The sequence below is a fragment of the Camellia sinensis genome, chromosome 9 (assembly GCF_055761805.1).
Source record: "Camellia sinensis isolate YWXY chromosome 9, ASM5576180v1, whole genome shotgun sequence".
In the NCBI taxonomy this organism is placed as follows: Eukaryota; Viridiplantae; Streptophyta; class Magnoliopsida; order Ericales; family Theaceae; genus Camellia; species Camellia sinensis.
Window position 1 is genome coordinate 81,008,501 of NC_138969.1, and position 72,089 is coordinate 81,080,589.

At 37.4% G+C, this 72,089-nt stretch overlaps 4 protein-coding genes across 4 annotated transcripts; 3 read left to right on the forward strand and 1 right to left on the reverse strand.

The window, feature by feature from the left end:
* Positions 1–6,596: 6,596 nt before the first annotated feature.
* Positions 6,597–10,940, reverse strand: LOC145799133 (phenylalanine--tRNA ligase, chloroplastic/mitochondrial-like). The gene is made up of 5 exons (XM_082888677.1): positions 10,809–10,940; positions 8,824–9,003; positions 8,099–8,212; positions 7,947–7,993; positions 6,597–6,806 (listed from the first exon to the last, which is right to left on the reverse strand). Exons 2-5 carry the CDS (start codon positions 8,887–8,889, stop codon positions 6,689–6,691), a joined length of 345 nt encoding a protein of 114 aa, XP_082744803.1. The 5' UTR covers positions 8,890–9,003; positions 10,809–10,940; the 3' UTR covers positions 6,597–6,688.
* A 13,674-nt stretch (positions 10,941–24,614) lies between these two features.
* Positions 24,615–25,540, forward strand: LOC145799134 (uncharacterized). Its single transcript, XM_082888678.1, has 4 exons — positions 24,615–24,815; positions 24,895–24,984; positions 25,080–25,166; positions 25,270–25,540. Exons 1-4 carry the CDS (start codon positions 24,651–24,653, stop codon positions 25,450–25,452), a joined length of 525 nt encoding a protein of 174 aa, XP_082744804.1. The 5' UTR covers positions 24,615–24,650; the 3' UTR covers positions 25,453–25,540.
* A 10,445-nt stretch (positions 25,541–35,985) lies between these two features.
* LOC114294505 (uncharacterized) lies at positions 35,986–39,638 on the forward strand. Its single transcript, XM_082887176.1, has 4 exons — positions 35,986–36,378; positions 36,485–36,673; positions 37,744–37,929; positions 39,361–39,638. Exons 2-4 carry the CDS (start codon positions 36,494–36,496, stop codon positions 39,529–39,531), a joined length of 537 nt encoding a protein of 178 aa, XP_082743302.1. The 5' UTR covers positions 35,986–36,378; positions 36,485–36,493; the 3' UTR covers positions 39,532–39,638.
* An 8,723-nt stretch (positions 39,639–48,361) lies between these two features.
* LOC114316388 (uncharacterized) lies at positions 48,362–51,601 on the forward strand. Its single transcript, XM_082889174.1, has 5 exons — positions 48,362–48,545; positions 49,145–49,429; positions 49,565–50,083; positions 50,566–51,128; positions 51,281–51,601. The coding sequence occupies exons 1-5, from the start codon at positions 48,362–48,364 to the stop codon at positions 51,599–51,601; spliced, it is 1,872 nt and encodes a 623-aa protein (XP_082745300.1).
* Positions 51,602–72,089: the final 20,488 nt, after the last annotated feature.

Below are 72,089 nucleotides of genomic sequence, written 5' to 3' on the forward strand. Positions count from 1 at the left end.
CTTTGCATTGTTTTGGTGATTTGGAATCATCCTACATGCTATTTCAGTCCCATTTCCATGCTTGTTTGATTACCTTGCATGCCTCTTTAATGCTTTGAAAGCATGTGTTGCAATGCTCCATGTTTTGGTCATGGTGTATGCCTTTGTATTTGGGCCACTTAGATGCCATCTAAGGAGTCCTTTGGCCTTGTTTTAACATGCTAAAAACCTGTTTTTAGTTGTTTAATGCACGCCATGTTTGGTCATGATAAGTGTAGTTCAATGCCTTATTGATTTGCTTTGAACACTTGGACTATTCGTTGCATGCTTGACTTGATTTATAACTTGATTTGGCATCATTTTATAACATGATTTTAGGGCTCATGTTGCATGCTAATTTGTCCATGTTTCCTTCTTTCTAGTGTGCTTGAATGTTGTTTGATTTATGCTTAAGTGTTGGTCCTTATGTGCATGTGTGTGTGCATGCCATTTAGCCCTCACCTTTTAGCACAATGGCCACTGTTTTAGGCCTTATTAGAGCTGCCTAATTCATGTATAAGTCCATCTTGCCATCCATTTGCATTGCCATATGTATGCTCGCATGATTGCATAAGTGCCTTGCCATGTCATGTTGCATTCCTAGCTTGTATGCCTAGGTTGCATTGCATTTTGCATGCATGCCTTGTTCCTTGAATTGGTGATAGGAATAGGGCCTAATTTGTTTGATTGGTTTGCATGCATTTGAAATCAAAGTTGCATACTTGGTTCTTTGGGCCATCATGCATGGAAATGCATGATTGGTGGTCCGAGAACCGAGGCACATGTCCCTTTGAGTCATTACAATGATAAGAGACATGGTTGGTGCATACATGCCTTGAAATATGCTGCCATGCCTTGTTTTGCCCTCTGTTGCTGTGAGTTGCAGGTTCTGCAGGAATACTCTGCCGACCGGCAGTGTAATGTGCCGACCGGCACTATTTTCTCTACCGACAGCTTCAACTTTGTGCCGATGGCCATACAACACTGCCGGTGGAAATTTCATCTAGCCGGTGATGATCCCCTCTGTCCAAGGATATAGTCCTGAGGTTTTGACAACCTCCAGAGGAGGAAAGGGAGGAAAACAGAGGCAGCTTGCGCATGGCGGCGCGCTTCTCGAGACGTTTTACTGTTTTCCTAAATTAGTTAATTTGTTAATTAATTAATTTGTAATATTTAATTAGCTTGCGTAGTTAATTAATTTGTAATATTTATTCGGTCCCTCCGAGCGAGGGCAAATCTGTAATAAGTGTGTGTGGGTGGTGTGTATGTCTTCCAACCTCACTTCTTTCTTCCCTTTTACTTACCCGCTTTAATGGTTAGTATTAGGGCACGTTTAATTTAGCATACCTTATGCTATGCATGTGTGCATCCATGCATTTGTATTGCATGCATTAGGCTCGGCACATCACGCTAACTGCATCAGTACTTCAATTCAAAAAACTGAATATGTGATAATTGTGCATTTTCACATGACATGTCTAGGATTAGCCGAGCCTATCTTAGCGACATTTTGGATGCGATGCATTAGGCACTCCACATGGACTTGGATCATGCATGTTTGCTAACAAGTTCTTTGTTTTGGCACGGAGTACTATGTAAGTATTTCCGCTTTAGCATATCGCATGAGTGTGAATGTTACCATGACAGCATGCTTAACATGTGGCTAGATGCTTATGTGTTAAACTGTTTTGAATGCCTGTGGGTGAAGGCCGGATTGTTTGAGTTGGAAAAACTCGTTGAAATCCGTATTTTAGCCTACTTGCGAGTAGCAAATTCCAAAGCATTTTCAAACCAAACGGATATGCAATGTTTATTTCCAAATTAGGCAATCTAGTCTATAGTTGTTTGTTGTGCGCATAACATAGTAATTCTAGGTTAATAAATGGAATAAGAACACGTAAAGTTTTCAAAAACGGATATCACGGTTAGTAGAGGCCGGTCTTCGGACCGGGCGAAAGGGGGTGCTCATAGCTGACCTTCCCCGATCGTACCCAAGCTCCCGAGCCGAGACAACTCCGGTGATGACGGACACGTGGCCTTCGGCACCGAGTCAGGGTTTCCTAAATTCTCCCATTTAAAATATTTAGGTGGCGACTCTGTATCTGGCAAAGCAGTCCATGTTTGGCACTACTTTTTCAAAAATCTGTTTCTCAAAACGATTTGCCAGATTTGGACTCTTTGGTTCAGATTAAGAACCGTGACACAAATCGAGTCCGAACTGTAGCATGAGGCCCATAGTGCGCGTCTACAGATACACCTTGCTCTTGACGAGTAAACAATGAGCTACGCATCGAAGACTTGAATTGAAGTTCCCGCGGGGACATGTTTGAGCCAAAAAGTGTACTTTTCTTGTAATTTCTCGAGAGCTGAGGACTCCAATCAATATCAAAACACATAGGGAGAACAAAGGGACCTTGGAAACCACCCATGAGGGATGGCCGACCACCTAGGAAGTTGGCCGACCAGTTGTTGATCACAAAGTGGTCGGCCGACCAGAAAAACTGGCTGGCCGACCAGTTTACAGAATTTCGGGGCAGTTTAGTCTTTTAAGCTTCGATTCTTTAAGTACACAACTTCAAATCAGTTTGTATCACACCTCCAAGGCCGAAAAACATTCTTCTTGCTCCCTAGACCCTTTTCTCTCTCAAATCTGCACTTTATACGTGTTTTTCAACGCCCCACGCAAAGTTGTTTCGCGAAAACTTTCAATTTTCTTCGATTTGCACCGATTAGAATTTGTTTTTGGAGCCTCTTTCTCCATTTTCACCACTTAAGGTATGTTTGTCTCAAAGTTTGGCACCTTTTTTGGGCGTTGACTTTTGTTGACTTTTTCTCTTCCTGAGAGTTGACTTTTGTTGACTTTTTACGATTTTGGCTCATTTCGCTCGTTTTCGCATCGTTTACAAATTTCTTCAGATGGCCGACGATATTCCGTATAGCGGAGGCTTTCCATATGCAGAGGATGAGCTCGACATCATACCGTTACCTCTGAGGATACAGCCATTCGACCCTGAGGGGTACAAACCGGAGGAGCATATCCTTCCTCCTAGCGCCTTCTACCACTTCACAGACTTCGCGCGGCGGGCACCTGAAGACCTGCTGTTGCGGGAGCCGGAGTCACATCTATCTCATCACGTGTATGAGGTACGCACTACATTTTCACGTTTTCTGCGATGTATTTTCTCTATGTATCCTGTCTGCTTGTCATGAACATATTCACGTACACAGCACTTCACTCATTCTAAACACATAATTCGTAGATGGCATTTTGCCATCTTGGCACACAGTTCACTACACAACGCTTGGTTAATTTGCGCACAGCTCATTTGGGCACACAGCATATTTGGGCACACAGCTCATAACACTGCTCAATCTGAACACACAGTCCATAACACAGCATTAACAACCATAAACAGCTCCTAAAACATAAAAACAGCAGCTAAAAGAGCACAAAAAGATAGGTAAAGACAAGGAGATACAAAACTAGTAAACAAGAGCAAGAAGAGGTGGCTAACCCCTCCATTTTTGAGACTTCTAAACCATGTTTTTCAGCCCTTTTAAACTCTGAAAATTAGTTTGTAAGCCAAGAAAAATAGTGGTAAAACAAAGGGAATGAGCTATGAAGTAAGGTGCAAGAAAGGGTGCTAAGCCTCTCTACCTTTGGTAGCTATTCAACCCCAAGTTCCAACACAAGAAATAGATAGAGAGAGATTGTAATGAAAGCAAGGAAGAAGATGACAAGCTTATACATCTTGAAGATAGTAAGCATTGGTTGTAAACCAAACTTGATCCTAGCACACACTCAAGGTTGAATTATGATTCTCAAGGCTCAACCAAAGCTCCAAGGTTCAACTTTAAGGGTGTATATGATGTATAGACATGGTTCAAGGATGATACAATATCACAAAGCTAGCTTGCAAAGGAAGAATGAGCTCTCAAAGGTGTTTTGGCTTCTTTGAAATTTTTCTAACCCTCAAAACAAAGATGTATGCTCGTATTTATAGAATTTGAGCCAAATAGGTCACAAATATCTTCAAAAATAGATAACTGGCAGATTACTGCCCAGAATAATGTTTCTCGCCCAATTGGCACGGCTGGCCCCAAATAAGGCACGGCCAGGCCCTAATGTGGCTCCCATGTTCCTCTGGTTCAGGTTTAATGTAGGTTGGCATGGTGCTGAAAAATGCATTTTTGTGGTATATAGGCATAGAAACAGCTTGGGTAAAGAAGGTTGAGATTTTTTTAGAGCTAAAACCCGGATTCCTTCATTGAGCATTTGAACCATTGACAATGTAACTTCATCATCGAGTGCTCAAGACAAAGTGCCCAAGTCTTGTGGGCGGTAAAAAATGGGGTGTCTACAGTCGCTTTCATTATAATACTCATCTCAACCTCTTTTCTTCAAGACGTTACGCTCTTTGCCGGTGTCCTCTTCCTCGAGATTCGATTCATGTACTCCTTTGTTACGATTTTTTTCCCTGACATTAGGATCCACATGCTCCTCACTCTCACTGTGGATGTCGTCCCCAACCTTTTCTTCTTGCTCATTGTTGGCCATCTATTCTCCTTAAGTTTCCACAGACGGCACCAAATTGTGGATGTTGATTTTTGACCACACAACCAAACAGGGAACTTAGCTGGAGAACACCAGGAGAATATATTAAGCCCCACAACCTGTAACAAGAAAATAAGAATATTGCGATGGTTTGCCACTCGGGGACACTCTGACGATCAAGTCAGTAATCTCTCAAAGATATCTAATCTGATTAAAACTTACAAGTCACTACTCAAAATATGTCACACATACCTGAGACCCACAGGGGTGCCTCCCTTTTAGAGCCATTAGTGCCCAAATCCCCTAGAAGCCTCACTTCATAGGGTTCAAGCACATAATGCTTATATCAAATTCTCAGTTGGGTAGGGATAAACTCCCTAAGAGCTTTATCCTTATCTAACCTAGAACCCTCTTCTGTTTAGGAATTCTTATCCCTTATCCGCTTATCTCGGATTTCGGTATCTCTGCAGATAATCTTAGCCTAGCCGAGATCATCTCAGCAAGCATGTTCAGTCCACGTGGCACCTCGGCTGACACTTCGGCGTCATCTTAGCCACATGGCATCATTCGCAAAATACTTCCCCATACCTAATATTTTTTGTAATAAGTTTTTACTTTTGAATATGAAATAGTTGGTTCCCGAAACACTTATATATTATAATTTTATGTAAAAATTATGTTTATGAATCATCTTCTTTTATTTTTGGGCACTTTTATTCTTTTGAATTTCTTTTTAGGTACTGTTTGTTTTTACTTTAAAAAAATTAGAATACGCACCACATTCCATATGCACCTTTAGTTACTTCATTTTCTTCTTTGGTTCTGACTAATTTTTTTTCTTTAGTTATGACATTATTTTGAGATATTTGGTTATGACTCTTTTTGCATTCGATTATGACTTTTTCTTTTTTTTTTCTTTTTTCTTTTAGTTATGACTCAAAAAATATGGAATTATGCCATTTTTTTCTGTAATTATAAGGTGCATACCATAGTTTTTCCCTATCAGGTGTCAACTAAACACCATAGTTTTAGCACAATTACACTGACATCTCTTCTAGTAAGATTTAAGAGAACCAAACTGAAAACACAAAGATAGAGAATGTAAATTATACATTTTCAGTATAAAAGAGATAAAAATATCATTTGTTTATTCATATGACTAACGATTTACAGAAGAAAATAGGGTTAAGTGTTGTATGAAATAACATTTTAACACTACAACAAAATGATTTTTTAATGACAAAATCACTTCGTCTCCAATAGTGAAATTTTCGTCACCAAATTGATCTGTGACGAAATAATTTCGTCACCACGTTCGTCATCAATTCGTCGTCACTAAAAGTACCTGATGACGAAAATTTATTTTGTCACCTATTATTGATATTTGGTGACGAAATATTTCGTCACTAAATGTTAAATATTTTGTCACCTATAACGTCCATTTTGTCACTAAAATTAATTAAAATTTTATTATATTTGTTTTGGGTGACAAAATATTTCGTCATTAAAAATAGCAATAGAATTTTTAGTGTCGAAATATCTTCACCAAAAGATGAAAAAAAAGACCCTTCAGTGACGAAAACTTTTGTCAACAAATATTTTAATTTAGTGATGAAATAGTGAATGTGTGACAAAATTATTTTTTGGGATTAGAAAGTTTTAGTGTCAATTTTTTTTTGTCACCAATAATAAATAAATTTTAAAATTTGGGTGGGGGAGGGAGGGTTATATTTGCAATTTATATATCTTTTTCAATAAACAACACCTGTACATTTTAATAATCTATTAAATGAAATATCTAATACAAATCAATATAAAATTAAACTGTTCATTATCATAAAACAACCCAAGTAAAATACATGTCTCATAGTATCAAGAAATTAATATATAACATCCAAACTATAACATCTATTCTAATAAAATCAAAAACTACAACACAATCAAAATAACTAGGGCATTTTAATAACCTGCTGAATATAATATCCATTACAAATCATTACAAAAACCTGTTCATTTGGTAATATCAACAAAAACCTGTTCTTTTAATCTATTCAATAAAATATCAACAAAAAGATAAGATCTATCACAATATAATCATAACCCACAACAACATAGTCAAAATACATGTTTGGTAATATCAACAAAAAGTACAACTACACTGTGATGGATGTGTCTGGTAATATCAACAAAAAAACTCTTGCTATGCAGGTTACCAAATTCGTTCATCTCCAATCTGCCATTTAAAAAAAAAAAAATGACAACAACAACAAAAGGTTAACGTAACCATTCACTAAATATGTTAATATGCAACCTAGAAGAGAAAAAATAAAAATTTCAAAATAAATTTTAAACCAAATTTTACCATGCTTGTTCCGTAAATTTTTACAACTTACATTAGTTCCTCCTAAGGTGTTCATGATATTTCTCGGCCTTTTAACGACTATTTCAAGATTTTACTCCCTAACGGCCTATTTTCAAGTCTATATGTTTTCCAACCGAGAGTCCTATGATTATTCTGTAAGTTTTCACAACTTATGTTTATCCCTCCCAAAGTGTTCATGATAGTTTCTGATAATCTCAAGGTTTTTGTGATGTTTTTCGGGCCTTTAGATGCATATTTCACTATTTTCCCAGGACCTTGTGCCTAAATGTCAAAAGTAGTTTTTTATTCTACCCTAGTTGAAGAAGAAATGTTCTACTAAATTAACATATAAACATAATATACTAACCCAGAAGCTTGTCCATCAAAATCTGAACTTTCCCCACTTTCAAAATTTCCCGTGATACCTTTCTGCGTCAAACACTCTGTAATTGAAACCATCTATGTAAAAACACAGGACAGGTTGGGCTTGGCTTGGTATGTGGTTATAGGTAAATTGAGATATTCGCACATTTCACCAAAAACAAAGCTGGGCTCAAAGTGTGGCTCTAGTGTGTGGGGGTGCAAATGGCCAACTCAAAATTTACTCTTTTTTTTCGGTTAATTACCCATAATATATATACATATATATATATATATATATATATATATATATATAGTAATTCCATTTCTTTTCCATTTAGTTTTCCTTTGACAAATCCATGATCCAAACATAGCATAAAGAAGCACAAATCCTTAGCTTAAAATATAATCCATGTCCACTTAAATGAAAATAATTGCCTTGAGGACAAGTTACATAGCTAGATCTCAATGAGAAATGTAGCTCTCATTTCAGGATAGGGGACTAGAAGATCAGAAACAAAAGCCCCTCGTTCTATATGGCAAAACCCACAACTACCAAGAAGAAATGCATACCTATAACTTGAAAATTTGGGAAAAATTTTACACGATGAGAGTCACATTATTAGTTTCGGGACATGTGGCAAATCTCACCTTAGAACAACGTTCAACTTGTTCTGCACCTGTTCTCTTACATTCCACTGCACCCACAAAAGAAAAAAAGGCAAAAAAAAAGAAGAAAAATAAGTTAGGGTTTGTCATTTGATAGAACAAACAAGAAGAAAGGGCCCTTTCAAGGAAAATACCTGTAACTCATTAATTTCATCATCTGTAAGTGAACGCTCCATGGATCGATATGCTATCCTGTAACAATGACTAGTCATTCCTTTCTTGTTTGTAAAATTATCAATCAGTTGCACCTGGAAAGAAAAGATGAATTCAAAAGATGAAATAAAAGATCAATCAGTTGCACTAACCTTCATATCACAACCTATGTGATGAATCTCTTCACAATAACAATGTTCAACATTCTTTGAAATGCAATTTCTACATTTCAAATATGTTTTGAGGTGTCATGTGTATTACAATTTTCTACAATTATTTTTCATTCTTTGAAATGCAATTATTACGTGAATGATATTTAATACAACTTTAAGATATCACTTCATGAAATACTAAAGTTAAGTAAATTGTTCAATAGAACAAAAAGAAAAACAAGAAAGAAATTTTTTTTTTTTTTTTAAAGTAGTAAGAAAACAATTTTCGGAAAAAGTTTCTGTTAGTTTCCTTTTTCTCTGTTTTCAAAAACATAAATCAATAAAAATTCTTAATGGATTCTTAATAAAAATTCAAAAACAAAATTAATGATAAAGAAAATTAACAAGTTACTACAAGATTTTAGATGGTTATAAACCCTTAAAAATTCCTTGGTACAGATTTTCTGACAAGAGTTGCAATCTTTAGAAATAAATTCTCTCTAACATGGGGGTGATAGCATGTATAGGTGGTTTTTAATGGATTCAGGAATTACTTGAGATGTAAACCGCTCATCAGATGACCAAAAAAGTCGGATATCTGGGATGTCAAATAGGACCATGGCCAAACACTCCAATCCAAGTCCAAAAGCCCAAGCAACATTATTTGTTTTGCCACTCCGCTTCAATATTTCCTGCTCTGTCACTCTGCAACCCAGAACCTCCAACCACTTTTCCTGTCAATAATCAGAAAGTTAATCATTGGTTATATAAGGTTTTATAAATACTGTGGTTTCCTAAGAACCGTAACTGTGAAAGGACCAAGATAATCTCTGCTTGTCTGAGGAAAGTGTAACGCCCTAGATTATCTTTCTATAATTCATTTTCCCTCGTTATGTTCTAATCTATCTACTCTCCTTCTCTTCTCAATACTGCATAATCAAAAACAACCATGATACTTATTCTACTGCGGTGTCTTTAGCATAATTGTATTGTATCTGAAAGATTGAAGATTCTATTGGCCATCATCACCCATGTAGGTTTTTCTGTTTTGCCTTTAATTGACTTCGTATATTTTTCTCTATTTTTCCCATTTCAAAAAGTTGTCTACACCGCCTCCTCATTTTCGCTGTCTTAAATAATATATTTATCTCTCTGTTCTAACATAAAAGGTTGCTGACAATTTTGGCTTAAAAACCAATCTCGAACGCAACGCATATAGTTGTAGTGCTAGAAGATTTAGGATAAAGTCCATATGTACTTTGAATTTCACAGCCAAAAAATAACCACACCACCATCAGTAACAATATCAATTATATAACTGTATGTATGAAGAGTATTTTTTTGGTTATAAACAAAAAAATGGTATGGTAAAGAGGAGTTCCACAAGACACCAGAAAGGTAATTGGTAATAGAGTAGAAAATATGAAACAACGTAAACAACATGAGTAAAACTTTATAGTCTCCAGGTGTATACACATACATCATTTTGAAAACTACAACCAGACTTGGAAATACCTTATAATTTTATTGATTTGGAGACATATATGCACTATGGAACCAAGTGACAAAAGTATACACTACATTCTAACAGGTTAAGCATTTTGAATCTTTTACATTTTAGTCACAAGACTCGCAACTAATACAGAATGCATATGTTTGAAGCAGAGTTCAGAGATTTTAGTCAATTGTACAAATAATTAATAGCTTACCAGAAGGAAAAGAGATCCATAACACTATTGTTTTTCTTTTGATAAGAAAAAATAAGTTTTATATTAGCATTACTCATCAATACATTTTATTCATTGAATCTCGAAAATGACTGTTGTTACAACTTAATATATTATAATAGCAAGCTAGACATATATTACGTTCAAGAAAGGTATGCATATCATGCCAAAGAAAGAGTACTCAACCCTCTACCTCTCTCTCACAAATTTTTTTAGATGTTTTCTGTTACTGCTCCATTTGCATGATAACAGTTCAAAAATGTATCAAATGAACCAAGACAGAATCCATGGATTTTAATGAAGAAAAAGTCTCCCAGAAAATAGTTCAAAATCAAGCTTCTCACAAAGAGTTATGGTTAACGCAATCAAAGAAAAAAAAAATTAAAAAGCAAACCATGTGCAATCAAACCATGTTCTATGTAAAATAGGGGTCTCAAAAATAGCAAGACCATCTATGTAATTGACATTGGTTGCTGGAAGTAGATGGGCATCAGAAGTGATCTCATTACCAATTTTCTGATCGTTGCATAGGAAACAAAACATTAGGAAACATTTAAATACTTGGGTAATTCCAATGTGAATCCTACATGTTTAATTGCAATGCCATCATTAGGAAACAGAACATTCAAATAGAAGGGGGTTCTGTCAAATTTATATAGAGCAAAAATCAAGGGTTGATTTCAACAAAAATCAAGGGCTAGTTTCAACAAAAATCGAAAATCAAGGATTGATTTCAACAAAAATCGAATTAGCAAAATAGTAGAAGAATAGAAGAAGATAAGAGAAGAAGAAAATAGAAGAGAAGAAAATACCTCAGTCGCCGCTGTTGCTCGCCGATTGCTGCCATTGCCGCCGCTCGCCGATCGCTGCCGCTGGTCACTCTCAGCTGGTCGAACGGGTGCCGGGCGATCAAGGATATGCAGAAGACTAGGGTTAGCGCTTGAAGAGAGAGAGAGAGAGAGAGAGAGAGAGAGAGGGAGAGAGGATTGAGAGATATGTTTGGAATCTCAAAAGTAAAATAAAATAAAATAAAAAATGATTTGTTTCTTTGTTAAGGGGGGGGATAAATAAAAAATAAAAAAGTTACTTTACACATTTTTTTTTTTTTTATGACACATTGAATTAAAAGTGGGATGGTTTTAAATTTCTAGGGGTTACCTATATGTATTATTGTAGTACTGGTGGAATATTAGCAGGTTAATTTTTTGCAACGGTTTGAAAGGTCGTCGCAAATTAACAAAAACGAAAAAAATAGGATGAGGCTTTAGGATTGGAGTGTACTGTTAGGTTCGTGGGGACCCACCACGGATCTCGTTTTGATAATTCGAACCGTTAATTTGTAAAATTCGTCGAGTACTATATATCTATAAAATATCACATTGATCAGATATCGATAGTTATGTGATCAAATCAATTTTATAGTGAAAGGCTGTCGGCGGTGAGCCGATCGGCACACCGGCGATGTGTGTGAATCGATGAAATGTTAGCAGCGGCAGTGAGGAAACTCAATCTCGTGAATGAGTATAAGGTGTGTGTGTGTGTGTGTGTGTGAAATTAGGTTTGATGGAGAAATTATTGTGTGTGTCTGTGTGTGTGTGTGTGAGGTCTGTGTGTACAACCAAGCATAACAGTAGTTTTTTTTTTAGATCTGCTTCCATAGACGCCAATATATTTTCATTTCCCTCTAAAATATTTAGCAACTAAATCATTTATTGGTGACAAAATTATTTCTTCACCAAAGATAAAAATATTGGCCACAAAAATAGTTTTGTTACTAAATGATATTAAAATATTAAAAATTATTGGTAACAAAAATATATTCGTCATTAATAATTTTATAATTGGTGACCAATTGTTTCGTCACCAAAAGTCTCAAAATTTTGATACCCTCCGAAAAACAGCGGGAAAATCTTCAGTGACAAAAAAAATATAAATAATGACGAAAAATAATTTCGTCACCTAATTTTTTTATTATGTATTTAGATTGGTGACAAAATTTTATTTTTGTCTCTAAAAGTTGTACATTTGGAGACGAGATATTATTTTCGTCACTAAAAGATACGTATTTTGTGATAAAATTTATTTTCGTCATTAGTTTTCGTCTCTAAAGACTATTTTTGTTGTAGTGTAAGGGAATCCAATGTAATTATGTTAAATTTATAGGGCTGATTGTATTATTTTTTTTCAAACATTAGGGAAGGTCAAAATAATTTAACCAAAGATCAATGTATGGAAAGGGTCAAGCTGAAAGTAAATTTCTTCAAAATTCTATTACAAAATTTTTAATGGTAAATCATTTTAAGGACTATTATGAATTTTTATTTTTTTTAATTTGGATAAATTACACCTATACTGTAATGCCTCGACATTTCATCATTAATTAACAATGTTAATTCAAGAACATCATAACTAATGACAACAAGTTAATCCAATAGATAATCTGTTACATGACTCAAAAAGTATCTCTTCCCCCATGAACTATTCATGTAATTACATCATTGTATAATTACATTCTTCAAATAATGACAAAAGTTCATTGGATAAGAGATAATACAAAATATGAATGTCCTAAGGCAAACATCTTCTAAAGAAGTGCCCTTCAATACAAAAAATGTGGAATCTAGTTTCCATCACAAAAAATTGGCCCGAGGCTTCAACACATAGCATATAAAAGAGCCTCCGTGCCATTGACTTTGGTAGCATGTCAACGCCATCCCCTAAAAGGTTGTTAGTTTTGGGCTGAGCAATTGCCCAGTAGGAAATACCATTAACAAATTATATAATTAATTGAGATACACATGATCATACAATGCAAAAGATGAGAAAAACCCAAGTCCGTTCCTTTTTAAAACCATGATGACAAACTATGTAATGTCAATAACAAATTCTCATCCTAAACATTGGGTATGCTATGACATCCCGATACAAGAGCCATAAACCACAAATACATATGTATATATATAAATATATATAAAATAATCTCACATTGGCCGACTCTAGAAACGGTGGGCTCGTGGACACCCAAAATCCTGTTTTCCACATTCGTCGACTCTAAAAATGGTAGGCTTATGGATCCCCTAAAACCTTTCCAACATTTATCTGGTGATAAGTAGAAGATAAGGCAATTGGGCACTGTGACTCCCCGTGCGAGTATCAATATATAATACACAACTCAAAAACCAAAACCCGACTCACAACTTGGACTTATATGCTATTTAACCCCTTTCCAATGTTTTCCAAACATTAACAATTTAAAACCCCAAAGTATAATTAATAAATGCATATGATGCATGAGTTTCTAAATCTCAATTTCCCTAAGGTTGTTTCAATTCACAACAATCCAACAATTTAAACATTCACAACTAAGAGATTCTCCAAGTTATACCCATCATCATCTCAAGGTTTTGTATAAAGAGGTTTCCAAAATTTCATATTCCAACCTAAATATCAAGTCAACACATCCATTTTCAAGATTAGGAGGTGAACTGAACCAAATCTTCTTTATTGAACAAATTTGAAAATTAGGATTTGAAGAAAATTGAGAATTTTCCCTGTTGAGGCCTTTAAAGGCCAATTCTCATCATCCATAACACAATTATCAACATATATACACAAACTCCTCAAAGAAAATCATGAGATATAAGCCCTCTTGATCAAACACATTAGATAACATATAAATCTTCATACATCTTGATATATATATATATATATATATATATGTATATAATGAAAATACCACATGTGTGTCTCAAATCAAATTTATAACAAGTTAAAAGTACTCATACCTTAAGATTGATGATAACAGATGAAGACCCAACTCTAAACTTTGATGAAATCACAAAATAATCGGTAGAACTCTTGATTTAAACTTGTTCTTCAACCCTCTTTGAAGATCTAAGATGGATCTTGGGTAAAACTAAGAGAAACCAAGTGTTTTTTGGGTTAGGGTTTGAGAATGGATGAGAGACAGAGAGAGAGACAGAGAAGGTATGGAAAAAGTAAGAAAAAAGTGTTTAGATCGACTTTTAAAACTACTATCCCAAACAGACTGTTCAAGCGAACTTTACACCACTCGAGTAGAGTACACAAATCAAAGAGATTGCTCGAGCAAACTTTCCACCGCTTGAGTGGTAAACGCAAAATCTTAGAAGTTTTGCAGAGTACAGTGAAAATACTGGGAGTCTTATTTCTATGCCCGAGCGACCACATTACCGCTCGAGTAGTCCCGCCTACAAACAAGCAAGATGCTGGAAGCCTCACATCATCGCTCAAGCGATCGATTGCCTACTCGAGCTGTCTCCCAGAATAGATTGTTACATATACCTTTGAGGCTTAGCTTTAATACGGATACTTTCTTGGCATTTTGAAAATTATAATGACCCCGTTGTCTAAGTTTGTTAATTAACCTTCTTAACAGATTAATGAAAAAGACTTTAGTGCCCTTACTTGTCATGTCCTCAAGATGAATTGGATGTGGTGCTTTTTCTCTACCACACCCTCTATTTACAATCTATTTCACCACCAACAACTTTTGTCAACAAACATGAGAGGGAAGCAAAAACCTCCAACTTCACCCCTACTTCTGCTAAACAATTAAGCAAAATAAAGTAAAAAAGAAAAGAAAAACAAGTAGCCTATAACAAACAAATTTAAGAGAGAGATGCATACATTGTAAAGATTGCTAATTTTGAAGAAGGGACCTAGGTTGTTAGTGCCCCCATCGTAATCTATCAAATCAATTAATTAATGTTGTCAGCGAATGGTGTCAGCTAACCTAACGGTTAGTTAAAGAATTGTGTAATTTGTAATGAGATTATAAATTTTAGGGAGGTATTTGTATTAAAATCAAACCTCAAGGGGGTGTAGGTATAATTTACCCTATTTTTTACTTATTTTTTTGTTTAATCAAACAATGGAAAATGCAACATATGACTCATGATCGATCTGCTATTGCTAAATGCATTTTTATACATTCGGTGAGTTCCTCAAATCTACAATGACTTATTTTGTAACGTAGAAGTAGAGATTACGGCACCACAACTATCGATTGCGATGATTGACTGATCGTGAAAGTGTTTGGTAGTGATTGTTTTGATTTTTATTTTTTGTTATATCTTTTATTTTTGTATTGCTACAACATCTCTCTGCGTTTCCTTTGTAGAGGCTTTCTCCTTTGTGCATGGATTTTTTTATTTTTTATATTTTTTTTCTCATTGCATGGAGGTTATTATCCGCTCTACGTAGAGGTTTTGTTTTATCCCTTTTGTGATTTGTTTTGTACTCCAATTTATTTTGTTGAATTAATGTATTAAGTCTTATACTATCTAATAAAAAGCAATAATAATAACAAAAAATACATGAAATACTAATACCAAAAAAAATGAAATCAAAACAAATGATTCGGTTAAGAATTGATTTTTTTAAATAATTTTTTTATTTTTTACAAGAAATATATATATATATATATATATATAAGGATAAAAGAGAATGAATTAACTTTTTATATTAATATTTTGGCCTTTAAACTAATTTTTGAAGGAGTTATTGATTGGCAATGTTGGTTAAGGACTACTACTACTTTGAGACATGAATTGGGCGACAGTGCTGATTGGAACCCAATGTAAATGGATATATATGCACACACTAATAATACAATATAAAATGCACGCGTGGTCTACTGTTTATCTCTCCACCGCCAATCTTCGAAATTCGAAATTCCAAAAGTAATAATATTACTTACTACAACAATATAGACTGATTATAAAGGAGGTGCATTATGCTACATAAAAGAAGCATTCTGTCCATCAACGCTAGCATATGCAGCTTTCATCCCTGCATGCCATTCCCATCCAAAGACTCCAAGACAAAACATTAGAGAGAGAGAGAGAGAGAGAGAGAGAGGAGGGGTGGGAGGGAATGTTATTGCAGTCTTTTTTATATGAGAGAGATGAAGAGAATGTTAATAGGAATGTTTGTTTATTTATCATTGTGCATATTGTGGTTCAAACAAAGCATTATGACCTCCTAAGATTATTCCCACTTCTAACTCTTGTCCTTTTCTACTCACCCCTCCCCCCACTACTTCCTTTTTCTCATTTCTCCAAGAAATAGAAAAAGTTGGAATGAGAGAGAATTTGAATGGCATTTAAATTAATATTTCTAAGTATTTAAAAAAGTATTCAGAAATTTAAATGCGCATAATAAAATTATTTTGGAGCTGACTGAAACGTATTAAATTTAAATTTACATTATACATTGAAAATTTTAACACTTTTCTAGACAAAAATTAAAAAGAGAGAATTTGAAAGAGATTTAAATTATCAGCAATGTTTGTAAGTATTTAGAAATTCTATTTAGACAAATATTCAAAATTTAAAATTTGTAAAACAAATTAATTTTAGAGGTGAACCAAACACACCGAGTTTAAATCTACACCACACTTTGAAATTCTTAAGATAATTTAAAAAATAATTAAATTATAAGCAATATTTGGTATTCACAATCTTCATTTAAAAAAAAATTCAAAAATTATTATGTGTGGAGCAGATTCATCCTGAGCGTAATCCAAAAATACTAGATTCAAATTTACACCCTACATTAAAATTCTAGACACTTTTTTTAGACAAAAGTTTTGGATACATAGCATTTTATGTTAAATTATTGATAAAGTTGATATTGCATCCAAGGCCTACGAAAAGAGGTACCATCTTCTCCAAAAGCTAAAAAGGACTTTTGGGGACAAGATGACAGGAGCATCACCCAAACCTATTATTCCTCTAAACACACCCTTCCATGAGCTACTTTCAATCCCTCTTTTGGACTTTTTCTCACACCCTTTTCTTCTTTATCTATGCTTTGGCCTCTCCTCTCACATACACAAAATCACAGTGCTCCTTAGATTGGCCACACAACCTTTTCCTTTTGGACTATTTAGCTTAGCTGCCGATTCTCCTATTCTTCCCTCAAATAATATAGATTTTTAGAATCAATTTAAAAACCCAAATATGCATAAAATCAAATGGAAAAAGACAATAATAACCACATACACATGGTGTATACATACTACATAGCCATGCATGCAGGCTATATAAAGCTCATTAGAGACCCTTCCTTTCCACCACCCTACTTTGATGATTGAAAGAGCTCTCACTTGAAAATGGGTAGGGATAGTAGTGATCAAATAGTGATTCAATCTTCCATTGCATTGCTTCAAGAGAGGTTTAGGCAACTTGAGAGAGTAAAGGAGATGAGAGAGGGAAGAGAGCTCTTGAGAAGTTTATTTGAGTCTAAAACTTATAGTATTCCAACTCCAAGTGCCCAGTATGAGCCATCCAAGTTGTTTTTCAAATCAGAAATACTGATCCCCCAACCTAGGACACCTTGCCAAGTTTCTCTGTCCCTCTGGCCAAACTCACAGACCAAGCACTCCAACTTCACTTCTGAGACACCACCACAACTACTGATGAAATCATGGCCCACTGACAACAAGCCAGTGTTACGCTCTCCACCGATCAAATTCAGTGACTCTGATTCTGATGTTGATACCTCTCTTCATCTCTAGTGTAGTAGAGTAGTAACATATATATACTTCTCTTCTTCTTTTTTTTCCCCTTTTTTTTCTTTGGTAATGTTATGTTGGGGATAAGTTAAAAAGTAATGATACTGTCAACAATGATCATTACCTTTGATTGTCATTACTAAGAAATGGTTTTTGGTAAGTCAAGTAATTTTACGATTGTTTAGAGAAATTTTGGATGGTGTTGAGAGTTTCAGCATTAAAGGTGAATTAATTATGAGATTCTTGATGCGATGAAATCAGGTTTGGCAGTTTAGTTGCACTAGTAGACTAGTAACAGTACAGTTAGTTTATTTATTCAGTGATAAGAAATAAAATCAAGATTAACAAGAGAGAAAGGGAGTGAGCGTTGTAACATAGATTTTGTTTTTTTTGATCTGCAAAATAAAAAATTTATTGATGTAAAAGAGAATGAATACAGAGTAGTTGATCAAAATTACATAACAAATAAAAGGCATGGAAAATTAATCAATACAGAGTTTTAACATAGTTGCTCTACTATTTGTTCTAGGTAATTAATAAATTCTATAAAGCAGAAAATTAATGAAACATGTATGCCAATTTTACTTTGCATGAGATGAGATGACAATTCAAAAGTGAAGATATTACTTTTTTCGGTGGTGTTAGAGATCACTAATTTAGTGGCTCTAAACCCACCACTAATGAGGTGGCAAAAAAAAAAAAAAAAGCACAGACACAATACAAACTGTGGCAGTGGGCCACATTACTAGTAGTAGCTCTAATTAGAACTCCCACTCATTTTCCTACTTTTTTTTGACAGAAGTATCCTTAATGGAGAGTCTTCTTAATGGAGAGGGTCTCAATCTCTCATTCTTTACTGGTTTCATTTATAAATGCACATAACAACTGCTTACATGAGTTTAAGAATGAGAAACAAATGTAAGAAATAGAATTATAGGTAACATTTTCCTTTCTTTTTCTTTTCTTTCCTTTTTTTCCCCTATATCTTGCCAACATTGGTAGTATGTAGCTCTTAGATCATGTACAGTTTCAATTTTATTTATTTTATATTATCATTATTTTTTTTTTGGGAGTTCCGTAACACCATTTTTCTGTTACATCCAACCAACAAGAATTGTTTGTGGGTAGGAATATGGTTGAGGTCCTCTAATTTCTCACAATTTGGCTTCGAGATTTATAATTAATGCAACTAACTGTTGGTGCATAAGCCAATGCATATGTTAGTTTAAATATTAGGGTAAATTATATAAATGGTACCTATAGTTTATACGATGTGTCAATTTGGTTCGTATTTTTTTAATTTGTTCAATTTTGCCCATTAATTTGACAGATTGTTTCATATTAGTCTAATAAATAATAGCCGTTAGGTTTGGTGGATAGAAAGTCATCACGTGCTTAAACAATGTGTCAATTTGGTCATTATAGTTTACAAGATGTGACAATTTGGTCTCTGTTGTTTTAATTTTCTCAATTTTTATAGAGCCTCAATTGACACATCGTGTAAACTACGAGGACCAAATTGACAAATTGTTTGAATTTCCGTTCACTAAACCTAACGGCCGTTATTTATTGGACCAATATGACACAATCTGTTAAATTAATGGATAAAATCGAACAAGTTAAAACATGGATCAAATTAACAGATCGTATAAATCACATGGATCATTTGCATAATTTACCCTTAATATTAAGGGAGATGTTTCTCTCTAGTTGGTTTTCAATTGAAGGGTGTTGTTGGGTTTCCGTAGGCCCACCACAGAGCTCATATCGATAATTCGAACCGTTTAATATGTAGGGTTCGTCGAATATTTTATTTCTCACTACAAGAAAAAGGGGTATAAACACGGAAGCTTTTGCGACGGTGCGTTTTCCCGTCACAAATGAGCGCTTTAGCGACGGCCTTTTACCGTTGGTAATAAAACTGCACGGGTAGTGTGAAAAAATGAAAGTATTAGCGACGACGCTTTTTACCGTCGCTAAATTTTTTTTTTTTGAGACGGCATGAGTTGGCTGTCGCAAATAGTGGACCATTTGCGACGGCAAAATGTCTGTCGCCCAAAAAACTTATTAAAACGGCGTCAATTTAGCTTAATAACTTATCATTTGCAAAACGGGTAGTGTAAAATGTACCGTCGCAAAAAGTTAAAAAAAAATTTGCCCCCTCTTCCATTTCATCTTGGCACTCAATGAAATCCCTAAATGTTTGAAATCCCCAAACGAGCGACGAACCGCGAACTTGGCATCTCTCTGGACGAGCGACGAACGGCGAGCAGGCTAGCGGTGGTGCGGTGGTGCGGCGATGACGACAGCTAGGACTGGACCGGCGACGACTTTCTCACAGCTCATGCTCTCTCTCTCTCTCTCTGTATATATATATATATATATATGTATGTATTAACTGTTCAAAAATATATATATATATACATGAATATAAATTATTTGCCCCACTCAACCAAGTAAACACCAGACAAGGAACAAAATTTTGTCTCATTTCCATTGAAATGGATGAAACATATCTGTTTTCTATGAAACTGGGACCAAACATTAGTGAAAAACCGAAACTGAGACCAAACATATCTGTGTGTGTTTAATAAATATATGTGTGTGTGTGTTTTTTTTTTATATCATTTAATAAATATCTGTGTGTGTTTAATCAATATCTGTGAGACCAAACATATCTGTGTGTATTTAATAAATATCTGTGAGACCAAACATTTCCATTCATTTACCTTTATTAAACCTTCTTTTTCATATCATTTAATAAATATCTGTGTGTATTTGTTTTTTTACAGCAAAATAGGCATGTTAACTTTAGTGTTGGACGGTGTGGGTCATTTGTCTTTTTCTCATGAAAAAAATTTTTGATCAGACAAAAATTTTGAGTGAAAAATTCATTTGATATGAAGCACTCAAATAGTAACCTCAAAAATTTTATGCTTTGACTAAAAATTTCATTTCTTATGAAGCACTTTAGTAAATAATTCAAAATTTTACCTGAGTTTTTTTAAAAAAAGGTTTGGTATAGGTTTGAGTTTGCTAAAAGGATCACTTGATTTTGGGTAATAAAAAAAAAAGAGTAGAATTTAATTTTGAATAGGTTTGAGTTAAAGAGCATAGATGAGTTTTGAGTATTTTTTAGTCAAACTTAAATTTGTGTCAAAATTTGAGAGTATAGATTGGAGTTATTTTTAGTGTGTGTTTAAATCTTATATTTATAAATTCTTTTGTGGTGAAAGAAAAAGAATTTTATAGTGGATGGAGAGTTTAATAACTTTTATGTAAGTAGAGGAAAAGGTCTTTTGAACATCTTTTATTTTTATTTTTATTTTTATTTTAATTGTCTAAAAGCAAATACATGTTTAATTACAATTGTGGAATCTCCATTTAAGTGCAGTATCATTTGTAGAGGTATAAAAGCTTTGAATACATCAACTTCATTTCAAATTAAACTAAAAATTAAAATTAAAATAGTGGAGTAGTCTAAATAAATAAATAAACATTTTTTTTGTCTCACATGTTGTTGTATAAGTCTTTCATTTTTTATGTTCTCCCATCAAATCGGTAAATAACTAACTGGGATAAGACCACCTACCTATTTGAGAGAAATTGGACGGATAGGTATCATGGTACATGAATACGTAGGTATTATATTTAGAGTTACTTTGATGAGATATTTTTATGGATATGTACAGATGATGGATAAGAGTTGGATTGATTTGCCAAATAGGATGTCGAGCGAATACATTAATGGGATTGATGAATTCCTTGTGTTTGCCTACACCAATAGGGTTGAAGGTTCGATGATCAGTTGTCCGTGTAGAAAGTGTGAGAATCGATACCATCTTGTACGAGAGGGTGTACGAGAGCATCGGATTTTGAATGATTTTTTTAAAAAATACAAACATTGGATTAATCATAGCGAATCTTACATTTCTCTGCATGGTAATCGAGAGAATGAAACATTAGCTAATTTAGACATTGGGGATGATATGATTGGAATGATACAAAGGGCTCTGGGAAATCCACATGCTGGTACAAGTGTTGAGGGTAATGAACCACAGGGGCCTGATCCCCATGCATCTGAACCCAAGCTCGGTCCAAATGTAGAGACTGCAAAGTATTTCAAACTTCTTCAAGATGTACAAAGTGAATTGTATCCGGGCTGTCAGAAGTTCACATCTTTGTCATTCATTATTTGACTTCTACATTTGAGGTGCTTAATCAGTGGACAGACAAGTCTGTTGACATGTTACTTGAGTTATTGAACGAGGCGTTCCCGTTGGGTGTGAAACTTCCGGACTCATATTATAAAGCTCAAAAGGTCACAACAGATTTGGGCTTCACGTATGAGACGTGGGATGCATGTCCCAACAGTTGCATGTTGTTTCGAAACGAGGACGCCAACCTTGATAAATGTGTCATATGCAACAATTTAAGATGGAAATCAAATGGTGATGGTAGTTCAAATGGTTCTCACAACAGTGGCAAACAAATAGCTACAAAACAAATGAGGTATTTTCCTTTAAAGCCAAGGTTGCGGAGGTTGTTTATGTCATCCAAGACGGCTAAAGTAATGAGATGGCATGCAGAGGAACGAACTAATGACGGTGTCTTTAGGCATCCTGCAGACTCCCTTGTATGGAAAGATTTTGATCGTCAGAATATTGACTTTAGTAATGATTGCCGAAGTGTAAGGCTTGGCTTAGCATCTGATGGTTTTAACCCATTCAGGACGATGAACATAGTTCATAGCACTTGGCCTGTTGTACTCATTCCATACAACTTGCCACCATGGATGTACATGAAATAACCATTTCTAATTTTATCTGTACTTATTGACGGCCCGAAAGGACCTGGTGACAAGATTGATGTGTATATGCAACCGTTGATTGAGGAGTTGAAAGAACTATGGAATGACGGTGTCTCTACATTTGATGCATCAACAAATCAAATGTTTCAAATGCATGTAGCTTTACTGTGGACAATTAGTGATTTTCCTGCATATGCAAACTTGTCAGGATGGAGCACTAAAGGCGAATATGCATGTCGTTGTTGTAATAAGGAAACTACATTGTGTTGGTTGAAGCATAGTACGAAACAATCATACTTGGGTCATCGCAGATTTTCACCTACTGGCCATAAATTTCAGAAGGATAAAGTATCATTTGATGGTATTCGGGAAGTCAGACTCAAACCAAAATTGTTGTCTGGAACTGAGATGTTGCTACAATTAGAATCTAAGGGTATTTTAACCCAATACAAGAGGGATGACCTTAAGGAGAGGCATAGGAGACAAGTAGAGAATGAGAAAGCTGGACATCGCACCCATAGCTGGAAGAAAAAGAGTATCTTCTATGAACTGCCCTATTGGGAGCACAATCTAATTAGACACAACCTCGATGTGATGCATATAGAGAAGAATTTTTGTGACAATGTGTTGTGGACAATATTAGGGGATGCAGAAAAATCGAAGGATGGTGTTAATGCTCGGCGTGATTTACAAGAAATGAATATTAGAAAATCCCTACATTTGCAGTTAAGAGGGTTGAATAAAGCTTATTTACCGCCGGCACAATTCACGATGACCAAGGATGAGAAAGATTTGTTCTTAAAAGTATTGAAGGAAGTTAGAGTTCTCGACGGGTATTCATCCAATATATCGCGTCGCGTGCGCTTACATGATAGAAGTATCGGGGGTCTTAAGAGCCACGATAGTCATATTCTGATGCAACAACTAATTCCATTGGCCATTCAAAGATCGTTACCGAAGAATGTAATTGAACCTTTGATTGAATTGAGCAATTTCTTTAGACAATTGTGTTCCAAAGTGAATGGTGCGACGGATTTGCAATATATTCAAGATCGTATCGCCGTAACACTTTGTCATCTAGAGAAAATATTTTCTCCTACTTTTTTTGATATAATGGAGCACTTGCCTATACATCTAGCTGGCGAAGCATTATTGGGTGGAACGATTCAGTTTCGATGGATGTATCCAATTGAGAGGTATCTTCTTACTTTGAAGCAATATGTGCGTAATAGAGCTCATCTAGAAGGTTCAATTGCTTAAGGATATCTTATGGAAGAATGCATGAATTTTTGTGCACAATATCTTACGTACCGATGTGGTACGTAAGAGGACATCAACGGCACCACCATCAGAGGAGGCATCACATCGACCACCATCAGAAGGGCCATTAGTGCCACCACTATGTGACCAGCCACCGCAGTGACCACTATTAGTGGCACCACCATTAGAGGAGGCATCACAACGAGCACCATTAGTGCCACCGCATCGACCACCATTAGTGGCACCACAGCAGCTATCATCTACTCAGCCTCCACGCCTACCATTGGTGCGTCCACCATCAGTGGCACCACCATTAGAGGAGGCATCACAGTGAGCACTATCAGAGGGGCCATTAGTGCCACCGCATCGACCCCTATCAGTGGCACCGTAGCAGCTATCATCCTGACTAGAGTAATCGGCTTATGAGTTATCCGCAGGTATATAAATTTGCTTTGATTTGTATGAAAATTATTTAAATATATATTTATTTGTTCTCATTACATATAATTTGTTTATTTTCATTGTATTTTTCAGACCCTTCGACTTCTTCACAGCCTCCCTCAGGTATAAGAAATTGATTTGTATTGACATTATTTAAATTTGCATTTGTTTATTATCATTGCATATTGTTTATTCTTATTGTATCTCGCAGGTCATGTTAGCTCTTCATCAACCTCGAGTAGGCGTGGTAGAGGATGTGCCAAGGGCATTAGGGAGTGGGGTACTGGTACAAAGTTGGACATACAATTTGATGAAAATTACTGTCCAATAGGGGATAACGTGTCTAAGTTAACTACTCAACTTGGTATTATTGTGCGAAATGGTAACATTGTTCCACTTACTTTTCTTGACTGGAACACTGTGCCTGATGACATTCTTGATGCTATCTGGAAGGATGTGAAGGTAAAAGTATATTTTTGTCCAAAAATTTAAATTCCAAAAATTGTGTTATTATTATTTAAACTTTGAAATTGTGTTTTATAGGACAATTTGAATATATGTCCAGAGGAGTACAAGCCAATCTGCATGAAAAACTGTCACAGCATATGGAAGGATCACAAGAATAAGATTAAGTCTAAGTATTTCAAGCCTAGAAGCGAAAATCCTAATCTGAAGGATGATGTTCCTTTGCACATTGTGCCAAGCCAGTGGGAAGAACTTGTAGAGTATTGGCGTACTTCCGATGCTGAGGTATACAAATAAGTTATATGTATGATATGTAAACATACAAATCATATTTATATACTTACATTTGTTGAACCTACTATAGAAAATTGCAACTAAGAACGCTAAAAATCGGCGAGCTCACGGCATAGCTCATACCACAGGGCGTACTACTTTCACTCAGATACGGCATGAGGTTTATATTTTATTGTTTTATTTTTGTATATAAATAAACATTGTATATTTGCAAATTATTTGGATTCTAATTTTCATATTTCTAAAAAAATGTAGATGACCAATAAGGGGGAGTCTACTGATAAGATGAATGTTTGGCTTATGACACGTAGAGCAGACGACCCAGAGGTTATCCAGACCTTGGTAGTTTCCAAACACTTTTTAATTGTATTTAAAGTTTATTTTTTATTCTTTGTGTGTCAACCATCTTAATTTGGCATATACTTGTATGTCTTATTCAATACAGGATGAGTTTAATGGCCAACTCTCTATGCTACTTGAGGATTGTCGGACTTTGGAGGCTAGGAATGCCATTTTCCATAAGTTAATAGGTCATGACAATCATGGATATTGTCGCACATACGGGAGAACTGTGCCTCAGAGAGCAGTGTATAAAGATGGTGTTGGGCCATCACAGTCAGCACCCTAGCCATCGACTATTGTTCAGATCACCCAGCAGGTTCGTGCGGAGCTAAGGGATGAGTTGAGGGAGGAGCTGCGAGCAGAGTTCTCTACACATTTACAACAGTTGAGAGTTGAGATGATGGCCTTTGTGTCACAGGGGACAAGTATGGATCCCAACAGACAGATTCGATATAAATTAAATTGTTTGATAGTTAAATTTTCACACAACATTATGTATAAAATTCGAATATGATTAACACATTATGCATTGACTATCATAGGCTCCTGATGCATCGAGTGGCCACCGGGCATCTAGGGAATCTGCAGAAGATGAGAATCTATATACACCACCACCAGAAGATCAGGTATAAAATGTATCTTTACATTCTAAGCTAAAATGTATCTTTGAATTCTTTGCATTGTAAGCTAAGAGACTTGTGGGAGAAGACGGGACTCCAATCGGGTTCCCGGTTTGGGAGTTAGAGACGGATTTCACTCTAGGAAAACTAGTTCTTTAAGAAACTTGAATTCGAGGTGTTAACGCCACAAAATCACCAAAAGGGGTCGGTTCAACACGAAACTCGGCACACACGATCGCCTAGGGACGAGAGACTTGTAGGAGAAGATGGGACTCCAATCGAGTTCCCGGTTTGGGAGTTTGAGCCATATTTCGGTCTAGGCAAACTAGTTCCTTAAAAAAATTGAATTTAAGGTGTTGACGCCCCAAAATCACCAAAAGGGGTCAGTTTAGCACGAAACTTGTCACACACAACCGCCTAGGCACGAGAGACTTGTGGGAGAAGACGGGACTCCAATCGGGTCCCCGGTTTGGGCGTTAGAGCCATATTTCGACCTAGGCAAACTAGTTCCTTAAGAAACTTGAATTTGAGGTGTTGACGCCACAAAATCACCAAAAGGGGTCGGTTTAGCACGAAACATGGCACACACGACCACCTAGACATGAGAGACTTGTGGGAGAAGACAGAACTCCAATCGGGTTCCCGGTTTGGAAGTTAGAGCCATATTTCCGTCTAGGCAAACTAGTTCCTTAAGAAACTTGAATTCAAGGTGTTAACGCCCCAAAATCACAAAAAGGGGTCGGTTTAGCACGAAACTTGGCACACACGACCGCCTAGGAACGAGAGACTTGTGGGAGAAAACGGGACTCCAATGGGGTTCCCGGTTTGGGAGTTAGAGCCATATTTCGGTCTAGGCAAACTAGTTCCTTAAGAAACTTAAATTTGAGTTGTTGATGCCCCAAAATCACCATAAGGGGTCGGTTTAGCACGAAACTTGGCACACACGACCGCCTAGGCACGAGAGACTTGTGGGAGTAGACGGGACTCCAATGGGGTTCCCGGTTTGGGAGTTAGAGCCATATTTCGGTCTAGGCAAACTAGTTCCTCAAGAAACTTGAATCCGAGGTGTTGAGGCCCCAAAATCACCAAAAGGGGTCGGTTTAGCACGAAAGATGGCACACACAACCGCCTAAGCACGACAGACTTATGGGAGTAGACGGGACTCCAATGGGGTTCCCGGTTTGGGAGTTAGAGCCATATTTCAGTCCAGGCAAACTAGTTCCTTCAGAAACTTGAATTTGAGGTGTTGACGTCCCAAAATACCAAAAGGGGTCGGTATAGCATGAAACTTGGCACACGCGACCGCTTAGGCACGAGAGACTTGTGGGAGAAGACGGGACTCCAATGGGGTCCCTGGTTTGGGAGTTAGAGCCATATTTCGGTCTAGGAAAACTAGTTCCTTAAGAAACTTAAATTTGAGTTGTTGACGCCCCAAAATCACCAAAAGGGGTCGGTTTAGCACGAAACTTGGCACACATGACCGCCTAGGCACGAGAGACTTGTGGGAGTAGACGGGACTCCAATGGGGTTCCCGGTTTGGGAGTTAGAGCCATATTTCGGTCAAGGAAAACTAGTTCCTCAAGAAACTTGAATCCGAGGTGTTGAGGCCCCAAAATCACCAAAAGGGGTCGGTTTAGCACGAAACATGGCACACACAACCACCTAAGCACGACAGACTTGTGGGAGTAGACGAGACTCCAATGGGGTTCCCGGTTTGGGAGTTAGAGCCATATTTCAGTCCAGGCAAACTAGTTCCTTCAGAAACTTGAATTTGAGGTGTTGACGTCCCAAAATACCAAAAGGGGTTGGTGTAGCATGAAACTTGGCACACGCGACCGCTTAGGCACGAGAGACTTGTGGGAGAAGACGGGACTCCAATGGGGTTCCCCGGTTTGGGAGTTAGAGCCATATTTCGGTCTAGGCAAACTAGTTCCTTAAGAAACTTAAATTCGAGGTTTTGACACCCTAAAATCACCAAACGGGGTCGGATTGGCACGAAACTTGGCACGCACGACCGCCTAGGCACGATAGACTTGTGGGAGAAGATAGGACTCCAATGGCGTTCCCGGTTTGGGAGTTAGAGCCATATTTCGGTCTAGGCAAACTAGTTCCTTAAGAAACTTGTATTCGAGGTGTTGACGCCCCAAAATCACCAAAAGGGGTCGGTTTGTCACGAAACTTAGCACACACGACCGCCTAGGCACGAGAGACTTGTGGGAGAAAACGGGACTCCGTTGGGGTTCCCGGTTTGGGAGTTGGAGCCATATTCCGGTCTAGGCAAACTAGTTCCTTAAGAAACTTGAATTTGCGGTGTTAACGCCCCAAAATCATCAAAAGTGGTCGGTTTAGCATGAAACTTGGCACACACAACCGCCTTGGCACGAGAGACTTGTGGGAGAAGACGGGACTCCAATGGGGTTCCCGGTTTGGGAGTTAGAGCCATATTTCGGTCTAGGCAAACTAGTTCCTTAAGAAACTTGAATCTGAGGTGTTGACGCCCCAAAATCAGCAAAAGAGGTCGGTTTAGCACGAAACTTGGCACACACGACCGCCTAAGCACGAAAGAATTGTGGGAGAAGACGGGACTCCAATGGGTTTCCCGGTTTGGGAGTTAGAGCTATATTTCGGTCTAGACAAACTAGTTCCTTAAGAAACTTGAATTTGAGGTGTTGACACCCCAAAATCACCAAAGTGGTTGGTTTAGCACAAAACTTGGCTCACACGACCGCCTTGGTACGAGAGACTTGTGGGAGAAGACGGGACTCCAATGGGGTTCCTGGTTTTGAAGTTAGAGCCATATTTCAGTCTAGGCAAACTAGTTCCTTAAGAAACTTGAATCCGAGGTGTTGACGCTCAAAATCACCAAAAGGCGTCGGTTTTGCACGAAACTTGGCACACATGACCGCCTAAGCACGAGAGACTTGTGGAAGAAGACAGGACTCCAAAGGGGTTCCCGATTTGGGAGTTAGAGCCATATTTCGGTCTAGGCAAACTAGTTCCTTAAGAAACTTGAATTCGAGAGGTTGACGCCCCAAAATCACCCAAAGGGGTCGGTTTAGCACAAAACTTGGCACACGCGACCGCCTAAGCACGAGAGACTTGTGGGAGAAGACGGGACTCCAATGGGGTTCCCAGTTTGGGAGTTAGAGCCATATTTCGGTCTAGGCAAACTAGTTCCTTAGGAAACGTAAATTCGAGGTGTTGACGCCCCAAAATCACCAAACATGGTTGGATTGGCACGAAACTTGGCACACACAACCGCCTAGGCACGAGAGACTTGTGGGAGAAAACGGGACTCCAATGGGGTTCCCGGTTTGGGAGTTAGAGCCCTATTTCGGTCTAGGCAAACTAGTTTTTTAAGAAACTTAAATTCGAGGTGTTAACGCCCTAAAATCACCAAACGGGGTCAGATTTGCACGAAACATGGCACACACGACCGCCTAGGGACGAGAGACTTGTGGGAAAAGACAGGACTCCAATGGGGTTCCCGGTTTGGGAGTTAGAGCCATATTTCGGTCTAGGCAAACTAGTTCCTTAAAAAACTTAAATTCGAGGTGTTAACGTCCCAAAAGCACCAAAAGGGGTCGGTTTAGCATGAAACTTGGCAGACACGACCGCCTAGGCACGAGAGAGTTGTGGGAGAAGACGGTACCCCAATGGGGTTCCCGGTTTGGAAGTTACAGCCATATTTCGCTCTACGCAAACTAGTTCCATGAGAAACTTAAATTCGAGGTGTTGATGCCTCAAAATCACCAAACGGGGTCAGATTGTCACGAAACTTGGCACACACGACCGCCTAAGCACGAGAGACTTATGGGAGAAGACGGGACTCCAATGATGTTCCCGGTTTGGGAGTTAGTGCTATATTTTGATCTAGGCAAACTAGTTTCTTAAGAAACTTGAATTCGAGGTGTTGACGCCCCAAAATCACCAAACGGGGTCGGATTGGCACAAAACTTGGCACATACGACCGCCTAAGCAAAAGAGACTTGTGGGAGAAGACGGGACTCCAATGGGATTCCCGGTTTGGGAGTTAAAGCCCTATTTCGGTCTAGGCAAACTAGTTCTTTAAGAAACTTGAATTCGAGGTGTTGACGCCCCAAAATCACCAAACGGGGTCGGATTGGCACGAAACTTGGCACACACGACCGCCAAGGCATGAGGGAGTAGTGGGAGAAAACGAGACTCCAATGGGGCACCCGGTTTGGGAGTTAGAGCCCTATTTTTATCTAGGCAAACTAGTTCCTTAAGAAACTTGAATTCGAGGTCTTAATGCCCTAAAATCACCAAAAGGGGTCGGTTTTGAACGAAACTTGGCACACACGGCCTCCTAGGCACGAGAGACTTGTGGGAGAAGACGGGACTCCAATCGGGTTCCCGGTTTGGGAGTTAGAGCCATATTTCAGTCAAGGTAAACTAGTTCCTTAAGAAACTTGAATTCGAGGTGTTGACGCCCCAAAATTACCAAAAAGGGTTGGTTTAGCTCAAAACTTGGCACACACGACCACCTAGGCACGAAAGACTTGTGGGAGAAGAGAGTACTCCAATGGGGTTCCCGGTTTAGGAATTAGAGCCATATTTGGGTCTAGGCAAACTAGCTCATTGAGAAATTTGAATTCGAGGTGTTGATGCCCCAAAAGCACCAAAAAGAGTCGGTTTAGCATGAAACTTGGCACACACGACCGCCTAGGCACGGGAGAGTAGTGGGAGAAGACGGGACTCTAATCGGGTTCCCGGTTTGGGAGTTAGAGCCATATTTCGGTCTAGGCAAACTAGTCCCTTAAGAAACTTGAATTCGAGGTGTTCACGCCCCAAAATCACCAAAAGGGGTCGGTTTAGCACAAAACATGGCACACACGACCGCCTAGGCAGGATAGACTTGTGGGAGAAGAGAATACTCCAATGGGGTTCCCGGTTTGGAAGTTAGAGCCACATTTCGGTCTAGGCAAATTAGTTCCTTAAAAAATTTGAATTCGAGGTGTTGATGACCCAAACTCACCAAAAGGGGTCGGTTTAGCACGAAACCTAATGCACATGACCGCCTAGGCACGAGAGACTTGTGGGAGAAGACGGGACTCTAATCGGGTTCCCGGTTTGGCAGTTAGAGCCATATTTCGGTCAAGGCAAACTAGATCCTTAAAAAACTTGAATTCGAGGTGTCAACGCCCCAGAATCACCAAAAGGGGTCAGTTTTGCACGAAACTAGGCAGACACGACCGCCTAGGCACGAGAGACTTGTAGGAGAAGACAAGACTCCAATGGGGTTCCCGGTTTGGGAGTTAGAGCCATATTTCGGTCTAGGCAAACTAGTTCCTTAAGAAACTTGAATTCGAGGTGTTGACGTCCCGAAATCACCAAAAGGGGTTGGTTTAGCTTGAAACTTAGCACATACGACCGCCTAGGCACGAGAGACTTGTGGGAGAAGACGGGACTCTAATCGGGTTCCCGGTTTGGGAGTTAGAGCCATATTTTGGTCTAGGCAAACTTGTTCCTTAAAAAACTTGAATTAGAGGTGTTGACGCCCCAAAATCACTAAAAGGGGTCGGTTTAGCATGAAACTTGGCACACACGACCGCCTAGGCATGAGAGAAATGTGGGAGAAGACGGGACTCCAATGGGGTTCCCAGTTTGGGAATTAGAGCCATATTTCGGTCTGGTCAAACTAGTTCCTTAAAAAACTTGAATTCGAGGTGTTGACGCCCCAAAATCACCAAAAGGGGTCGGTTTTGTACGAAACTTGGCACACACGACCGCCTAGGTACGAGAGACTTGTGGGAGAAAACGGGACTCCAATGGGGTTCCCGGTTTGGGAGTTAGAGCCATATTTCAATCTAGGCAAACTAGTTCCTTAATAAACTTAAACTCGAGGTGTTGACGCCCCAAAATCACCAAACGGGGTCGGATTGGCATGAAACATGGCACACACGACCGCCTAGGCACGATAGACTTGTGGGAGAAGACAGGACTCCAATGGCATTCCCAGTTTGGGAGTTAGAGCCATATTTCGGTCCAGGCAAACTAGTTCCTTAAGAAACTTGAATCCGAGGTGTTGACGCCCCAAAATCACCAAAAGGGGTCGGTTTAGCGCAAAACTTGGCACACACGACCGTCTAAGCACGAGAGACTTGTAGGAGAAGACGGGACTCCAATGGTGTTCCCGATTTGGGAGTTAGAGCCATATTTCAGTCTAGGCGAACTAGTTCCGTAAGAAACTTGAATTCAAGGTGTTGACGCCTCAAAATCACCAAACGGAGTCGGATTGGCATGAAACTTGGCACACACGACCGCCTAGGCACGAGAGACTTGTGGGAGAAGATGGGACTCCAATGAGGTTCGCGGTTTGGAAGTTAGAGGCGAAACTAGTTTCTTAAGAAACTTGAATTCGAGGTGTTAACGCCTCAAAATCAGCAAACAGGGTCGGATCGGTACGAAACTTGGCAGACATGACCGCCTAGGCACGATAGAATTGTGGGAGAAGACGGGACGACAATGGGGTTCCCGGTTTGGGAGTTAGAGCCCTATTTCGAACTAGGCAAACTAGTTCCTTAAGAAACTTGAATTCGAGGTGTTGATGCCCCAAAATCACCAAATGGGGTCGGATTGGCACGAAACTTGGCGCACACGACCGCCTAAGCACGAGAGACTTATGAGAGAAGACGGGACTCCAATGGGGTTCCCGGTTTGGGAGTTAGAGCCATATTTCAGTCTTGGCAAACTAGTTCCTTAAGAAACTTGAATTCGAGTTGTTGACGCCCCAAAATCACCAAACGGGGTCGGATTCGCACGAAACTTGGCACATACGACTGCCTAAGCAAGAAAGACTTGTGGGAGAAGACGAGACTCCAATGGGGTTCCCAGTTTGGGAGTTAAAGCCCTATTTCGGTCTAGGCAAACTAGTTTTTTAAGAAACTTGAATTCGAGGTGTTGACGGCCCAAAATCACCAAACGGGGTCGGATTGGCACGAAACTTGGCACACACGACCACCTAAGCACGAGAGACTTTTGAGAGAAGACGGGACTCCAATGGGGTTCTCGATTTGAGAGTTAGAGCCCTATTTCGGTCTAGGCAAAGTAGTTCCTTAAGAAATTTGAATTCGAGGTGTTGACGCCCCAAAATCACCAAACGGGGTCGGATTGGCACGAAAGTTGGCACACACGACCGCCTTGGCACGAGAGACTTGTGGGAGAAGATGGGACTCCAATCGGGTTCCCGGTGTGGGAGTTAGGGTCGGATTTCTGTGTAGCCAAAATTATTTACTTAACTATCTTTGTAATTATATAGTAGTTAATTTTTTATATTTTTATGTAATTAAAATATTAACACATAATTATATTGTCATTAATTATTTTTATTTTTTATTTTCAGATATTTCCTAAGTAGCAGTTTGTTTCTTGTGGAATGCAGGCGTGTGAAGGTTGTGACAAACTTTTGTTTTTGTAACCCACGGAAGAATCATGACGAATACTTTTAATTTTGATTTACATTCTTTAGATTTGTGAACATTATGTATGTATTATGCAACATTATGTGATGGGATAATTTTGATGATGTGTTGTTATGAATGGAAGAATACTTTAATTATGGATGAATTTTTATTTATATACAAGAATTTTTATATTATTATATAATTATTGATTTTTTTTTTGTTATTTTTATTTAATACAGGTAATTTTCATATTTTTAATAATTGTGTTGTAGTTTTTTTTTTTTTTCTTTTGAGACGGTATTATACTGTCTCAAAAAAGGTTTTTTGTGACGGTAGCATAGTCGTCGCTAAAGATATTGGCATTACTAGTTAATTGAAACAACAGGCCTTTAGCAACGGTATCCTTCACCGTCGCAAATACTATTTTTAGCTACGGTATGTTTACCATCGCAAATAACCATTTTCAGTGACGGCATCTTTTCGGTCTCAAATAAAACTTTTAGCGACTTTATTTTTACTGTCGCTTATAACCTTTTTAGCGACGGCACTACAGTGCCGTCTCAAAAACTTCAAATTTCTACACATTAATAGCGACAGTATTTTACCGTCGCTAAAAGGCACTTTTGCCATCGCCTATATTTTGTAACGGCGTCATACCATCGCTAAAGGCCTTTAGCAACCCCCTTTGTTGCGACCCCCTATTACCGTCGCTAAAAGTCCGCTGCCGTCGCAAAAAAGCTTTTGAGACGGGGTTTTTGATATTTGCAATGGTATTTTACCGTCGCAAAAAAGCAAATTTTTTGTAGTGTCTATAAAAATCATGTTGATCGGATACCGATACTACTTGATCATATCATATTTGTGTTGACAATTTATTTTTAAAATTATACTTATCGTTGACATAAATGTGATATAATCAAATAGTTATCGATATTTAATTAATGTAATTTTTTTACAAGAATAAAGTATTCAATAAGAGTCATACATATTTAACGATTTGAATTATGGATATAAATTTCATAGGGGACTCACAGAAGTCTAATAGTACTCTCAAGTTTGATATGGACAAATGAGAACTCCCATCATAATATTAATTAATTAATTCGTGTGATGTGATTGTTATCATTTATATGCTTTTACACTCTGGTCCAAGATTCCCTCCAGCTTAGTATTGTTCGGGTTTGTGAAACCTATTATGTGACGTGTTTTAATAATTCTAGGTGTTTATTTTGTAATATTTTTTGTATATATTATTTGCTAAAAAATTAAATTAATTTAATAATTATAACAAATTTAATTTATTTTGTTTCTGACACACACACCCAAATAAAAATAAAAATAAAAATTGAAACACTTTTAATAGGTTACAATTATCGAATCTACTTAATTTTTTGAGTGGATAATACATACGAAGGGCCTACAAAATAAACGATTGCAAACATCAAAATAAAATTCGTGATAGGTCTCATACCCTTCAGTCCATGCTAGTCTAGATCATGGACAGGAGGAAAGTCCAACCCTTACACTAATAAGATTTTATACCTCTATAAAATGATAAATGATCTCATTCTATTGATTTAGTGGTTGTTTGGTATGTGTTAAAATAGTACATGCTATTTTAGTATATAACATCTCTATCACATCAATTCAAACTCAATCCATATTTTATAATTTTTTTTTATAAAAAATTAAAAAATATACAGTTTAGCACTTCGCAAACAATCACTTAGTAAGAAAAAAGAAAATGGTACATATAATCTCACTTTTTTACCTATTTTTCTCACACATAAACACAAGTATGTGGGTCTTATATACATTTATTAATGTGGGACCATTTCACCATTGATGACAATCAATGAACGATGGGATTATGTGCCCGTTTGGATCATGGTAGAGTTGGGGTGGTCGAGATGGCGTCAGGTCTTCCTTGGGTGCACATTCAAACAAACTCTTGAGAATTCATTGGTGGATACCCTTCTCTAGAGCCCTCCGATGGTAAAGTTTGTCGTTTGGAAGTGGAATCCAAATGGAGGTTTGAAAGGAAATAAGAATAATGTTCCAGGAGTGCGTGCTCTCATGGATAGTAGAAGTGTGTCTTTAATGTCATTTATGTCCCTCATGGGTAGTATAGTGTACTTTCCATGAGGCATGTGCAATACTTCCAGAACTGCACATTCATGTCCTTTCTGCCCAGTGACAGTGCAAATTGCAAGGGGCAAGTAGGGACATGGCATATTCTCTACAGGTCTGTGTCATACTCTATACAAAGTGTGGCGGTGGCGATCAGAGTCTCGACTTGGTTGGTCGGTCGGTCGTAAGTTGAAGTTTTGATCAATCTAGATGAGTCCATTGTCACTACAAGAAAATGGAGCATAAAACACGGGAGTTTTTGCGACGGTGCGCTTCCCGTCGCAAAAAATGGTTTTTTGCGACGGCATTTTTAACCGTCGCAAATAAGCGCTTTAGCGACGGCATTTTACCGTCGGTAATAAAACTACACGGATAAACAGAAGTATTAGCGACGGCGTTTGTTGCCGTCGCAAATAAAAAATTTGTTGAGACGGCATGAGTTGGCTGTCGCAAATAGTGGTCCATTTGCGACGGCAAAATGTCCGTCGCCAAAAAAGCTTATTGAAACGGGGTCGGTTTAGCTATAATAATTTATCATTTGCGACGGTATAAAATGTACCGTCGCAAAAAGTAAAAAAAATTTGCCGCTCTTATCCATTTTATCTTGGCGCTCGCATTTGGGTCGAAAGCCCTAAATGTTTGAAATCCCTAAATGTTCGAAATCCCCAAACGACGAACGGCGAGCTTTTTCCCCCTCTGGACGAGCGACGAACGGCAAGCAAGTTAGCGGTGGTGTGGTGGTGCGGCGACGACGACAACGAGGGCCGGACTGGCGACGACTTTCTCACTCTCTCTCTCTCTAATCATGTGAAGCAGCTTCTCACATTTTATGACAAGGAACTTCTATGAACAAAACTTTTGAAAACCTGAAGCATTGAGGTTCATTGTAAGTGTACGCCACTTGGTCCACTCAGCAGAACACTTTCCGTATCCTAAACTGTCTGCCACAAACCCCTCAAGTAGAAGACGACTGTCCCAACTTGCTCTCTCTGTCTCTCTCTATGGAGTCCACGAGGGTCATGCTTTGTTTGATCGGTAACACTGACTAACCCTTTCTCGATTCTTTTGATTTTTTACTTCACCACTACTATTGTCATAAACCCTAATCTTCTTTGTGATTTTGATTGGATTGTTTAATAAGGTCGATTTGATGGTTGAAAAAGCTTCAGAGGTCATGGATTCAGAGTCATCATCATCACAATCGGAGATTGGTTCAGCAGAGGATGTGGTACAGGCATTGCTGGACTACTTGGTTGCTCCTATGTTGCCTTTGAAGTCCGCTGGCTGTGAAGTTCCTTCTCTTGAGCAACAACAATTGGTCGCCAAACAGGTCTCTCATTCATTTGCTTTTATTCAAATCAAACCCCATTGTTTTTTCCCTTAATTTCCCTTAGTTTTTGGCTCTTAAATTAAATTAATTTAGTGTTGGTCTGTAAAACAGTTGATCCCAAGAAAAAAAAAAAACCAAAAAAAAAACTCAGGGTTCGATTAAAGCCTATTGTTAAATTTTAGGGAAAATTGCGAAAAATAATTAAATTTTTATAGGGTTGGTAGTGAATTAAACCCAAGTTTTTTTAATTTCATCAATCTAAACATTGTTACACTTTGCCCTTTATGTTTGGTCTTTTTTTCAATCTTAAAGTTTATTTTTTCTTTACTCCAAAGGTAATTTTTGTTCAAAATTAGACAGAAAATATCACAATAACTATCAAAATTAGACAGAAAATATCACAATAACTGTCAAATAATATATTGACAAGGAACTTCACATTTTATAACATCTATTCTCTTCGCACTTTCTTGCCAATTTTGGATGCCATCTAAATCAGAGTATGTTAAACATTTTATAGTCCCCACTTGTTCATGAGAAAAAAAATGGTAGAATCGATTGAGGATAAACTAACAGTTTGGTCTTGGACATGGGAAACAAGGGGAGGGAAGAAGAATCACTCCTTTGGTATTCACGTATATGATTTAGATTGTTAATTGCATGAATGTATTTTTTATGCAGAAACATTTTTGACTTATTCCATCATTAGGTTATATATGTCCCATAAGTGGAAGTCTGGTTTATTTATTTTTTATGTCACTACAAATTGGAAAGATTAAAAAATATAAAAAATAAAAAGAAAAAAGGTGTTTCTGTAGAGTTACAAATGCCCTATTTATCATTTGCTTTTACTATTTAGCATTTTGAAATTGTACCTATGAATCTGCATATAGGTTAATTGTATCTTTTTAAAATCTATGTTCATAGGGTTTCCTAAATCTGAATTCTTGTTGGCTTGTTAGGTGTCTACATATCTTTAAGAATTTTGTCTGTGCATTTTGTATTTTTCATATAGTCTGTGCAAAGAAAATGAGTACACATGTAATACATTTTTTTATCTATTTATTTAGGTTGGTGCAATTGTTCTATACACCTATGTTTATCAGATGCTTGAACCCCCTCCTGAAGGTACCTTCGACATTGAGGAAGGAAATCTTCCCATCAAGTACACTGCTAAGGATAGCACTCCAGTGGAAACTCCTTTGCTTACGGAAGAGGTGGTTCCAACAAATTCAGATGCTCCAAAGAAAGGAAAGGTGAGAATCAACTATATTTGCTTCAAGATGTTGTGGCACTGTATTTTTTCTTCAGCTCCGCCGAAATCATGGTTGTTTATACACCCTCCCCCCCCCCCCCCAAAAAAAAGAAAAAAAAATGAAGAGCAAAATGCTTTACCCTTACTGTAATGGAAATGATATTGGCAAGGAAAGAATTAGCTTGTAAGTATCAATATGTAGATAAGTATCATCCTGACCAATTTAGTAGCAAGACACAATGAATGATCACAATTTCATCCCCTCACTATTACAACAACTTATTAGGATTAAAATGATAGAATGCATTGAAATCAGGGGGGTAGACATAGAAATGCAGCCCTCTGTCCATTTCCTGGATTTAGGAATTACATATTGGGGGTGATCCTTCACGTGTATCCCATTGCCTGGTTGGGATTTTGGTTTACCAGTGTCAAACCACTGCTTTAGGATATGGCAAAGTTTATGCTTCATTATCTGCTGGCAAGTTTTGATAGTTGACCTGAATGTGTACCTTTGATGGTATGTAAGGGTACTCCTCTGAAATGTTTTTCTCCCCCTCGGGATCAAAAATGATCTAGTTGAATCAAAACTAGCTTAAAAAATGTTTAAAGAATTCGTTCGTACTGGAACTTCCTTATAGAATTATGTTTGTAATACTAGTTTGCTTTGTTCCAATAACGTTCTATTCTTTAAACTCTTGTGCATTGGAACGTTCTATTCTTTATGTAACGTTCTATTCTTTAAGAACTCTTTAGCACTCATATATGCAACATCAAACAGTTGGTCACCATGGCAGCTTTGCATCTGCAATACTTGTATCATCCAAGAAGAAAGATTGCTAAAAATGAAGATTGGGTATGTGGGGACCAATAAATAACATAAATTATGGTCTAAGATAAATTATAGGCTGAATTTTTCTTATTAAAAACATAAATTATAGGCTGAATTTTTCTTATTAAAAAAAAAAATATTGGTGAATGACCCTCTGGCCTAAAGCCTAGAAAATATTTGAATCCCTAAACTTCCCTTCCCCATCACTTCCTTTTTACACACCAATTGAGTAGTTTCTAACTCTGCAACTAATTCTACACACACACACACACACACACACATATACACATATCTTTTATGATCACTCATTAATCACATGATATTGCCTTGATCTTTCTAGTTTCAACTGAATAGGTATTAAGCCAGAAAGTTAGATATTTCTTTCACCGAAACACTGACTTTATAACTTAAGATTGTTGAAATGCTATTAATCCGCAAGTTTCCATCAAGTCCTGACAGTAGGACACTCTCTTGGCCTATTGATACAAGTTGGATTGCTTATGAATGACAATATTGTGATTGGGATATTGATGGTCTTGATCTTTAATATTGATTTATTGTTTATTAATGTAAGATCCTTGATCATCTTTGATGCTACAGGGTGGTTGTACAAGGCCAGTTTCATCTTCAAATGAGGTGATTGGGCACTTCAAAATTGAAAGAGAGGAGGGTGAATTATCTCCAAATGGAGATTTTGAGGATAATTTTGCAGCATATGGAGATGGTGAGGTGGAGGCTGCATGTAAATCCAAGGATAATTCCCCATTCTGAGATTTTTATTAAAACTGAGTTAAGTAGTGATCATTGGTTACCTTTGTGAACTCTTGTTTTGTTTGAATCGTGAATTTATAAATGAAGAAAAAAGTAATTTATATTCATTTATTTTGTGTTTATTTTTTTCATTTCTTTTATATTTTTAAATTTTATCGGAGGATAATTATGAAACATTATGTAGTGGGATAATTTTGTTGATGTGTAATTATGAATAGAAGAATATTTTATTATGAAGAAATTGTTATTTTTATACAGGAATTTTTATATTATTATGGAGAAATTTTAATATTTTTAATAATTTTATCGGAGGATTTTTTTTTCTTTTTTGTGACGGCACTATACTGTCGCAAAAAATAGAAAATTGTATTATTTTTATTGATTTTGTTACAGGTTTTACTTTTTGCGACAACACTAAACTGTTGCAAAAAATAGAAATTTTATTATTTTTTTAATACTTTTTGCGACGGCATTACACTGTCGCAAAAAAAAAAAATTTCATATTTTTAATACTTTTTGCGACGGCACCACACCGTCGCAAAAACAGTGTTTTTGCCGTTGCAAAAAAAAAGACTATTAGCGACAGTATTTTTTGCCGTCTCAAATAAAATTTTTAGCGACGGTAAAATAGTGCCGTCGCAAAAAGTCAAGAAATTTCAAACATTATTAGCGACTGCATAGTGCCGTCGCAAAAGGAAAAAATGCTGTCGCAAAAACATTAGCGACGGCAGTGCCGTCGCAAAAACTCTTTTGCAACCCCTCCATTTGCGACCCCCCTCTTGCCGTCGCAAAAAGTCATTTTGCCGTCGCAAAAAGTTTTTGCGACGGCATTAAGAGTATTAGCGACGGTATTTTACCGTCGCAAAAAGCCAATTTTTTTGTAGTGTGTTAACGTGTTCGTGGGCTAATCGTCAGAGTGTTTATGGGATGATAGTCCTTTCTTGGACCTTGTGCTTGGACCGAGTTAGGTTAATGGGCCTAGGCTTATTTGTGTTTATCAACACTCATCAACCATTAAGTTGGTTCTACAACAAGTGGATTGAAAGGAGGATTGATTGCGGCATGATAAGACAAAGTGTAGTCCACATGTAAAAATCTTCTGACTTCTAACCATGAGAATTGTGCAAGGTCCAAAGGGTCAAAAACCTCATAATTCTTTGTTTGCCTTAATGAGGAGATTAAAAATCTCTAAAGGTTGTGTTTGGCTCTACAATTTGAGTAGAAATTTAGAAAGAAAATGAAAAATAGGGAATAAAATGTAGATGAAATAATTATATTTTATTTACATTTCACCTATATTTTTTCTTTCTATTTTTAAATTTTTATTCGAATTTATGATCCAAATACAATGTATGGGTTTTAAACCTAAGAAAAGTACATAGTAGATAAATAACAAACAAGACTTGAAAACTTTATTGCAATTCAATGGATTCAAAATACGGAAAAAAATGAATGAACAAGAATGAACGAAACCAATTGTATCACAACAGTTTAAAATAGGGCAAATTACCAACACCCCCTCAAGGTTTGATTAATATACGATTTCTCCTTGAAATTTGAGAAATTGCATTCTATCCCCTAAGATTTATATTTGCATAACAAATTGTCTTATGAGGTTTATATTTGCATAACAAATTGTTCCCTCATTTGTTATGCAACTATAACCCTTAAGGGGCAATTTGCAATTTCTTATACCTTAAGGGGAATCTGTATTTTAGTCAAATCTCGAGGGGGGTGTTAATAATTTGCCCCTTAAAATATGAAAATTTGAAGGAAGTTTTAGCTATGAATAACCAAAATTACGACTAAATTCGACGCAAATGTCTTAAACTAAACTAAATTGACACGGATGTCTTGCGTTAAGTATTTTGAGTTGGTTGAGCTGGATTGGATTGGATTCAATATCCGTTTCTTATCTTCAAATGGCCTTTTATAGGAGCTTCATGTGTATTAGGAATCAATGTGCCTATTTGGTAGAGTTTTTTTTCAGCTTATTTCAGTTTTTAGCTTAATTTAAGCTGTTTTATGGTGTTTGGTACAACTTAATAATATAGATTATAACTTTTTATAAGTCAAAAATCAATTTTTTCTTGAAGTGGCTATAGGGGTGCTTAAGTAATTCAGCTTAGCCGGCAAGCTGGGAAGGGAGGAGTAAAATTACTTAAATGCCCTTCATCAATTTCAACTATTACCAAAAAAACCAATATATAAACTTTAGACCAAACACTGTTCACTTCTTCAAAAAAGAGAAGTGCTTGAGTGGCGATTTTGTCACGACCCAAACCCGCCCCTATGGGTTTAGCACCGTAACCGGCCAATAATCTGAGATTCCCGAAGGCCTGCTTAACAGTAAAACAGTAATACAGAGTACAGGGGCTGGCGGAAGCCAAAACAGTAATTAAAAGATGTCCAATGAGCTGTGACAGTCTGTATGCAAAATACTTTTTTTTTTTAAAACATATTTACATTCAGAACAAAACAGTACTATACATACATATACAAACATTCGGGTTAGGGACCAAGTCCCTACCTTAACAGTACAGTACAGGTCTATACAGTCTATACAAAAATAGAGACAGAAATGATGAATCTAAAACACCCCAGAAACCCCTAACTTGAAGGACTCAAAACCTCGCAGTGAGGCACGATGGTTGGCTTGACAAGAAGGGAGTTTAAACCCAACGCTCCTAGCTCCGATCCGGTGCCTGAACACCTACATATATATATAAACAGTAAGCTAAAGCCCAGTGAATAACATATGCGTAAAGAGGTTAAGAATGGATGTCCTTTCAGTACTAAAAACAGTCATTTATCAGTATATCAGTCATTCAATTTGTGTCTCATAATTCATGCCATAACAGTCATTCAGAAACTATAATAGTCATATGTGGTACATCCAATAGCAAAACAGTACAGTAGGTCTTAACAGACCGAACAGTCAATGATGGTCATCATATCAGTAAATAGTAGTGGTTCCAAACATGGAAACCGACAGAGATCTTTGTAACAGGAGTAGTAACAGTTCAGTAACAGTAAATTACTATGGATGCCACGAATACAGTTTACAAATAGGACAAACATTCATTCAATAAACAATGTCATTTCATAAAGCAGTACAGTAATTTGTTCAGAAAATAATCTCAATTGAACATATCTTTACAACATTGTTACTCACTGAGTTCTGGGCTACAGATAAGCTAGTACGCGTCCTCGGATGCCAACCCTACACAGTTACAGAACGAACACACACTAAGCTACACAGTTGGGAAAATAATAACTTAGTCCCTAATTTGCCTCGGTGTGGTTCTACATCAATATCCTCATTAAGATGCCTTAAACTAGGCCTAAGAATGCCTAGGATGGAACGAGGATGCAAAGATGCACTTTAAAACACTTTTCAGAATTTTGTTGAAACAGGGGTCCCGCTCGAGCGTGGGTTTTCCTGCTTGAGCGGACATGCAGACAAAGGGTATCCGCTCGAGCGTGGATTACTCTGCTCGAGCGGACTGTAAACTATAGTAAAAGTACTAGATGTACGAAATTCACGCTCGATGGGCGCTCGACACCCGCTCGAGCGTGAGACACAAGTCCTCGCTCGAGCGTAAACTCTCTCGCTCGAACGGACTGTAAACACATGTAAAGTACTAGATACACGCATTTCACGCTCGAGCGCCACTTTCCTCGCTCGAGCGGACTGCATGAACACAAGGCGTACGCTCGAACATGGAGTTCCTCGCTCGAGTGTGAGTCCAAAATCTGGAATTTCCAGATTTGAACCTTAAGCTCAAAACTCAACTCTAATGCATCAAATTCAATCCTTTTGGGCCAATTTTCTGGAAAACACTTGTAAATTCATAATATAACATGATTCAAAGCTCAATTTGTAAAATCAAGACCCAAAGGTGAGTCAATTAAACCCATTTTCAAACAAAACTTCAAGACACGTGAAGTGTAAGCAACATGCAAGAATTTAAGCAACTTTAAAGCTTCAAATACTTGTTCAAAAGAGTCAATTTCCTCAAGAACATGTTGAATTCATGAACTATACTCAAGACATGAACATGAATGTAACAAATTTCATGAAACAACTTCAAAACCTTAATCTAAGAGTATGCATACATGATCTAGCTCTCAATTCAACATTGTAAACCAATTCTAGACTTAGATGACTAAATTACCATGAGCCATGCAAGGCAATGCATAAATACATCAATGAGAGGTTGAATTCTCTACCTTAAACTTTGTATTTCGAGTGTAGAAGCTCAACTATGCAATTCTCTCTTTAATTCCTCTAAATTCAAGCATGGTTTCTAGTTGGACTCAAAGTCTCCAACACTCTAGTTCTTTCTCACGTTTTTGGTCTCAGAGAATAGAGAACAAGTGATGCATCAATATGTAATAGGCTTCAAACATGAATTGATAAGTGGCCCACTATCATGGCAATTTGGTGAATAAGTCCAACTCTTGTAATTTAACATTATTAAATCTAATTTAATCATACCAAATCAAATTTCAATCAAATATACCATAAAATCACATAAATTCCAATTAGTATAAAACATTAATCAATTTCAGATTCAGCCGCCGATAAGGCCTTCAATTTGCAGTTTAAAACATAAAACACGAACAGATAATTTAACAGTCAAACAGATAGACATGCATTTAAACTAACACACACAATTAATTAACTCAGAATTTCAATCAATTCAATTACTTATCATGATCAGTCTCAGTTTAGCAGTAATTAGTGGTGTTATCAGTAAACAGTAGTGAGAGTTGTCACAGATTTCCAACGCGATTTTCGGCGGCGATTTCTTGACCTAGCTCTCTCTCTCTCTCTCTCCGGCGTGAAACAGTGTTGCCATCTGTAGTAGAGGTTGATGAAGACGAAGAGCTTGCTCTTGGACCCTTATTGAAAACAGAAGAGAGACGAAAAAGCCAAATAAGCAAACCCACCCACAATATCCATGGCTTCCAAATTCATTTCCAATTTCATCCCCTTTTTCACACCACCAAAACCAAAACCACCACCACCCAAAATCCCTCTCCTCTGCCTCTCTCCCTCATCTTTTTCTTCGTCGAAAAACAGAGCTGGGTTTGTTCTACTAGTCGCGTCCAATGAGGGCTACAACATATCTTATTTATTAGGTTTGTTCCACTAGTCTCCTCTGCCTCTCTCAATAGCTTCAATTCCACTCACGAACATCCTACGAAGCTCTCCTCTAAGCTAGCCTACAAAGCTCCCCTCCTATTCATCACCAAACTCATCACCTTCGCTTGCGCTGTCGACCCAATCACCTACAGTCGCTGCTGTGCCTTCCGTGTCTATGATGGACTCTCCTTTCTCTCCGGCGGCTAGGATTTTCATTGTTTGTTTAATAAAATAAAATAATAATAAAAAAATATTAATTAATATTCATGTATTTACAAACTAAAATGAATATAATTTGAAAATTTTAATTAGTATTTCACCATTTTTTAAAAAAGAAAAAAAAAAGAAATAAGGAAAGAAGAGAATAAAAATAATTAAGAGAAGAAAAAATAAAAAAGAAAGAAGAGAAAAGAAAATAAGAAGAAAAATAAAATAAAATAAAATAAAATAAAATGAAGAAAAAGAAAAAGGAAAAGGAAAAAAAAAAGAAAGGGAGAAAATGACATTATATAGCAAAAATTATTTTATAACTTATTCAATAAAACATTACTCTATTGATTAAATTTATAATCTCAAAATTACATTAAATAAGTTAACAACTTATATTTAGAATTATAATTTATAATTTGGTAAGGCATAATTTATAATTATTTTTTCCCGTCACTAGCAAACGGCCCAACATTTGATTCTTCTCAATCAATTCTTGTTAGTGGGAATAGCATGCTTCGTAGATTGTTATTTGTCCCGTCATGGCCATATAAGCATTTCTGTGTATCCCAAAAGAAGCGGACAGTTCAACCCTTTCTATTCTTAGCCATTAATTTTATTGACAGTAATGACTTAGAGTTTTAAATAAAAAATTTTAAATTTATTATTAGTGACGGGAAAATTAAAAAAATAAAATAAAATAAAACAAAACAAGACACAATATATATTGTGACAGTGAGACCCACTGTCATATTATTAATAATAAGTCTAATTAGAGTTTCCATGCATTTTGTTTTATTAAGGGGTAATGGATCTTTGGAGGATTGTTGCGTGAATAATGATTTGAACTCTCTTTTTTTCCTACCTCCTTAACCTCCTTTTTATTTGATTAGTTACTTTTTTTTTTTTTTTATTCATTCTCTTCCAATCACCTCCTATCACGTGTCTATAAAGGGATAGTAAAAATAGTGATTAAAAGAGGTCTCAATCATCACCTTTACTACGTGTCTGCCATCAACTACTTTTTTCATATTCCCTGATACATCTCCATAGAAATAGCAACAGTTGAGCTTTTTTATTCTTAGCCATTGTAGTGTCCTTTATCTCTTGGTTGGATGCTCGCCAAGTGGTGCATCTCTTGAAAATCTTCCAGTTGATTTATTGATGTAGCCATTTGGAGAATCAATCCTTATTTAATAAGAATCTTTTGACTTAACAACTCAACCAATGTCATCATTGTTCATCATTGATTTATATCCCAAAATAGTAGGCCTGCTATGGAGACCTCTAGAATTACATACTATCAGACTTTTATATTCCAGATGGCACTTTTTTGGAGAATTCTATTTACATCTAAAAAATAATTGAGGATTCTTAATTTCTAAGGACTTTTTTTAAGTGTACAATTTACACCTTATACATACGTCTTTCTATTTGTTGTCTTGTTTTATATTTACACCTTCCACTTACACCTTTTGTGTTGGTTGCATATGGTGTTGAACCTTAAAGGGTTGCACACCATAACAGCACCCAATTTCTAAATACACACTGCTTAATTATTTAAAATTTTATATTATTTTTAATATATTTTATAATATTTTTCAAATAACCTTGAGTAAATCTAAATAATAAATAATAATAAATTTTTTTAAAAAAATGTCAAACTAATTATCAAAACAAATCTTCAATGAAGAAATGATAACGTGATCAATCCAAAAATTACTGTTGCAAGGACGATCCAACTAATTTATTTGTTTCTTTTTATTATTATTATTATTTTGAAGAAAAAGTGAATATAGATTATTAGGGCCCCTATGGTGATCATTTGGGTTTTACCGTTGAAAAATAGTTTGTAAATTGTTTCTTATTCAATTGTTTGGATTTTAGATTCGTAAAAATAGAAAAGTGAAAACAAATCGAAAATCCAAACACAATTTAGTAGACAACATATGGAGATTGTTGTTAATAACTTGTGATAGAATTTATTTTGTTGTTTAATTCTATCAAAACTTCTACATCAGAACTTGAAGTTCAGTTTGAATTGAGAATAGCCAAATTATGTGATCATCTAAAAGTGTATTAATTTTGAAAAACAGTTTAAAAAGATATTGAGGTTGTATGGCTCAACTTTAAATGGTTTCATATTCAATTGAATACGTAAATTGTTTTAAATTTGGAGAAGTTACACAATATTTTGATTATTACTCTCATTTATTGTTGGATTTTGTTCAAATTTTCTTCTAGGGTTTAGGGTTTCAAAATAATAAAAAACAATCAGTTTGTTAGGTTATAGCTTTCAGAAAATTGCTTTTAGAAAATTCTACTTTTTTATTTTCCGTATATTAATATTTTTCATGAATTTTTTTAATATTTTAAGCAATATTTTTTAATTTTTAGACATATAATATAAATATACCTAAAAAGTATAATATTTGTGAAAAATCTTTAAAAAATACACTGAATACCAAAAATATGAAAATTCAGTACATTTTTTGAATTTTTGTGTATTTAATAATTTTTTTAAATATTTTACTATTTAGATATATCTAAGTAACGTGCATCTAAAAAAGTAAAAAAAAAAAATTACTTAAAATTTAAAAAACATTCACTAAAAACAAAAATAAAAAAACACGAAAAACAAAAAAACTTAGGCCTTGTTTGATATAACTCTTAAAACATAATTTTTGAAAAAAAATTTCAAAATTTTGTTTCGTTGGAATTTTTTTAAAAAAAAATTTAAAAATCACTTTCTCTCTCCTACACATCAATCAATCACTTTCTATCTTTCCTCTCTCATTCTCAATCATTTTTTCTCTCACACACATCTACTCAATTACAACAAAATATCAAATCATTTCAAATTCCCAAACTCTAAAACTATTTTCAAAATATACAACTAAATAAATCAAAAAAATTTCTAAACTTTCTCCCCAAATTTTTTTTTGAAAATTTATCTCAAAACACAAATCAAGCACACTTTTAATTTTCAAAAAACTGAAACCAAACACACTGAATGATGTTGATGATAATGGTAAGTTTTGGTAAGATGTATTGGAGTTTTGGAGGATGGATGAAGATGATGGAGAAGAAGAAATAACTTTAATCTCTCGGAGAAGAAGATACAGAGATTTGAATAAGAATAATTAATTAGGGTGTATGATGAGAAATTTTTTTTTTATTTTAAGATTAATATATATTATCCTTATTAGTAAATTTACATTAAGATATAATATGAATTTAAATTGGGCGTATTGAGATATTTTTAGGGTTTAAATAGAAGGGTTTTTTACTGGCCGGTCCTACCTTTTACACTTATTCCCCTCTTAGTCCTGAGTTTTGCTCTTGTGCACCAACAGGTTCTGAGCCTTTTTTTTTTGTACCGTTTTACCCCTCCTCTGTTTTGGCGCGTTTCTGTTTGGATTTTCCATCAAAATATTGTGTTATGCGTATGGGTTTATGATTTGGATTTCTATGGAACTTCACAATTTGCTAATGTATTATTGTGGAGCTTTTGTGATTTGTGATTTCGCGCTTGGCGTATTTTCGCGATTTGCGATTTGCGATTGCGTGTTTGGTGAATCTTCCTATTTGCAATTTCGCGTTTGGTGTATAGTTACATCTTCTGATTTGCGATGTTGTGGAGTTAGGTTGACTGGTATGTTTGATTTTGATTTCAATTTCAATGTTTTGGCTCCTTTAATTTCAATGTTGTGGAGTTAGGTTGACTGGTATGTTTGAGTCAGGTCGACTGTGTTCTGATTTTGTTGTGATATTATTGTTACTCTGTTGTTTCTGTTGCGATTGAATTTGTATTTTGATCATGATATTGAAAGCTTTGAGATATGTATATGCAAAGAATTTTATATTTTTGTTTTTTTTGTTTTTTTTTTGTTACAAAATTGTCTTGATTGAACACAGGTGCTGGTTTGTTATTTTATACAGTGATAATTTTATCACTAAGTATTTTAGGGGTGTTGTTGGATTAACTTTTTCAACAGTGATAAATCTATCAGTGAGTATGGGAATAGGAGATGAAAATGTTGCATAATGTAATGGTAAGATTCAAATCGAGTTACCATGTCTAATAAGTGTAAGCCTTATTCACTGATCTTGGTCTTTGGTGGTGTTAACTGTTAAAGTTATCAGTGTTGGTTTTTGGATGTGTTTGAGTTGGTTAATAATTTTATCACTGTATTTGATTTTGTTTTAGGGTGTTTGAGCTGTTTGCTGAAATATAATTGTTGTTTGTTGTAGGATTTATAGTGATGGAGAATTGTTTCTTTCTTATGTGCAAGTTTAGAGGTGTGACATTGGTTATCAAGTATAATGATGGATTTAATTTCAATGATTTGGTATATAAATTGTGTGCAAAGTGGAGTGAGTTAGTTGGTAGTTCTTTGAATATATCGTATTCAATGCCTGGACATTCTTGTTGTGGTCTACAAAGTGAAGAGGATTTGGAGGTTATGGTTAGACTTGCACTTTCTTGTGATATTCATTGTATTAATGTTTTTGTAAAGTGTTGTTCTTTGGGTCAAGGTTATATGATTTGTGATGGTGAAGCTAGTAGTAGTAGTAGTAGTGTTGTTTGTGAAACTGATTTTTTGCCTTCATTTTATTCAAATCAACGGAAACCTTTGCTCTCTAATGAGTGGGTTAATTGTATGAAAATAGTGGGACAAAGGTTTGCTCAAGGAGTTGTTGAATTTCGAGATGCGTTGTCAAAGTATTCTATTCATTCCGGTTTTGATTTTGATTTTGTTAAGAATGATAAGGATCGTGTCACTGTTCATTGTAAGAGAAGGGCTGATTTGGGATGTTTATGGAGCGTGCATGCTAGAGTGGAAAACTATAGTAAAGCTTTTGTTATTAAACAATTTGATGATGTTCATACTTGTGGATCTTCTTTTCGTACTGTTAAACATGCTAGGATGACTTCAAGTATGATTGGTGGGCTAATTTCAAGTGATATTCGTAATAAGGCTTTGACATCGGTTAGTAAGGTGGTTTGTGATTTCAAGGAGTATTATGGAATAGAAGTTTCTTATCGGCGAGCTTGGATAGGTGTTGAAAAAGCAAGGGGTCTTGTTTTTGGTGACTATTCATCATCGTTTGACAATTTTCGTTGGTATGTTGATGTCTCTAATGATTGTAATCCGGGGAGTGTTTTTGATATGAAATTTGATGTTGATAGTAAAGGAAGACATTTCAAATGCTTATTTTTCGCTTTTGAGGCATGTATTCATGGTTTCAAGTATTGTCGACCTATGTTGATGCTTGATGGAACTTTCTTGAAATGAAGACACAAAGGTTGTTTATTGGCTGCTACGACAAAAGATGGTAACCAAGGTATATTCTCTATCTATTTGTTATTATTCTTAAAACAGTGATAATTCTATCATTTTTGTTACTAGAGAGTGTTGATTATTGAGTATGGTCAATCTATTAGTGATAAATTTATGCTGTATACTTTTGTTAAATTTTTATATTTATACAGTGATAAATTTATTATTCATTAATTCTATATGCTGTATGCTGTTATTGAATTTTTGTAGTTATACAGTGATAAAATTTATCTATGGCTGGTGCTATATGTTATATACTTTGTGTTTTGATTTTCTTTTTGTATTTTTTTTATTTGTTATTGATAACGTGTATATATATTTTGTTTGTAGGTTTATATTCGTTATGTTTTGCCATTGTTGATAGTGAAAGTTATGACAATTGGCATTGGTTCTTGTCAAAGTTATTTGTTATTTTGACTCCGGGGAGGGATATTGCGTTTGATACTGATCGGCATGGAGGTTTGCAGAAAGCTTTAGCTGAGGTCTTTCCGTTTTCTTCTCATTCTTTTTGTCTAATTCATTTGAAGACAAACTTGAAGATTTATTTGTCAGTGAAGAGTCATGAATCTAAAGAGTATTTGCTTACTTTTTTTAGTAGATGTGCATATGCTTTTATTATTGAGTTGTTTAATGAGCTATTTGAAGAATTTAAGGGTCATTGTGGTCATAATGTTGAGAAGTTTATTGAGGATTTGCCTAATGAGTGTTGGTATAACGCTTATTTTCAAGGCAAGAGGTATGCTGAAATGTGCACAAATGCTGCGAAATCTTTTAATTCACGGATTAGGGATGAACGCCATTTGTTTTCAATTAGTCTTGTTGATGCTATACGGGTGAAACTAATGGAGCAATTTTCAAGAAGGAGAGAAGTTGGGAATAAGTGGAATCGTATTGTTTGTCCTTTTGCAGAGAAAAAGTTGGAAGAAGCTTTTAATGATACAAAAGCATAGATAGCTAAGAAATGTAGCGATGACATTTATGAAATCTAATTGGATCATTCAGTTATGGTTGATATTGGGAAATGTTTTATTCTTGTCGATTGTAGGAAATTGATTCTTTTCCTTGCAAACATGGTTTTTGTGCTATACAGAGTAGTGGGAAGGATCTGAATTGTTTTCTTGATGATTACTATCGTGTTAGTAGTTATTGTGATTCTTATTCACATTTTATCTATCCAGTTTCTAGTATGTGGAAGCCAAATGTAGTTGATGATGACGTTGTTTTACCTCCTCTTTGTAAGAGACTAGCTGGACGTCCAAGAACAGAGAGAATACCTTCTAAGGGTGAAATCAAGAAAATTAGGTGCAGTAGGTGTGGAAAGATGGGAACTCATAATCGGAAGACATGTAAAGAAGCTTTGCTTTAATTGTATTGATTTTAATTGAATTACTTTGTTGAGAGTTGAGAGGTGTTACTTGCATTGAATGATTGAGTATTTTTTGAAAGATGTATCATTTTAGTACTTGCATTGAATGATTGAGGAATTTGTTGAACATAAATTATATTTTTTGCTGATATATTTACAGGATTAAGTTCACAGATTTATATTATTTGATTTGGGTTAAATGTAGTTGCTGTTTTTGGTGTTTTATACAGTGATAAATTTATCACTGGTTGTTTTGGACAAGTTGGTGGATTATTTTTTTGTAAGAATGATAACTTTACCATTGTCTGAAGGAAGCAATCAACCATTAATGGGGTTCCTGAATTTTGTTATTTTCAAGAATGATAAATTTATCACTGATTGTATGGGAAGAGTTGACGGTTTATTACATTTATGTCAGTGGTTGATAAATTGATCACTGTCATATCCAAGCAAATATTCTTTTTTATAGTGATAAATTTATCACTAGCTTAAACTCAACAAAAATCAATTGATGTCGCTAGTTATGCATGTTTTTTAATTTCCAATTTGGACAATGTAATAGTGTTTGTGCTTTAATTTTAATTTTTAATTTAGGTAAATTTTTTTATTATTTTTTATAGTGTTTTGTTTACTTGAATTGAGGAAAGAGACAGAGAGAGAGAGAGAGAGAGAGAGAGAGAGAGAGAGAGAGAGAGAGAGAGAGAGAGAGAGAGAGTTGCTGTTTTTTTTTTGAACAGTGGTAAATTTATCAGTGTTCACAGTGATAAATTTGTTGAAACAGAGATAAAACAAATTTATCAGTGTAAACAAAATACTATAAAAAATAAATTTATCAGTATAGTGACTCCAAACCTACCATTAACCTTTAAATTCAATACAAATAATCATATTAGAATCAATATTTTGAATGAAATTTGCATAACAAGACTGATATCAAATTAAGAACCAAACACTGTCCATAACTTTGACATTGTAACAACCAAGCATTGTAATATTCATTGGAGCAAAGTAAGAACCAAAATCATCAAAATACAGGTAACACTGTAACAAGCAAAAAAGCAAAATGTATGAAGTATTGACATTCTAACAACCAAATGAATCAATGTTTCCTTTTGTTTTCTTTTCTTCCAGATCTGTTGATTATTGCGGAGGCAAGTCATCAATGTTTTCATCAACTATTTGTTGTTGAGCAGCTTATTGGTCAGTCAAGAAGATAGTTAACATATCAGCTCTCAATTGATTGCATTCTTTGTTGGAAAAAGTAGGTATTATGTTGTTTTTGAAAACATATTGCCTCATGATATAGTAAACAATGATTCCACAATCAAGCCTGGAAAAATATTTTGAAATCAAAATATTAAAATTAGGTTTCGTTGCTCCTTTTTTTTTTTTTTTTTTTTTTTTTTTTTTTTTATAACAATGTTTTGTTATTGATAAACTTACGACGTGTCTTCTTGTTGTTGGCTGTTGATGACGCTCTCTGTCTCCTGTTGAAATTTATCAGGGTTGATGAGAGTTAGCTTCTCATCCTTTATGTACTTGTCAATAATCTCTCTCTACAACATATACATTTGTATAATTGTTCTATTAGAAAGTCAGTTAAAACAATTAATGATAAACCATGAATTTAAAGAATGATAAATATATTACTGTATAAATATTTTTGATGTATAATTGAGCATGGATCAGGATTGATGCATTGGATAAATGGTAAGTTTGATAGTGAAAACATTTTTACCACTTCATTTGCAGCATTGAAGTGTGGATCTTTAGGCATTGCTCCTCTTGGTCTCATGGAATTGTAGAATTTCCATGAACCTTCTTCAATGTCAAGGACAAGTATTGTCCAATGAAAATTTTGGTGGATTGGGAAGAGAAGGTATCTTGCTTTCATGGCTTTAGGCATCAATTTGTTCAACATTCTCTTTCTTGCTTCCTCATCTTTTGTTGTCAACAAGTGCTCACAAATATAAATAAAAAAAATAATGTTAATTTAACTTTAAACTTTTTCAAATTAAATAGGTGGCGAGTATGAAACTTTTTGTCACTGTGATCAAAATTTTATCAATCCATATTAAAATTTATCACTGCATTGCAAAATTCATCTATATTACATATAAAGGGAACACATCTATTGGTGTCTTGAGGCCTTTTTTTCTCCTTCATGCCAAATGGATCTTTATATTTGCTAATATATCTATACTATTTTTCTCTTTCATTCTGTAAATATTCATAGATGATCTGTAAATATTCAAGTACACGTATGTGAGTGTGCACATCTACTAATATATATATATATATATATATATCATGATTCTCTCCATTCCATAGTTGTAATGAAAGATGTCCATTACTTAATAAATTACATTAAACAAGAGGTCTAATATTTGTTTAAACAAAACAAAGGTTATCAATGGATACCTCAATATGTTTCAAATCATGAAAGGATGACTTTGCCAATTGTTGTCCCAGATGTGTGATGTTCCATTTTGCAAATCTTGAGATTGCGTTCTTGTCATTTGGTTTGATGATCTTTGTATGCTCGCATATCCAATACTGTTGAGGACAAAAAAAAAAAATGTTATAAATAAGTATTTAGTAAATGTAAATATTATAGTTTATAAGTTGTAAGTGAGTTATTTACTTACCAATAAGACAATCACACATCCGCACACTCTATCAATTTGGTTGATGTTGCTTGCTATTGATCTTGTAAGATGTTGTTTTGTTGCGCCACACTAATCATAAGACTTCATTTTGTCAATATCCTCAAGGTATTTCATGAACCCCCAACCAATTGTAGTCCTAGTACCTGGATACAACAAAAGCAAACAAACTAGAAGGCACACAAGCCTAACAACATCTTCTACATCTTCATTCTTGTTGTTTGTCAAAAGTTTCGTTATAAACTTTTGGATTGAAGTACTTGTCATTCTGCTCTTGATTACTTTCCTTCTTTGCACCATAGCTACCTCATTTTTTCTTCCGTATGCAAGATTCATCTTCTTCTGTCCACATGCAATTCCAAAAATTAATTTGAAGTAATTTCTTTTCAACTTCAGTTTCTTCCCACCAATTTCAAATGTGGTTCCATCCATTTGGTAAGTTTGCAAAATTTTTGCAACCACATCATCATATTTAATTGAATCTCTTCTTTTAACCTTGTTTTCACTCAATGTATCAACTAGAAGTGAAAAATGAGTTTTTCTCAATAGTGTCAAATGCTCCTCTCTAAGTTTTGTTGTCTTGAAAAATTTGATAAGAGATTGAATGTTAGAACGGTAGACATACTTTGCTTCATTATCATGCATCTATTCAGTCCTAGTTTTTCTTCTCAATCTTTTTCTTCCCTCTTGCTTTGTGGAGCTCTGTAGCTTGTTTCAGTTGTTGCTGTTTGGGCTCCTCTTTGTCAATGTTAGATTCAGGTTTAACTTCTAGTTGATTTTCACTTTCATGTGTTGTTGGCTCTATAACAAACTCAACTTTTTCAATCTTTTTCTTCTTTGAGAAAGTTGCTTCTCGACAACGTAATCTTTTACGATGACTGGGAACATCTGTACAAAAACATTGAGCATGAACATTGAAAATTAAGAAGAATTTTATCATTGAACTAGGCAAACTAAGAAGAATTTATCACTCTATTATGCAAATTAAGCAAATATATAACTGTATAGCAAAGTTTAGATTCCAAATTGCAAAAGAACATGAAGTATCATGATGAAGATGAAAACAACTGATAATTTATCACTAAATGAGGTAAAGTAAGTAAATTTTATCACTCGATTAAGCAAAGTAAGCAAATTCATTATTATAACAAATTTTATCACCCGATTAGGCAAATTAAGCAAATCTATCATTGTTATAACAAATTTTATCATTGAATTATTCAAAGTAAGGAAATTCGTCATTGTATAGTTATGAAAGAAGAAGGGAAGCAAATCCATAGTTATGAAAGAAGAAGGGAAGCAAATCCATCATTATAACAAATTTTATCACTCAATTAAGAAAATTAAGCAAACCTATCATTCTTAGAGCAAATTTTCTCACTAAATTGGGCAAAGTAAGCAAATCTATCATTGTACATCAAATTTAATCACTGAATTAGCAAAAGTAAGAAAATCCATCATTGTATAGGAAATGAACATGAAGATGTGATTATTATGAAGTTGAATATCAATCATAAATTAATACTGTATGATACACATTGAAAATAGCTTCAAGTTGAATTTTATAACTCAATGATAGTTATGAAAGAAGAAGGGAAGCAAATCCATCATTATAACAAATTTTATCACTCAATTAAGAAAATTAAGCAAATCTATCATTCTTATAGCAAATTTTCTAACTGAATTGGACAAAATGAGCAAATCTGTTATTGTATATCAAATTTTATCACTGAATTAGCAAAAGTATGCAAATCCATCATTGTATAGCAAATGAACATAAAAATGTGATTATTATGAAGTTGAATAGCACTCATAAATTGAATCAAAAAAGAAGAAGAATATCACTCATAAATTAATACTATATGATACACATTGAAAATAGTTTCAAGTCGAATTTTATCACTTAATTATAGTTATGAAAGAAGAACGGAAGATGAATATGACTCACGTTTGATTCGCATGTTTGTTGAAGATGAACTAAACATGGAGAGTAGATGTCCGAATCATAATATAGATCGAAATGGTGAAAGATTTGCTAGGATCTGTTCGGAATCAGAATATAGATCGAAACAGAGGTGATTTCTTCGGAAACAATGGGAGATTCACAGAAAATCTCTTCGTTTGTTTCGATTTCCGAATCGCAAATTGCCTCAGAATGGTTTCCAAATCAGAATAATTGAGAAGGAGCGTGTGTGTCACGCGCACAGGGGAGAGCTCGTGATATCTTCTTTGCTTCACGCGTTTGGTGTGACATTGAGAGGTAAAATTGGAAACTGAAATAGGGCAGGACTTGATGGGGATTAATCTATTTCCATGGGACCAGCTAGCACGTCCCCCTAAATAGAATGCTCTCACTTTTTCACTGCACTATTATTTTCGAAAAATGTTTGAGGGTCACAAATTCTGTAGCTCAAATGGCCCGAAATTGCCAAAACGACGTCGTTTTGCACCCAAAACGACGTCGTTTTGGGTGTTTCGAGCCATTCGAGTCACAAAATTTGTGGCCACCTAGCATTGCTGATTATTTTCGGTCCAAATAAGGCCCTATTCCATTATATCTAAATTAGTGGCGGTGGCCCAACTCTTTCAAGGGTTTTAAGGCCGAAATTTAAAGGGAGATTTTTTATTATTATTATCAAAAAATATATTGGCTTTTCGTATTTAATTTTTGTTTGTTTTTTTCATATTTAGTGGATTTTTAAAAAATTTTAACAAATATTTTACTTTTTAAGTTCATCTAAATTATGTGGATCTAGGAAGTAAAAATATTTGGTTAAAATGTTTATTAAAAAAAAATCACTAAGCAAAAAAAAAAAAAAAAAAAAAAAAATTGAAAATTGCAAAAACAAAAATCTCAGAAACAATATTTAAACCACGTTGTGTTTGAATTGAACCAAAATAATGGGCTTAAGATTGGGCCAAGATTAAGAGAAGTTGGCTTGTATGACAGACTGACTAGCCTAATCACAACTTCCAATTCATTTTTTCTTCCCCGTTTGTTTTGGGTGGAAGAGAGGGTATTAGGATTGCTAATACCAAGGTATTAGTAATAGTCTTATTTGTTTTAGGAGAAGGCCTTGGGACTATTAGTCCCTTGGTATTACTAATACCCTTGGAAAGGGGATTGGTAAAGAGGAGGTAGAGATGGTATTAAAAAAATATTGAGGGGATTAGAAATTTTTTTATTTTTTTTATTTTTTATATCTGGGAATTTTTTTTTAAAATATAATTTTTAATTTTTTATATTTTTTTATTTGTTTTATTATTTTATATAAAAATAATTTAATAATTCCTCACTACTAATCCCCTCACTAACAATCCCCTCACTATTAATCCCCTCATTATCAATCCCCTCCATTCTATCTCCGGAAACAAACGGGGCCTTAACCTACATAACCAAGCACACTTGCACCACGAGCATCACTTGATATTTTAAAATTGATGTGTAAAATTAGGATTATATAAAAGAAAATAATAGATTCAGATTTAAAAATAAATTACATAAACAAAAAATAAAACTACAGAAATTGAAAATTGCAGCCTTAAGAACAAAACTACAAAATTGGAAGACAAATTCCGAAAAGTAAACAGATAATTAAGCAAAATAGAAAGGCAAACTGATGCCTGTGTTTCACATAATATTCTTAAAACAGATTAACGTCTATCTCCTAAGATACAACGACGGTTGACAATTATTGCAGAGGCACCTTCTGGAGCAGCTCTGGCAAACAGAAAATCAGGCAACACTGTCTCACACTTGAAAGAATTTCGAGATATACAAGAGACTGAAATTTCTAAGGTATTGAAGCAAGCCATTGCAGGGGCACCTTTTGAAGCAGCTTTGTTTATACACAAGCAACTGTGGCATCTGTTTATACACAAGCAACTCTGCGAACAAAAAATCAGAAACACTTTCTCACACTTGGAAGAATTTTGAGACAAACAGGAGACTATGAAATTTCTAGGCTGTTGAAGCAAGCTATTGCGGGGCACCTTCTGGAGTAGCTCCGTTTGTACACGCGGGAGCAGCCTCAGCTTTCAAGATTAGGAATCAGTGCAGAAACAAATTATGTATAAAACCAGCAGCCACACACTCACTTGTAGGGATGTATGTGATGCGGTTCAGGCAATTTGAGAGTAAAATTATAAACTGAATGATAGATTGGCAAATTGCAATTTCAACAATTTTGGACGGATTGGCAGATTGAAGAATATTCTAATCAATTGTCAAGACTTTCCGCAATATATAACACTAATTTGTATAATATTGTTCATATATATAACATAAACTAATTTTACATATTATTTTTCATATATATAACTATTAATTTATAATAAATTTTAAATATTAAATTTCTCTCACACTCATTTTTACTTTGATATTTCATTATATGTTAAAAAAATATATATGTATTAATTATAGTGGAGCGGAGCGATTTCGAATGTGGATTATAAATTTTAAAGTTTAAACCTTGATTAGCGGATAGAGTGGTGCGAATCGATGCTGATGGGTGTAGTTTTAGCGGATTGGACAGTATTTCATACATTCCTACTCACATGAGCTAAGTCACAAAATGAATAAGACTAGGGGGCTACCAACCGAGCCCAAGCTCATCCAGTCCATGAAACACTGGCACAAGGACAAGTCCAGGCCTAGGCCCAGGCCCAAGCCTAAGTCCAAGCCCAAGGCCATATCCAAGCCCAAGCTTCACACATCCATAACTCATTTTCTCCGAAAAATTTGGATGCTGAAAGAGCTCCCACCCTTTAGAAAAACAAAGGATATAAAATACTCATTAATGCTTTCATCTAATCAATGTGGGATAGGTAGTTTTCAACCTTTCCCAAAATCTCATTCATGATGTCCACTTTATGAGATAATTTTTCATTTAATTCTTAATATTTTTGGTCATCTTTTCGCAGTGTATAGTTTTCACTATAGAGAAACTAAACCCGCTCAGACCCACCTAAACCAACGAGTCCCACTTTAGTTTTACATTAAAGTAACAGAAAAACCATTATTTTTCAATAAAAATTACAGAAACAACATGTTATTTTCAAGTTGTAAATTTAAATGTTTTGCATTTGACTCTCATTAGTGTTTCTCGAATTTAATTGATACTCAGAGTTTGCGGGTGATTAGGCTACTCACAAAACCGTCTTTGAATAGTAAGAACAAGTTAGAAAAATCTTACTCTATTAGTTAAGCATCAGCTAAACAAATTTTATTGATGTGATTAAAGCTAGAATTTATGAAAAAAAAATTATTTAAATTAAAAAATATAATTTATGAAAAATGAAATAAATATGAACAACAAAAATGTATTTTTTCTCTTTTTCTCTGGATCACGTCTCACTAATTCCTGTTGAAATTTTAATAAAAATAAAATTAATTATTTATGCTTAATTTGTTTGACTGTTATTAACATTAATATTGATATTAAACATTTCAGTTACAAATATATTATTAGAATGTATTATAATAATTATATAATGATTAATTGTTATATATTAATTTTCACTTATATAACCATTTCTCTTCCTAAACATTTGAAATGAGAGCCACACAAGAGTATATATGAGTATCAGATATATTGAGATTTTATCGAAGAGTATTGAGAGGGTAATTTTTGGGAAAAAATGGGCTGAGCTGTGAGTTGGGCTTTGTGGTCCAAAGTGCGAAGGACTGAGTAAAAAGGCCGTAATGATTACTCCGGCCCAATAGAAATAGTTACTCCGGCCCATGAATTATGAAGTTACTTCGGTTCAAGAATAGTAAAGCTACTTTAGTCCGGGCGGGTTTGAGCTAGGCTGGTCTCGGAGTTAGTCCGGTCGAGATATATCTTGAATAGATCGGTCTAGCAGTGTCTTTGAGTTAGACCGACCTAGGTGTTATACCGGTCGCAATTTGTTAAGATTGGTTCAGCCGTGCTATGGGTTGAGCAGAGGAGAATCGAGATGAGTAAAAACAGAACCGAACTAAGAGTAGTTCGGCCTACTCAGCGGCTCAACATGATTAGGCTTATCTCGGTCAAATGACAGTTCGGCCGTGATGAAAACCATCCCACTTGGTTTAAACAGTTGGAGGGGGGGGGGTGTAAAAGGATAAGCATTATCCTTAGGAGTATGAATCCTAGGAGGACTCTGCATGGAGGAATAAAAGTCCTACTAGGATTGTGCCACACGAAACTTATAAAAAGCTCACAAACATCACCTTGGAGGAGGTAACAGAACACAACACAATTTTGCTTTCTGAGAACATAGAGCTTTGTCTATTTGTCAGGCCTACTGACTTAGGCATCGGAGAGGTTTCCGGCACACACCCACCGGCTAGCTCACGTTTGTGTTTTCAGGTGATAAAGCGACGTCGTACGGAGGAGCGTGGACTTGGTCAACAGGATTATACGAGAAGGCGTATTTCTTTCTCGTACAATTGGCGCCGTCTGTGGGAAGAACAGACAGAACGAAACCTCTTGACTAAGCTTCTCCTTTTCTCATTCAATGGCACACATTGAAGAATTGCCGCAGTCCGCCGTCGACGGACTAACTCCAGAAGGGGGCGCAAGGCGTGAAGGGTTACCTTCTGTCCCTCCCATGGCGGACTTGGAGCCCCAACGACATACCTCCAGGAGGGATGCTAGGGGAAGGCGGAATAACAGCCCCCATCGCTCTCATTCACAAAGTCCAGACAGGCAAAGACGGAGGATTGACCCTCAAGCTCTGGAAGACCGCGTAAAAGAACAAGATGAATTAATAAGAAAGATGGCGACGGACATGGAGGCCTTGAAACGCCAGATGAAGAGAAAAGAAGTGGCGACAGGAGAGGGGCGCAAAAACAAGACGCCCCCTCGCCACTCAGAAAATCGTAGTATGAATACTACACCCTCACAAGGAGAAAGCAGAAGCCTCAGGACAGGCGACACTCAATCCTTGTCTTCCAGAACTCGTCACTCTAGGTCTGAGAGGACGAGATCTGAGAGATCATACACTGAAGGAAGCACGTATTGGCCTTCACATTCACACCAAACCAGATCTAGACAGACAGAGCTGCCCAGGTCATCCGACTTACGAACCGTGCTCGAAGAAAAAGCACGATGTAAGGAGGATGCCAGGGCAAGGGATCCACACCGAGTTTCTGCCTTACAGCGGTTGGCTCCTCGGACGCATGGAAGCGTCGAGGTTGGAATGCCAATACCGCGCCCTGCCTACGAACCAATGGACAAAGCCTTAGCAGGACTATAGACTTCGCCGTTTGTTCCAGCAATTGAAAACGCGCCCCTACCATCAGGCTTCCTTCAGCCGAAATTCACTACATATGAAGGCAAGACGGACCCGTATTCACACTTGAGCCACTTTCGCCAAGTCATGGCTGTGTACAGGCGAAACGAGGCCTTAATGTGTATACTCTTCCCATCAAGCCTTGGCGACTTGGGCTTGACTTGGTTCGAGAAACTCCCAGAAGGCAGCATAGCCTCCTGGGCTCAACTGGCGGAAGCATTTGTAACAAAGTTTCGAACAAACACTAAAACGCCGGTGGAGATAGACCAGTTACTCTCCATCGACATGGGTGAAAAAGAGACCCTCAGATCTTACAACAGTCGCTACTGGGAGACATTCAATCAGATTGGGGACTGTCCCACCAATCTCGCCATCGCACAGTATAAAAGAGGCCTTCCAGTTGGGAACAGACTGAGGGACTCGATCACCATGACGCCACCCCTCACTATGGAAGCCCTGATGGAAAGAGTGCATCAGTACATCAGGGTAGAAGAGGATGGCGCACGAGCCAAAGCAAAATCTAGTGCAATCGCAGTACCAGAAAAGAAGACCTCAGCAAAGGTTAATACAGTAGATCGTCAGAACAAAAACGGACGTGGCAGACGAGATAACGGAGAAGACCCTGATAAAAGATGGTTGAGGATCCGTACTGCCATAACCACTGTGTTCAAGAAACCGATATATCGGATTCTTAGCGAAATAAGAGATGAGCCTTTCGTCAAGTGGCAAGCCAAGCTAGGAGAAGCCCAGAAGGATTATGACGAAAGATCACGGTACACCTTCCACAAAGAAAAAGGGCACCGCATTGAGAATTGCACGCCATTGAGACAACACTTGGAAGAGTTAGTGGCAGCAGGCCACTTGGACAAATATATTGAATGAGGGAAGCAACCAGCCCCCCAAGATCATAATAACCATCCCAACGGAATGCCAATCGACGCACCGCCTCAAGGTATTATCAATGTCATACATGGAGTTTTTGAACCTGAGCGCGTATGCGAGCTCAGAGGATCAATCAAAAAGGCTGAGCACTTTAGAGAAGTGCTAGGTGCCCAACCTGCCACCAAGAAAGGGAAGACAGAGGCAACAAACGTCATGTCTTTTTCGGATAAAGACCTGGATCGAATATACTGTCCTCACAATGATGCTCTGGTTGTCACTCTCCGAGTCAAAGATTTTGACGTCAAGCGGATTCTGATTGACCAGGGTAGTTCATGTGAGATCATGTACTACGAAACATTCAAACAGTTGAAACTACAAGACAAAGACTTGGCGCCTGCAGTTTCTCCCCTAATTGGATTCAACTCCATGCCAGAATGGCCCGTCGGCAAAATAATTCTTCCGGTCAGAGCAGGAAGCGTAACAAAACAAGTGGAGTTCTGGGTATTGAAGGTCCCCTCCACTTACAACATCATCTTGGGCAGAACATGGCTGCATGCCATGCGTTCGGTAGCGTCATCATACCATCAGGTAATGCGGTTCCCCAACGACACCGGTATAATTGAAGAAGTCTATGGAGATCAGATCATGTCAAAGCAATGTTTCGCCACGGTGAATGGCAGCCGCGCTGCCAAAGGATATGTTCATTCGGTGGAAGAACCAGAAAGTAATGAACTATTCGCGGACGTCGGTAAAGAGGCTGATCAGAAAGCGGTGGAGGACTTGGTGGAGGAAAAAATAGATGAGAAGAACCCGGATAAGTTCTTCTTGCTTGGCTCATCGTTGTCCAGCGCTGAGAGATTAGAGGTCTTGGAATTCTTGACCTCTAACATCGAAGTGTTTGCCTGGACGCCCTACGACATGCCAGGTATTGATCCAAATTTCATCAGTCACCAACTCAATGTCCACCCATCCGCCAGACCAGTCATTCAACGCACACGCAGATCGGCACTCCACCACGCCGAAATAGTGGCAGAAGAGGTAGGCAACCTGCTGGAGGCAGGAGCAATTAGAGAAGTGTACTACCCAAGATGGATCTCCAACACAGTCGTAGTGCCAAAAAAGAATGGTAAATGGTGTGTCTGCGTCGACTACAAAACAGTCAACAAGGCGTGCCCAAAAGATAGCTTCCCTCTACCAAGGATAGATCAACTGGTAGACTTAACGGCGGGGCACAATCGACTTAGCTTTCTGGATGCATACAGAGGCTACCACCAAATCGCCATGCATAAACCGGACCAGGAGGTCACATCCTTCACAACACCAAGAGGATTATACTGCTACAAGGTCATGCCCTTTGGCCTAAAGAACGCAGGGGCGACATTCCAACGGATGGTCACCAAGATGTTTGAACCATTGTTAGGCAGAACAATGGAAGCTTACATCGACGACATGGTGGTCAAAAGCAAGGATGAGAATGACCATCTCAAGGACTTGGGAGAAATATTTGAAGTCTTGAAGAAGCACAAGTTGCGCCTCAATGCGTCCAAGTGCGCCTTCGGCATAGGATCTGGCAAATTCTTGGGCTTCCTTGTGACCAACCGGGGCATAGAAGCAGATCCCTCCCAGATCAAAGCAATCCAGGAGTTAGAGAGACCAAACTCAGTCAAAGAAGTGCAGCATCTCATCGGCATGGCGGCTGCACTCAACCGGTTCATAAGCAAGTCGTTAGACAGACTGCGACCATTCTTTCAAGCTCTAAAGGCCAAGTTTGAGTGGGATGAAGAATGCGACCAAGATCTGAAAAGCTTGAAGGAATATATGTCTTCCCCACCACTACTTGTCATCCCAGTTCCTGGCGAAGAACTGTTCTTGTACTTGGCAGTCTCTCAGGACGCAGTTAGCGCAGTGTTGGTGCGTTCAGAAGGAATCCAACACCTGCCCATCTATTATGTTAGCAAGACATTGCTGGGAGCCGAAACGAGGTATTTGCCACTAGAGAAACTAGCATTAGCATTAATGATGGCATCCAGAAAATTGGCACACTACTTTCATGCCCACACCATAGTCGTCCTCACAGCTTTTCCACTAAAAGCTTTGTTTGAGAGGGCGAACTTTTCTAGGCGAATCTTAAAGTGGGCAGTAGAGTTGGGATAATTCGATATCAAGTTCCAACCCAGAACCGCAGTAAAGGCCCAGTCTTTGGCAGACTTCGTCGCAGAATTCACTCCTGGTAATCATCATATCTGCCCAGTCGACTTAACTGACACGACCGAACTAGGGATGGAAGTTGACGCCGGAATAGCGCAGCCCCTAGCAGTTAGCACTCAGTCAGACACCAAGGCAGACCAAACCAAGGACAACAAGGAAGAAACAAACAAAGATTCACCAACAGTACAATCAGATGACGAAGGGCAGACAACAAACATGGACCTTGAAGAAAACACCATCCTTGACCCCACGACATCATCTGACCCCTCCACTTGCTGGAAGTTATTCGTTGGAGAGATGTGGAAGCTCTTTGTGGATGGAGCATCCAATCGGCATGGTGCAGGACTTGGCATAGTCCTCATCTCTCCAGATGGCCTGGTTGTAGAGCAAGCAATCAACCTTGGCTTCCCAGCATCCAACAATGAAGCGGAGTATGAGGCGCTTCTCGCAGGACTCAAGTCAGCACACTACATGAAGGCCACCGAACTAATGGTTTACAGCGACTCACAACTGGTGGTAAACCAAATTTCTGGCGACTACGAAGCAAAGGATGACAGAATGGCCAAGTACCAAGAGCTGGTCAGAACAGAGATCAAAAAGTTCGATGTAGTAAGGATAGAACAAATTGGCAGAGAGGAAAACAGCAGAGCAGACGAACTAGCAGGCTTTGCCTCAATGGCAGATGCATCTACCCCTCATCCATTACTCATCGACTACTTACCAAGACCAAGCATAGAAGACCCCGAAGCAGAAAAAGTATGTTGCGCAGAACTAGGCCCCTTTTGGATGGATCCCATCATCCTGTTCCTAAAAGACGATATCCTACCAGAAGAGAAAAAAGAAGCCAACAGAATAAAGGCGAAGTCGCAGCGATTTTGGCTATCTCCATCTTTGGCATTATACAAGAAGTCATTCTCAGGGCCTTACCTAAAGTGCGTTCATCCCAGCAAAGTAGAAGCATTCTTGTTCGAAATACACGAAGGAGTGTGCGGAAGCCATCAAAGGGGAAGGTCGCTAGCTTACAGGGCCATTTCACAAGGTTATTGGTGGCCATATATGCAGGCAGACTCAGAGAAATATGTAAAGAAGTGTGAAAAATACCAGAAATTCGCACATCAAATACATCAACCAGCTAGAGAACTCCTACCATTGACTAGCCCATGGCCTTTCGCAATGTGGGGCTTGGACATCGTAGGACCACTTCCAACAGCACCCGGCGGCAGGAAGTTCTTTCTCGCGGCAACAGACTACTTCACAAAGTGGGTTGAAGCAGAAGCATTGGCATCAATCAAGGAAAAAGATGTGAAGAAGTTCGTCTGGCAAAACATCATCACTCGATTTGGCATACCAAAGGCCCTAATCTCAGACAATGGCACTCAATTCGACGGCAGAATCTTCAGAAGCTTTTGTGAAGAATACAAGATAGAGTTCTACAATTCTACACCAGCATATCCTCAAGCGAATGGCCAAGCAGAAGCATCAAATAAAGTCGTTTTGGATGGGCTAAAGAAAAGGCTAGAGAAGGCAAAAGGCAAGTGGGCAGACGAACTTCCTCATGTTTTATGGGCATACCGCACCACACCTCGGCGATCGACAGGAGAAACACCATTCTCCTTAGCTTACGGAATGGAAGCAATAATCCCACCACAATTCGAAGCGAAAATTTTGATCCAGACTTAAATGGAGAAGCCATAGCTTTAGAACTCGACCTTGTAGAAGAAAGAAGAGAAAGAGCACTGGTTCACATCGCCGCATACCAACGAGGGTTAATCAGAAAATACAACAAAAAGGTGCATCCAAGACAATTCAAGATCGGCGATTGGGTACTGCGCAAAGTAATGAGAAACACCTTGGTTCCAGGAGACGGCAAGTTAGGGCCAAACTGGGAAGATCCTTACAAGGTGGTTGGGTTAGCAGGCAAAGGGGCATACCACCTAGAAGACAAGGATGGCAAAGCAATCCCTAGGCCATGGAACACGGCCAATCTCAAGTTATTTTACTTCTAGCTTTTCTTTTTCAAACATGTAATTTTTTTTTTCTTCAATAAAACAAGCAATTCTTTCCAGTACGAGTTGTTCATTGTAAAAGTTAGCTTTAGTGAAAATTAGGTACATTGCAAGCACTTTATTCTAAGTTAGCTGGAAGAACTAACTTAAAGGTTGGCTGGAATAAACCAACACCCTTCCTAAGCCCAGGATAAGGATCCAGGCTGCAGGACGTTTGGACGGAATAACCAAATATTATACTAAGATAGCTGGAAAAACTAACTTAGAAGGGTTGGCTGGAATAAACCAACACTTATTACTCTTCAGCCGAAGTAAGGGTATGGCTGAAGAGTGGTTGGCTGGAATAAACCAACTCTCGTTACTCTTCAGCCAAAGTAAGGATACGGCTGAAGAGTGGTTGGCTGGAATAAACCAACACTTGTTACTCTTCAGCCGAAGTAAGGGTACGGCTGAAGAATGGTTGGCTGGAATACAACCAACACTTATTACTCTTCAGCCGAAGTAAGGGTATGGCTGAAGAGTGGTTGGCTGGAATAAACCAACACTTATTACTCTTCAGCCGAAGTAAGGGTAGGGCTGAAGAGTGGTTGGCTGGAATAAACCAACACTTATTACTCTTCAGCCGAAGTAAGGGTACGGCTGAAGAGTGGTTGGCTAGAATAAACCAACACTTGTTACTCTTCAGCCGAAGTAAGGGTACGGCTGAAGAGTGGTTGGCTGGAATAAACCAACACTTGTTACTCTTCAGCCGAAGTAAGGGTACGGCTGAAGATTGGTTGGCTGGAATAAAACCAACTCTTATTACTCTTCAGCCCAAGTAAGGGTATGGCTGAAGAAGTGGTTGGCTGGATTAACCAAACTCTGTGTACTCGTCAGCCGCAGTAATTATGTCGGCTAAGGAGTGGTTGGCTGGTAAGCATAGTTTAACAAGTAAAAACCGAAATAGAAGTTGGAGTATTAGAAGGCATTACGAAGTACATGCATACATATCAGAACCGGAATAAGAGTCCAACAAAATTTTCATTCATTGAAAAGCAAGTACAAGAGGGACATAGCCCGGTTACAAAGAAAAGGTAACAAAAAAGGAGAAAAAATCAGGAAAAAAGATCTTCAATTTCGGCGTCAAAGGCAGCATCTGCGTCAACAGGAAGACCGGTTTCAGGCGGAAGGACGTTTTCGGTCGCAAGAATGGTTTCGGCCGGAACCACAGTTTCACTCGGTTGTTCAATAGTTAGATCTTCCACTATCGGCTCCGGCCGAACCGCCTGATCCACGCTGACAACCAGAGTATGCTCGGAGGCAGAATCTTCATCAGAATCTGAGCCTTCAAGAAACTCCTGTTGCATAGCATTTGCATAATCCAGGAGGGTGTTCGGTATGAAGTAGGCTGGAGGGTTGAAAACCTCGGTCTGTGGATCATGACCGAGCTTCTCAACGGCTCCCCTCCAGCCGCACTTAAAAAATAGCTCCTTGGCAGCCTCACATTGCTTGACGTATACATCCTCAGCCTTCTTGAAACCCTTCTTCTGGGCCTCCTTGGCGTCCTCCTTCACCTGGGTTATTTCGGCGTCTTTCTTCTTTTCAAGTTTTACCAGCTCACGCAGGTACTTGTCCTTCAGAGCAATGGCAGTCTTTTGCTTTTCGGCTTCGGCCGAACTAACTAGTCCGGTCAGTCTGCCGACCTCCCCGCGTAGCTCGGCCATTTACTTTCTGGCATCCTCCAGCTCGGCCGTTTTTGCCTCAGCTTCCGCCATTGCTTGCCTTGTGGTTTTTCTAAGCTCTTGGACTTTCTTGTAAGTTATGTTGTTTTTTTGTAAGGCCTGGCAAAACGAAGATTTCCCTTAAGCCGAAGTAAATATTGGAAAAATTAGCCAGAAAAAATGGACAGAACTACTTACCAAAATCATGGACTTCGATGAAGACCGGATGGACTTCAATTCGGTGTTTAGTTGCTTTAGGTGGTGCTCTATGTCTTTGGGGAGGCACACACTCTTGGCCAGGTTGAAGGCCAATTGATGATCTTTTTCAGCAACAACCGAATCAGAGTCTTTGATATCTCGGTCGTTGAAGGTTAGTTGCGGAGCCCATGTGGAACATTCCGCTCGGTCAGTTTGCTCCGGTTGAATGGTAGGTTGAGGACTTTGGAGGATGGATTCAACCTCATCGACAAGTTACTGTTCGGTCGATGTAGATCGGGCGCGTTTTGAAGGGCGAGATGAAGAAGGCTGTTGAGAAGGGAGGGCCACAACGGCAGGCTGCATTTGGATTGTTAGTGGTACTTCGGCCCTGGTTGTTGCGGTCAGAAGGGCCCTAACTCTGCTTTTCTTTGCCATCTCTTCTTCAGCGGTTAGTGGGACAAGTCGTATTTCGGGCAAGGTAGGGTCTGGTTCAGGTGCGTCTTCAAGAAGGAAGTCGGTCACTCGGGCTTTTCGGCGACCGCTATATCGGTAGGTCGGCTCGAATTGCAGCAACTTGGCCCAACTACGTTCAGGATACCATAGTGCGGCTCGCAACACTGCAAGATTTGGATAACTGTACAAGGAATGAAGGTGAGCAGAATCTGCGAAAATAGAGACAACTGTTAGTTCGGTTGATGGACTAGCAAAACCGAAATAAAAAATTGCAAGGAACAAGACCGAAGTTAAATTACCGGGCTCCCCTTTTTTCCAATTTATAGGTCGGCCAGGAATTTGGGCTTGAAAATCCTCAAAGTTCCCAGAGACCCAGAAAAAGTCGTCGTCATTTACATCTTTGTCCGGTGTGTGTTTAATTATCTTCTCTCGGCGGCGGCGTATCCTAAGGTAATAGACCCACCCATCTTCTTTTGAGCCGATGGAGTATTGATGGAATATTTCGGCCAGGCCAAGATTTAGTCCGGCTTGGCGGTTTAGTTCGGCTATTCCCATGATGATGCGATACGTATTGGTGGACAATTGGGTAGGGCATAATCTGGTCTGCCTAAGAAATTCACAGATCAATGGTTGAACTGGAAACCGTAGCCCGGTTTCTATAATGGATAAAAGGGTGAAGGGGACGAAGCCTTCGTTGTCCCAGGGAATGACGTCTTTTTCGGCCAGAATCAGCTGGACGTCGTCAGGTATTTGGTAGTCTTTCCTGAATTCGGCTAGGCCACCCGGAGTATTTACTAGGTATCTATACTTCCCCATCTACCGTATAATTTAAGAATAAGTTATTTCGGTGCAAATATTATGCTCAGTAGCTCGGTTGAACGCACGCAGGAGTGCCTGGGCAACCTAAGTCTGCAAAGTAGAAAACACGGGTTAAGCACAGACCATTGGACCGTGCTACAAATTAAAAGCAAGGTATAAGAGCCCTACTTCGGCCTTGTGGACTGGTTCTACCTTGGTTCTTCAAAAGGTTTGGTAGCTCGGTTTGAGCGGGTTGCGTATCAGACCGGGTCATCGTCTGGGGACAGCTTTCTTAGTTCGGTCTAAAAACTAAAAAAGTTGGCATAGCCCCAAGGCCTAAATCGGTTAAGCTATGTGTTTTGTTACTTCGGTTGAGCCTCTAGGAGCAGCTTTCGGAGTTTGATATAGAAACTGAGAAAGCTGGCTTAGCCCCAAAGGCTTAGCTCGGTTAAAGACTGAGGTTCCTAGTTTATTGCATTCAAACTTCGTTCGGTGATCTTATTTTGGCTAAGTTGAATCAGAAGTTTATTTTTCGAAGCTGCTGTCATCTCTACAAGTTTTAGTTCGGTTAATTGTCTAAGGTGATCTACCGATATAGCACAAAAACAGTATCCTAGTTCGGTTGGGACAAGATTTTGGATCAGAGACTAATTTTCTACAACACAGTTCATACACGTATAAGTTCTATTGTTTTTTCATGAAAGTACAAAAGTAAAGCAACAATGGAAGAAAATGTTTTGCAAAAATACGGTAAACAAAATACATAGAACAGATACGACAGCAAAACAGAGCAAGAAGGATGGGCATGCTTACCAGATTGAAGAAGATCTAAATGGAAGCGGCAACAGTAAAGGAGGCACATACGAAGTATACTTCACAGTTGCAAGAAAAATGAAGAACTTGAAGAAAAGGAAGAAAGTGAATGGCAAAAGTGAAGGGACCTAGCCATGGGGATTGTTTTTGTTAGAAAGCCCAAAATTTGGGCGGGACTGTTCAAAATTCGCGAAGTACGAAAGACGGCGTGACAGCCGTCCTCAGCCTATCAGAATCTGCCACGTGTCATTGGAAAGGGAAGCGTTACAGTCGCTGTGATTGAAGAGACGTTTTGACCGGACAAACAGAGCCCGGAGTGGAAGTAGCTCGGCTGGAAGGCTCAAGAGTTTTTAGCTCGGCTGGAGAGGCTAAACTGTTTTTTTAGCTCGGCTGGAAAGGCTTAAAGAACTCCAGATCGGCTGATAGACTAATAATCCCAATCATGCTGTGCAGATGGAATTAAGGGGCAATTGAGAGGGTAATTTTTGGGAAAAAATGGGCCGAGCTGTGAATTGGGCTTTGTGGTCCAAAGTGCGAAGGACTGAGTAAAAAGGCCGTAATGATTACTCCGGCCCAATAGAAATAGTTACTCCGGCCCATGAATTATGAAGTTACTTCGGTTCAAGAATAGTAAAGCTACTTTAGTCCGGGCGGGTTTGAGCTAGGCTGGTCTCGGAGTTAGTCCGGTCGAGATATATCTTGAATAGATCGGTCTAGCAGTGTCTTTGAGTTAGACCGACCTAGGAGTTATACCGGTCGCAATTTGTTAAGATTGGTTCAGCCGTGCTATGGGTTGAGTAGAGGAGAATCGAGATGAGTAAAAACAGAACCAAACTAAGAGTAGTTCGGCCTACTCAGCGGCTCAACATGATTAGGCTTATCTCAGTCAAATGACAGTTCGGCCGTGATGAAAACCATCCCACTTGGTTTAAGCAGTTGGGGGGGGGGGTGTAAAAGGATAAGCATTATCCTTAGGAGTATGAATCCTAGGAGGACTCTGCATGGAGGAATAAAAGTCCTACTAGGATTGTGCCACACGAAACTTATAAAAAGCTCACAAACATCACCTTGGAGGAGGTAACAGAACACAACACAATTTTGCTTTCTGAGAACATAGAGCTTTGTCTATTTGTCAAGCCTACTGACTTAGGCATCAGAGAGGTTTCTGGCACACACCCGCCGGCTAGCTCACGTTTGTGTTTTCAGGTGATAAAGCGACGTCGTACGGAGGAGCGTGGACTTGGTCAACAGGATTATACGAGAAGGCGTATTTCTTTCCCGTACAAGTATTGTTTATCTATCTTCTGTATTTTTTGGAAACTCTTGTTCGTGACTTGTTTACATCCTCCTGATAAACGTGAACATGGTGTTAGGTTTTTATAATTGACAGTCTCATTGGACAAAACTCTATTCAGTTGTATTTTTATTTGCTCTATTGTATATGTACGTTATGAGAATTTAGATGCGAATACAACCCGAGTTGTGC

Bases quoted from the DNA above. Each gene is read 5' to 3' on its own strand.
- LOC145799133 (XM_082888677.1), bottom strand. From the start codon at position 8,889: ATGGTCCTATTTGACATCCCAGATATCCGACTTTTTTGGTCATCTGAT. The intron at 8,213-8,823 runs GTAATTCCTGAA...TTTTCTTTCCAG, and splicing joins ATGAGCGGTTTACATCTCAA to GTGCAACTGATTGATAATTT. The intron at 7,994-8,098 runs GTATTTTCCTTG...TTGTGGGTGCAG, and splicing joins ATGAAATTAATGAGTTACAG to TGGAATGTAAGAGAACAGGT.
- LOC145799134 (XM_082888678.1), top strand. From the start codon at position 24,651: ATGAAAAACTGTCACAGCATATGGAAGGATCACAAGAATAAGATTAAG. The intron at 24,816-24,894 runs GTATACAAATAA...AACCTACTATAG, and splicing joins GGCGTACTTCCGATGCTGAG to AAAATTGCAACTAAGAACGC. The intron at 24,985-25,079 runs GTTTATATTTTA...AAAAAAATGTAG, and splicing joins TCACTCAGATACGGCATGAG to ATGACCAATAAGGGGGAGTC.
- LOC114294505 (XM_082887176.1), top strand. From the start codon at position 36,494: ATGGTTGAAAAAGCTTCAGAGGTCATGGATTCAGAGTCATCATCATCA. The intron at 36,674-37,743 runs GTCTCTCATTCA...CTATTTATTTAG, and splicing joins AACAATTGGTCGCCAAACAG to GTTGGTGCAATTGTTCTATA. The intron at 37,930-39,360 runs GTGAGAATCAAC...TTGATGCTACAG, and splicing joins ATGCTCCAAAGAAAGGAAAG to GGTGGTTGTACAAGGCCAGT.
- LOC114316388 (XM_082889174.1), top strand. From the start codon at position 48,362: ATGGAACTTCACAATTTGCTAATGTATTATTGTGGAGCTTTTGTGATT. The intron at 48,546-49,144 runs GTATGTTTGATT...TGTTTGTTGTAG, and splicing joins TTGTGGAGTTAGGTTGACTG to GATTTATAGTGATGGAGAAT. The intron at 49,430-49,564 runs GTTATATGATTT...GTATGAAAATAG, and splicing joins GTGTTGTTCTTTGGGTCAAG to TGGGACAAAGGTTTGCTCAA.